Source organism: Rhodamnia argentea, chromosome 10 (assembly GCF_020921035.1).
Source record: "Rhodamnia argentea isolate NSW1041297 chromosome 10, ASM2092103v1, whole genome shotgun sequence".
Classification (NCBI taxonomy): Eukaryota; Viridiplantae; Streptophyta; class Magnoliopsida; order Myrtales; family Myrtaceae; genus Rhodamnia; species Rhodamnia argentea.
In genome coordinates, this window is record NC_063159.1 from 15,189,933 (window position 1) to 15,255,887 (window position 65,955).

The following is a 65,955-nucleotide window of genomic DNA, read 5'->3' on the forward strand; positions in this document are numbered from 1 at the left end:
ATCTTTTGTTAGATTGAGATATTATTTCGATAGAGAGAAAAGCTTTTGGAAGAGAATGCTTTGTATTGTTCAAGTGTTGAATGATCCAAATGAGAGAGCTCCCTATTTATACAAGAAGTCTCTCATCACTACCGTTGATTGACTATAGATCCAATGTATTAAAATGCATCTTTTCATCTAACAACTACCAACATTAAGTATGGAAATTCTAGAACATGGCACATTTACCATGTCGCCCGCCCTTAGGAGTGTTGTAGAGTACTCAAGAAAACTCTAGAGACCAAGGCACTTCTAGTCTTGTTGTTCTTTCGGGCCATGTTGTCGGTCAGGTAGGTCACGGAACCCTCGGTCCATGACAATTGCACATCTAATCGGATCAAAGTGATACTCAAAAGGTCATGGACGGATCTTCGTGTAATCAGCTTCCCGATCTAACAAGAATTGGTGAAATAACAATCATCAAATTAATAACCTATAATTATCCATCTATCGATGGTCTCATTAAAAGGTTTTGTGCTTGGAAACATTAACAGGTCAAATATTTCTCCCACATGAAAACTGAACAACTAAAAAAAGGGTTGTTGTCCCTGTGTTTTATTTTTATCATGAACGAAACTAGAATGTTCGGAGAATACGCGCGTTGCTACTAATATATATGCTACAGAAAAGCAGCATTAGGGAAGAAAAACAACATGATGAGTTTGATGTTTCCCGCTAGTCAAATCAGATTCGGTCCAATTTGGTAGGACGACTTAGTACTAACTATGTTTTTCCACAGCAGACTCGGACAAGAGCCCTTCTGGCAACGGCCTCCCTCCCAGAAATGAGCTGAACAACACCAGCGATCTCTCCGGTGATGAATACGGTGCTTCATGAGACGCCCCTCTGATCGTCGCATATGATAATATGTCTCCATACACTTGTGTCCACCCAGCAACCTATGGAAAAATGAAGCAAAGGACCACAGTTTCGTTGATCACCGATTAAATTCAATGGGAGGAGTGATGTTCATGAAGGTTATTTACTGAGCCGACCTGTCTTTGCTCGAACCAGACTCTGTAAGGCACGGTTGTGTTCAGTCCCAATTGCTTTGCTAAGTTGTTCACTAGAGTCCTTGATCCGAGTAATGGAATAGCAGAATCTTGATCCCCACTGTCGAGTTGCAAATGAAAGATCAAACCAGGGTGATCATTGTTCCCTCACACATAGCCTCTTAAGGGATGTACACAGTTCCGAAGAATGCCATTTCTTTGTTTACCTGTAAACTAAAACGTGGATTCCTGACTTCACTAACTCCCCCAAAATCGTAATGGTGGGTATCTCCAGATTTTGATATTCATATCTGACGACCCTGTAGCATGCAAGAATCGTGAGGGAATTCAGACGGAGAAGCACGAGAATCTAGAGTCATTTAAATCGATCAATATTAGGAAGAACCAATCATATAATCCTATTATAACACAACAAGGTTATGGAGAATCTTGTCCGGAAATTGGGAAATGTGGATATATTTTGACAAGACTCATCAGGATTAGTCACGATGCTATCCAGCCATGAACTTGTTTCCTAGAAAATGAAGGTCCAAGGAAACAGTCGATCCTTACTCGCTGCAAACTGTCCATGTAGAGATTCCAACCAGCCGAGCATGTAGAGCCTCCTGCACTTCTTTCCTGTTCAAGTACTTGAGGGCTTCGTCTTCTACACATACATCTATCTTCTCTGTTTCTTGCTGGAAGCAGCATAATCACAAAAATTCGAGAGGTTGGAAGGGGGCCCAAAAAAAAAAAAAATAATTCATCAGAATGGTTCAAGAGGCTCACCAGCTTATTCAGAACTGCAGACTGTGAAGAAACTGTCGACAAACAAACATCAAGTGTGACATCGTACGTGTCAATGAATTTGCTTATTTCTCTTGATGATTCACTGGCGACACGAGAGCAAACAGGGGTGAGGGGGCCGCTCTGTGATTGTCTGCGAATTTGGGAGTAATTGCATATGGTGTTGAAGCTTTCATAGGTTGCGTCCGATATCAATCCGTGAGACCAAAAAAAGTCCGCCCGTGAGTTGAAATCGGTGTTGAACTCGAGAAGCGGATTTCCTATCTACAGTGAGCATGATATTTGTCATCTCAGTAGGTATCAATCTGATGATTGTGATATGGTAATTCAAGTATGTAGATTTTCCAGTCAAACTCACAGCAATTCCCTTCAAATTGAACAACTTGGACTGCACGATGAGCAATGCAAGCTGTGGAACATAGTGACCTGGTAAGAATAAACAATTAGATAGAAGTTAAAATTCTGCATTCATGGAGCTTCCGATTAATTCAACCCCGCGGATCGGTATTTACAAAATCTTAATCACTACCAGTTCACCTGCATAGCTCTCTCCTGTGATGAATAAATCTCTCTCCTTGTATTCTGGGAATTTTTCAAACCAGTTGCGGAGGAATGCGAGATTGTCTATTGCTGAAATGTGGAAGCATTGTTTAGCTGGTATCATTACTACTCAATTTCGGCTTCACATTACCTCTGTAAATCATTGCTGCAATTTAATTTGTTAAAAATATATTGCAATTTGCAAGAACAAAAACCTGTCATCTTGTCATCGACGGACTTATAATAGGAAGTATTGACAGAGTAGGAGAAACCAACTCCTGCAGGAGTTTCCAGGTACAGCATGTTTGCTTCTGCAAATAATTTGAAAATTGCAAGAATGAGCCAATTATTGAATCTCCGAAGTCGGAACTACATCACAACGAATGGACCAGCGAAAATAATATATCTGATACAAGGTCCGATTCAGTTTCCTATCAATTTTAGCTTTCGCAAAGAGAGGCAGGATATGAACGTGGATTTAAGCTGCTAAAAGTACAGGATTGACCTTTTTCGCCCTCAGTTTGTTTAGGGGGAATTATGCTCACCTTTATTCCAGCTATAGTCATTTTTCAGGAGCACATCTCCACTGGGCTTGAATGGTCCATGCTCGCAGAAAGCACCAACTCCGACCGATGAACAACCTGGCCCTGCAAAATGCAAACCCAACACACAAGCAAACTCCGGTGTTTTTCAACATGTTCATTTCATATCTCACCATCATTCACTCGAATTCAGTCCAGATGGCTTTACCTCCATTGAGCCAAAGCACAAGAGGCTTCTCAGCCGGGTTGCCTTCGGCTTCAGCGAAGTAATAGAAGAGAGCTCTCTGTTGCTCCTCATCCACGGCGACGTACCCTGCATACTGGTGGAAGGTGACCTGGGGCTGTCCCGGCAAGCTGGCGATTCTATCAGCAGCTGAGGTGGTGTTCAGTGCTGAGCTCGAGCATATTCCGGTCAGCGTTACACACAGTGTTGCGGCGATAAGCCATGGCACTAGTTTCGGATACATGGTGAGCGCGAGTAGGGAGAGAGAGAGAGTGAAGAAAACGCAGTCAGAGCAAAGAAGTGGAGAATATTTGGGTGGAAACGTAAAGTTTGACTACTTTGCGCAATTCTCCAGTTTCACATTATGACTTTTTGTTTTTTATAGGTCTTCTGTTTTGTATCTTTGTTTTCTGGAAGATACATTTGTTTTTTTATTTCCTCTTATTGACCAAGTCAATGCTTACAATTTTTCGTGTACAAGAGCGAATCCTTTTTAAGTAATATGCAACGGCTATACGACATGACATGATGTATTATTAACCAAGCGTCTCATGCTAGGGGCAGCTACCTCGTGTTCCGAAAGGAAATGATTCCTTTCTATTTTTTTTGTTGGTTGGGGGGAGGGTGAGTGGTTGTGGGAGTAGATAGGAGGAAATGATTTCTCTAAGAAAGAAAAGAAGAAAAAAAAAGGTAAATAAAATTCATTAAAATAAAAAAAATAAAAAAATTTGTTAAAAATTCTAAGCATGTAGATGGAGAGAAGAGATTGATGTTTTTTCTATCGATGAAAAATGTTTTCTCGACTTATTTAATTTTCTTGAAAGTTATTTTCTAAACGGAGCTTTCATGTTTTTTTTTTCTCTTTTTTCCGGAGCTAAAACAGGTGCTGTTGCAAAATTCAAACAGGGGAAACTTCCCCGGTTTGAATTTTGAAGGTTTAGGAAAGATGCTTGTTGCCAACTCTTAGAAGAGTCCAAAGGATGTCGTCGCCCCTTTTCAACGTTGGATGCGCATTTGTCCGCATCCCATTTGTCTCGGAAATGCATGGTAATCCGCAATGCGCGTGATCATAGTCTTCCCCGATGTTAATGAGTTATTCGCCGGCCGTACTCGGCGGCACCAAGAAGAAGGAATTGCTTTTGCCATCTGAATTGCGGTGACGTCGCCGTTGGAATAATTAAATATTGAATTACATCTTCGTCTTCATCGAACGGCCTAAATTTTTATGACATTTGACAGTGATCTCACAAATCTCACATGATATAAGAGCACGGGGTCCTAAGTTCAAATCCTTACGTGCCCCTATTTACCTATATTGAATAAATAGATGAACATCCAACATCGGTAAGAATTTCATAACAATAGATGGCTTGCGCTTTTTTCACTCATTTATTGACTTTCGACACTCCCTTTTATATTGAATTGATACCATTATCCATAATGGGTCCCCTTCTTTATTTAAGATTTTTTCTTATCTTTTTCTTTCGTCCTTCTCTTTTGTTTCAATTTTGCTGGAGAGGAACCTACCCACGCTACTCTCAAAACACATTTGCTGGGGTTAAATTTGGGGTCCACTCTTGATTTAAGACTAATGCTTGCCTTCTTTTTTGATTTTTTTTTTTGTTTTCTTTCTCCATTTGGTACAAAATCGGTGTACCTCTTTTTTTGTCAAAAAAATAGTTTATTTGGTAGATAGCTAACTAATTATTGTGTTTCTATCAAAAAATAATAATTTTTCTTAAGTAAAAAATCCAACTAAAGGACCCGAAAGTGCCATCATTTTCTCAAATAAAGGCTTGAAGTAGATTTTGTTTGAAATAAGAGCCCGAAATGCTCTCATTGTTTCAAAAAAGGGCCCGACCAAGGGCATTTTTCGTCATTTTCATTTATTTATTTTCCTTTTTTTTTCCCTTCCCTCTCTCAAATAAAATTCTAATTGTTAGAAAATCGAAAAAAAAAAAAAGATTAAACTTCATGAAATACTTTATAAGTTTTGATATAAAACCAGAAGGATGAGATATCATGAAACTATCCACAACTACCTTGAACTCAAATTAATAATAATAATAATAATAATAATAATAATAATAATAATATAATATTATGAACGTATTTTTTCTATCTATAAGCATGTGTAGCATGTCGAATGACATCAAGAAATATAGAGAAACAAAAATCAACTAGAGGAACAAGAAGACGGCTCAACGTATATAATTACTTAGATGGGACATTCACGTCCGCCTTTTATTGGGTGCCCAACGAAAGCAAAGCAAAACGGGACAAGTGTCGCTTAGCTGCTGCGCCACGTGTCAACACTAGTAAGTCCATCCTTGAGCACCACTTTACACTTACTATAAATCAGATAATCCGTTCAATCTCAGGCTCTTTGTCATAGATGCCTCTGTGGACCTCATGCTTTACTTGGCAGTGATTTCCCTTTCAGGAATGAGGTGAAGAGCTGCAGCGACCTCTCCGGTTGCGTGGCCGGCGCAGTGTGCGAAGCTCCTCTAATGGTCGCGAACGCCAACTTGCCGTACTCTTGCGTGTATCCAGCAACCTGTTATCGTTAGTCGCCGATCGTCAAATGCGTGAACAATTCATGGCATATGTCCGTGATTCGGCATCACACCGAACTTTTTGAACATCTATCTGTCTGGATGAAAGGGACATCAGAACACAACACAGATTTTCCTTGAGGGAGAAATAAATAGATTGACCTGCTTGCTAGTGAACCAAGCTCTGTAGGACAAAGTTGTCTTCAGTTTCAGCACCTTGGTTGCTAAGGCGTCGACCATAGTCCGAGTTCCGAGGAAGGGGATGACCGCATCTAGATCCCCACTGCCACAAATCATAAGAAAGAAAGATGATTGATCACAATATGATCTGTCAGAAATTGTAAGAGCCAATCAATCTTAGAGGAATATTTGACGGTGCACCTGTAAACTAGGACTCGGAGGCCAGACTTGGCAAGTTCTCCCAAGACCGGGATCATACTTATATACCGGTCCTCAAATCTGTAGTTTTCAATGATATCACTGCATATGAACAGAACAGATTACGGGTGCGTTTGGTTCAGCTTTTTCAAGAGGCTTTGGGAACTGCAAAGCAATTTAGACCAAAGGCTTTGGGGAAATGCAAACACTGCTTGGTAAAATCTTTTTGTGGTTCGACCTATGTCCTTGCTTACCATGCTTAGAACAACATATGACAGAAGAAGCTCATGCTGTTTGATGATTGATCATCTGTTTTCAATCAATCCAAGTTTATCATTTTCCTAGTCCATTTAGTCCTTTCATTCTTTAGCAAGAAAGTTTCCTTTGAACAAGAATTGAGTGAGATCAAAAGAATTGCTGCTTCTAATTTTACTTCTACTGTAACAAGTTGCAATGCTATGCCACTACTTCCAGGGAGAGACAACAAGAGAGAGCAGCATAAGTACTCGCTGCACGTGTTCCAGTGTCCTACTCCGACGAGCTTGGCGTGGAGTGCATTCTGTACGTCTTTACGGTTGAAGTACTTAATGACGTCCTGTTCTTCACAGGGATCTTTAGTGTCCAAAAGGCTCTGTATGCAAAATTCAAAATGTGGGAAACAAGTTGAATGAGGTTCCTGAACATGGATATAGGAGTTCTATCTGGCAGTTACTGATTCGAAGCTTGGTCTCGGTCTCGCTCTCACCTGATAGTTGATCAAGTCTTCTGATGCAAGGGAGGATGGCAATGAATGCCCTGAGGTGAGCATCTTGTAGAAAATGTTCAATTTGGATTGACCCGATGTTAGGCAGAGGTCGGCGAGGATGTCATACTGATCGATCGCATTGGTATCATTAAGTTCTTTCGCCACCTTTAGTGCAACATATACACACTCGGAAGTCAGAGCCTTCGATCTGATTTCACCCAAAAGCCGAGTGAGGTTACAGACTTTTTGGAAGAGTAGCTCGGATCGGTCGGATATGATCCCGTGGGACCAGTAGTATGTGGTCGGCATGTTCATGTCGACTTCGTAATCCAGTAAAGGATTACCAATCTGCAAATGATTTTGTGGCCACATAAATATTCAAAACGGAGGGTAAAAAGCAGAATAATAGTTGATAAGGGCTTTGGCGTCTCCTGGAATCGATACATTTTATCGACTAGATCTGATTATAATTTTGAATTTGCAATTCAAAGGGATCAAATAGGAAACGATACTTTGAATCATAGAACTGTTAATGAAATAAACTAAACTCACTGCTATGCCCTTCAAATTGATCTCCACCTTGGACTTGAAAATGAGCCGTGCAAGTTCAGGCACATAGTGACCTGGGCACAGAAAACGATCAAGTCATCAATTGTCTGGTTGGTTTCTTTAGATCTGCTGTAGAAGTCCTGAAATAGATACATGTTTAAACAATTGCGCAGGTAAATTCACCTAAATAGTGGAATTTGACTAGACAGACTCCATAATTCAAAATATTTCGCTCAATCCGATCAAATTAATATCTACATGTACGACTGAATTGGTACCTGCATAACTTTCCCCGGCGATGAAGAAGTCTCTCCCTTTGTACTGCGGGTATTTGGCGAACCAGCGCAGCAGGAACACTAGATTGTCTTGTGCTGTAAGAGAAAGTGAAGCCATTTATCAGTTGCATTTACGATGTCCACGGTATAAGGTAACTGCAGTGATTATGATCATAAACAACCAAAGCTTCATTTCTCTAGCCGATCGCTATACCTGCTACATTGTCATTAATGCCCTTGTAAAATGACCGATCAGTTGAGTACGAAAAGCCGACTCCCACCGGAGACTCCAAGTACAGGAGATTGGCCACTGCAGCATTTAACCAATCACAGTTGTCAAATTTCCAGGAATGCAGGTGAAAAGTTTCTGATGAGGAAGCATTAGCTTCTATCTCCTTGCTAATGAGCACTTAATCAGTGTCATATTAAAAGAAAGTCGGGATAGGTTTGTTCTGTTCACACCTATGAAGTGGCTCTTGAACAATGATATCACTAGATTTTAACTTGTTTAGTGGATATCTAGTTGCTGACCATTATGAACGTAGACAAGAAAGAAGTTTGTCATATCAGCTAAATGATTTGAATTCGAAAAGTAACGTACCTTTGTTCCAGCTATACTCATTTTTAACCAGACCCCCTCCCTTCACTTTGAAAGGGCCATGCTCAATGAAAGCTCCATACCCTAAAGAAGAACAGCCAGGCCCTAGGAGAAAAGGGAAAAAAAAAACAGGCAAGACAAAGTATCAGAATGATTGATCAATTTGGCAGTACCTGATTAACAGATCCAATAATTAAGGTTTGATGTTCATTCTGCTGCTGTAATAGAAGGATGAAGTACATGGTGGTATTGCATTCTTTCATGAAATGTACTTAGAGCCTTCAGTCAGAGAAGTAAGAACAAGAGAACTTTAAAGAGGAGACAGCATTGAAATTTTCCATAAGTGACTGGGATCCGCAGTTCAGTTACCTCCATTTAGCCAGAGAACTAGAGGCTTAGAGGCAGGGCTTGTCTCTGCCTCCACAAAGTAGTAAAAGAGTGCCCTTGGTGGGTGGTCACCCACAGTGATATAACCTGAATAGTGGCCGAAACTGACGCTCGGTTGACCGGGCAAGCTCGGGATTCCATCGGAGAGGGATGTCACTGGCTTGCATGCCTGCATGAGGATTGAGCAGGTGATTACTAGTAGGATGAGCCATGGCCGAGACATAATTGCTTGAGAGTGAGTGAGTGAGCTGCGGGTTTCTTGCTTTGCTCATGTAGCCTGGCCCTGGAGGGTAAGTTGCTATTTATAGAGACTTACCCAGAGGAAGGGCCGAGGGTACATTGAAGAAAAACACAAAAATCCCAAGACTCATGCATGCTCATGTGTCCTAGCTAATGGTGCAACACATACCAAATCATCTGTGATCTGTTCGAGGTCGGCTGGCTTCTTTTTTGGATTTTAGCGACAAATAAGTCGAGCTCGAGCTCGATAGATATCTGGTTCGAGCAGCAACTGACTTGTTCATACTGAAAGATATGTTCAATACGTACATTGTCAGCTTGTTTCGTGATATACCAAACGTTTGAGACATAAAGTAAAATTTAATCCTTTACAGACTCAACTAAAGTAAAGACCATTAAATTTCCGAGTCGAGTTAGTCGGACAGACTCAACTCAACTCATTAACAGTGAGAGGAGGAAAAACATTGTTAAAACCCACCCTATTTCACCAAGACCCAGTGTGTTTCAAGCATTCCTGAGAGGACTCCAGATCACATGGCAAGACAGGCCAATTCACACCACTGTAGTTTCATTTTCATATGAAAATAATATGACTTGCAGAGGACGGTCCAAAGATCAATCGTAGGCCGAGTCATCGGGTCGGGTCGCACATTGTTAACGCCAGGTGGTATTGGTACTGAATTGTTTGCTAATGCGCAGGGGAAAAGCTCGACCTTGATGTTCTTTTTGGAATAAACTTGTGATTGCAGAAGACAAGTCTATTATTATTTGCACAATACATGCCCATGAAAACTTGCGTTTCGAACGTACAAAAGTCGACAGAAGAGTGTTGGTAGTGGTACTATGCTCCCCCATGATTCGAGCTATTGGCACTGCAGGATGGCACTGGACATGTCTACGGGCTGTGGTTTGATGAAGCTCCGACTGTAGATGAATGCCGAAACTATTTGTGTTCTTGTGTTCAATCATGAAATTGAAGACTCGTCCAATGCGACTTTTTCAGACTGCATGTGCTTGCTGACGAATATTTCTTCTTGTCTCAAACTTTAGGTCCAGTTTGAATTACATTACAAAATTTTTTTGTCTCATAAAAAATCCAAAACTTTAGGTCTAGTCTCGATTCTATCCTAAACTCTTCTTTGATCTCATAAAAAAAATCAACAATTTTTACTTGAGTCCCTAATTTGCCCCATTAAACTTTCGTCCAAAATTTCTCGTTGACAACCAAAAGATAAAAAACTCCCAAATATGAGATGTTCGAGCATCGGGAGCCGAGCATCTCAAGTGGGAGCTCTCCGGCCGCAAGAAACGGAAGACTCTTGCGCACAAGAGATTAATGATTGAGCACAACAGCAAGATCCCCACGCGAGATGAAAGGAAGACTCTTTTAAGAGTAAGAGGAATGGAATAAATCCAACCCCAATCGTTATAATTTTTACCCGGATTTCATATCTAAGAAAACGTTGTTTTAAGCTGACGTGGAAATTCAACACCCGTCAAGAGTGAGCAAGCTTCGCGCAAAGAAACATCTCCCGTGAAGATTCATGGTGCTTAAGAACACGCACGCATAGAGTAGTGGCATTAAAGCAGCGAAGTAGCTTTCACATCGGACAATACCAACAACGAATGATGGACAGCATGAGACGCTGGCTTTCGACCAAGTATACAAGGCGTCAATTCATCTTAACTTCGACCTGTAGCTTGTACAACCTTACCTTCGACCAAGTCGTATTGATGAACACTTCGATCGAAGCAGGGGAACGGTGTCAATCCGTTCGAATTAAGAGCACGAGAATAAAATCGGTTCGTGGTTGATCAAACAGTTGTTACAATATGCACGATTGCTGCAGAAGGAGAAAATTACCAAAAAAGTAACAAATCTATTACAATTATGTCAATTCAGTTTTAAATTTTTTTTTTGCCTATTCAGCCTTGAAACTTTTGCAATTGTGTCATTTCGGTCCAAATTTTGGCTGGCCAATGCCGATGTGAACGCCGATCGATCGGCGATCAAATATTTTAATATTTTTTGAATTTTTATAATTTTTTAATAATTTTTTTCTTATCTTCTATTTTTTTTTCTTTGGAAAGAGAAAAAAAGGAAAAAAAAAATTAGAAAAATTCAAAAAAAATTATAAAAATTCAAAAAAATAATAAAATATTTGATTGCTAGCCGACCGGTGCTCACGTGTCAGCGCCGGCCGGCCAAAATTCGCTGGATGGACTGAAATGACACAATTACAAAAGGTTTAAGACTAAATCGGCAAAAAAAAAAAAGGTTTAGAACTAAATTGGCACAATTGCAATAAGTTTAGAATTTTTTTTGGTAATTTTCCCCGGCGGAAGTTACTTAGGCCGTGGAAATGGAGGAAATTATGGAGAACCGCACAAAAAAGGGCAAAACTCGATCAAATTTTTCTCTAAACTATTTTCACTTTGAAGCAATGTCCTTCTATTTTTCTTTTGTAGCTTGAGGGTTAAGTATGTGATTGGGAATGTACGTCGTGAATATTGGTGTGTTGGTCAATTCCGTGTCTTGATTCAAGGATCGATATGTTTGAGACATTCCAAAGATATCATATATAATCCTGTCAAAATGAGCCATAGGCTTATTTTTTAATCAATATTAAATGGGCTGAATTGTTATAAGGAATAGTGATATTCATTAAATGGTCATAAATAGGTTTAGAATGATAAAACAAAAAAAGAATATGGATGTTTAATGGGCTCACAACTTACTTAGAATCAACCCATCTTTATGATTATTTTTCCATCATCTTTCACGATCGCTTGCTTTACGCTCTCACCTCAATTTTTGTATGAGTTTTTGTAAATTTGGTCAAATATAGAAATATGTTAACAATATGAATTAGATCGGATATAAATTTGATAAGTATTTGATCAGATATGGATCACTAAATTTGTATTGTATGAAAATAATTCAAATCGTATTAAATATGTTAATTTAGATTGGATCATTTTCGATCGATCCATCCGTCTTGCGGATCTAATCAAATCCCACTCCCACTGCAACCGCTAGTGGGCGGTCCCTTTCCCCACCATGTATGCCCTCTCATAGATCGATGGCAATGGCCCACGCATCATCGCTGTGATGCGGCTACTTCGTCTAGGTAGTGACCCGGCGTAATGTGGTCATTTTCAACCTCGTGTGGGATGCTTTGTCAGAACTTTGATTCGTGCTTCGCTAGTGCTCTATTCTTTACACACTGTTTTTCTTTAGAGGATGATCAATTGCAAGATGGAAATTCAATGCATGTCGGTTCTCGCTCTGAAACCGAAAATAAAATCGAACAAAATTGATTTTCAGTTTGTGGAATCAGGAGGCGAGCCGGTCCACCTGAGTACCGGCATGGTCTCTCTTTTTGCTCAGAAACAATAAGTTTTTCTGAATTAAAATGTATTAATTCTTTCGTAGATAATAAGAACTACTATGCTGGAATTTGATAATGTAAGACTTATCTATTTGCTGAATATAAACGGATTTCCTACTTAATGTGAAAACTTAGCATGAGTTCCTTATCCCGTCATAAAAAGATAACAAAGATTTAGTTTTTTTTTTTTTTATCAAAAACAAAGATTTTAGTTACTTTCGAGTTTTGATCGTGATTTTGGATTGGCTTCAAATCTTAGCAGAAATTTCACAAGGCATATTGCATCTGCCCTTAATGTAGCTTTAAGTTCTATAAGAGAAAAAACTTAAAAATGAAAACAAGGCAGATTGATGCCAGCAAAATCGTCCCGAATCGACCGATTTGATTCTTGAGTTGGACCGGGACCAGCACTCACCCTAATTTTCCTCCATATCACAGGAGTTCTCAATCGATAAATTCCAATATGGAACTTTCTTGGTATAACGATCAAAATCCATCCTAAACTTATTGTATGGACATTAATGTAGTCCTAAACCTTTCAATTTCGCCAATATAATCCAAAATCTTTGCGTGAAATCCCAATGCAATCTTTCTGGTTAATTATAGCCTTAAATTGCTGCTGTGAAGTCCAATTATGATCGGTCATCCTATGTCATATTCGGCATGGACAACTTTTTTCAAAATGACGTCCTACAGGGGTCGCCACATCATCGATTTCCAACGGCAGTTGGACGGAAAGACCACATTGAAGTTTCTTCTTGAAGTCTAGGACTACATTAACAAAATTGAAAAAACTTTAGGACTACATTGTCATTTGTACAATAGGTTTAGGATTAAATTGATAATTTCCCGAAACATTGGAGACAAAGGGAAGCATGACACATGGCTAGAGGAAAAAATGGTACGCCCCTTTCCTTGGTCATACTAATTCTAGAAATTGACGACAGGGATTGGTTATTGATACCATCGGGCGATATAAATGTCCACATCAAACTTAGTAAAATGAAAAGAACGCGAATGGTTCCCACCTCGTGATCTTACATTTCTATGGACAATATCTGGGGCGACTCAATCATTAAGAGGCTTCTAGCATTAAGTACTATGATACTTTAGATGTTCTTGCAAAGGAGGAATTATTCACCTGAGAATTTGCGACAGGCACGGCTACGCGCGTACTCAAGGATTTTCATTCAACGCATGGTGTGAATACTTTCGCGAATGATGATTGGCTATTATAAAATTATTTATGCGAGAATATGTTTTCAATCAAAGGTCACGTCGCCATTTTTTGTATCCCATGAAATACTGAAAAAAAAAAAACATTACGTCAGTATTTCCCGCAAGCCAACTTGAAAAAACAAACTAGAGAAATTGTTGCACTAATTGCATGAGTTTTAAGACTTCGGGGCACCATGTAGACTTCCACTCGCAGAGCGTAGCCCCGACTTTGGTTGCGAGCAATCCTCGTGTGCCCAGATCAATTTGGTCCGGTCGCGGCTTGCATTCTTTGCACAATCGAGGCATCGGGAGATTTCTAGTTCAAGATAAATCTGGTAAATATAACTATTATGATCGAATAACCCAAAAAAGACCACGTTCATGGAAGACTAGGGTTTGAACTCGTCCTAAAAATCTTTCTTCCTAGCCTTTCGAAGCACACCACATTCGTGGGAGACTAGGGTTCGCTTCCACATGTGACAAATGAGATGGAGGGGACAACTTCGAGCACTAAGGGTGGAATAGGCATGCAATGCCAACCATGATAGATGCACCACTTCGAGCAAATTCCTTTTGGACCACCCATCCCGGGCCGACTGTATATAGTTCATAATGCCGCCTTTTGAATCCATCAGCTCGTCCCTGATTGCGACAGCCACTTGAGCGAGGTGTCGTCTCGACTCGACTCGATTATATTCTTCCTGTGTGATCGTCGTGTGGACGAGTGTCACGTCCTTTAGCTGAAATTTCTTTTGTTCCTCCCTGCTGATCTTTTTCCAGGAAACAATCAGAAGGAAGATTATCATTAAAGATTTGATGCTCCTAGGGTTGATGCCGACGCCAGTTGCCTATAAGCAAAACTTCAGCAATTCTCCATCGATTGATCCGGAGGTCTCGGGCCCTCTTGCCTGAACTTGCGCCTGCTTAGATAAAAAGTATCTCCGCTTTCCCAACGATTGTAAAAATTGCCCAAACTTTCTACTCGAACGACCATAGGGGTTGGTGTGGTGGTATGACTTGGTTAACAGTGCGCACGTGTACGATAGACACGTCAGCAAGACGAGACGCTGATGCCGCTCCTTGCGAATCGATGACGACGTCGTTTTTGAGCCTCCCGTCTCGAAATCGGAAGAGTCGGGATTTTCGAGTCAGGTTCTGTTTTTTGCCTCGAAAGAAAATCATTGGCTCAATGAAGTGAATTTTTCTGCACCCGTTTCTGGTGAACAACGAGAAGCACCAGCTCCTCAGCCGGCCCAGCCCAAAGCTCCATTTTAGGCCACAGCCCATTCCGATGCTTCACGGGCCGCACTTGGCAATAATCCATGTCGGCCATCGCCGGCATGACTCGATGGATCAGAGCCCATTGAAACCGACCCGTTGGAAATTGCGAATTCCACGTGACTTCTATACAAAGTTCCTCCATCTCGCTTGATCAGGGAATGGTAAAGAATTATTGCATCCATTCGATTTGGAAAAAAAAAAATGTTGCATGGTCCGTAATCGTATATATAAAATCATCTGAACAGTTAATCATGCTAATCCCACGGTGGGACCCATAGTAGTTCCGATGACCCACCACCATCAAATGTGGGTCAAATATGGATTTTAGGCTCATTTTGCCACATCTAATGATGGCATGAGACCAATAAAACAATCTAGGCATAGTTGGAAGATACTAATAGCTTTTGACATTGCACTCATTTTCACTTAAGAAAAGTTTATTAAGAAAATGCGTATTGCAAAGTAGACTCATAAAATTTGATATCTCAAACGGTGTGAGGTCGATCTACAAATTTCATATACTAAGTGACTTAACAACTTATTGATCGGATGCTGAATATGGCCGCTCCATTCGAATAACTACTTAAAATCCGACACGTCAATTAATATACCTTTGACCAAAACATAAATAAAGCAATATACCAACTTTGGTAACTAATCTTATAAGATTAGTTCTCTTAGGATTATGCAAATGCAAACCGAGTGAATAGTTTGGCAGAAGTATTAGCTAGCACAAAGAAAGCATTGAAGAGCAAGACACTGAGAGTTAAAGATGAACATCATCGGGGAACAGAGAGTTCACATCGTCTCATCAACCACCATCAAACCTTCTTCTCCAACCCCTCGCCACCTCCGAACCCTCAACCTCTCTCTCCTCGACCAGCTCTTCCCTCCATCCTTTGCACCTCTCCTCCTCTTCTACACCAAACCAGGCCCTGGAAACGGCAGTGAGGAGCCGCTCTCCAGCCGCATGCGAGCCCTCTCTCTCCGAAACCCTCGCCGATTTCTGCCCGTTAGCCAGTGGGGTCAGGAGTGGCGCGTGCATCGACTGCAACGATGAAGGCGCATACTGGATCGAGGCGAGGGCCAACGTCCGCCTGAATGACTTTATCTCCCGAACCGAAGTAGCCTTGCTCAACCAATTCCTCCCTCGCTTTCACGCTGAAACGTTGCATTTGGTCGCGTCGGGATGCATGCTCATCGTCCAGATCATGACCTTCAGCTGCGGCGGCATCCCGGTCACTCCCTGCACTTCGCACAAGCTCATGGACGGGTCCTCGATAGCGTGCTTCCTTCGGACCTGGTCGGCCAGATTAGCTCAGAGGCTCGAGGGATTAAACCCTCCGAGATTTATCGGAGATTCTCTCATGTGGGCCAGGGAGTTGCCACTCACGTTGTCGGATTACACCCCCCGGCCAACTGCGCGACGAGGAGGTTTGTGCTTCATGACTCCAAGATATCCGGTCTCAAGGCCGAAGCAGTTCGTTCTTCCGTCCAGCCAACTCAGTTCACAAGAGTCGAGCTCGTGTTGGCGCTCATCCTTGGATGCGCCTTCAAGGCTTCGAGATCCATAACCGGGTCTTCCCGTCCATCTCTGTTGCAGTACATGGTGAACCTTCGCGACAGGATGTCGCCGGCCTTGCAGGAAATCGATGTCGGGAATCTTGCCTGGGTCATCAACGTTTCATTCGAAGGCAGCGAAACGACATTGCAAGAGCTGGTCTCGAACATGAGGAAGGAGACGATCAGTTTTCGTGACCTTGAGGCCTGCGGTTTCGGAGGGGATGAGGGCTTTTCGAAGGTGTGCGAGCCGGTTGGGAGTAAGGATTCTAATCAAACTTAATCTTTAAACCAGATCAAGTTCCGATAGCGCGATGATTCCGGTCCACCCGTGTGTCGCATGTACCTATAGATCGAAGAGTTCTGACATGATCCGTGCTAAATTGCAGGGTTAGGGAACGTGATGGGCGAATGGAAGGAGGAGGCGAACTTGTACCGGTGCTCGAGCTTGTGCGGGTTTCCGTTCTACGAGGTCGACTTCGGGTCGGGGAACCCGGTCTGGGGGACGTGCCTCAGGAACATGAAGAACTACGTATATCTGATGAACACGAAGATGCGGGACGGGACCGAAGCGTGGGTCACGCTGGGCGAGCGAGAGACGGCAGCCTTCGAATGTGACGAGGAGCTTCTCGCCTCAGCCTCGCCTCAGCCTCGCCTCAGCCTCATTGAATCCCAGCGCCGCTCGTCACGTAACTCATCCTTCCCGGCTCTGAAGACTGTCCCATATTTTTTTTTAATGCATATCTACATTGCTCCAGTGCGCTCAATAAATTCAGCGTTCAAAGGGGGAAAATTTTAAAAAAGCGCTTCAAGTGTCCTCATTTACTCAAATAAGAGATTAAAATGAATTTTGTTTCAAACAAAAGCCTGAAGTGTCATCATTGTCTTAAAGAGGGGCTTGAAGTGGCTATGGTTGTTTCAAATAAGAGCCCGACCTCACCGATTGGCTGATTGGAGAAATTTTATGGACAATCAAGGGCATTTTTGTAAAAATATAAATTTAATCTAAATTTTATTAAATTAAATTAAAACAAAAAAAAAGTAAAAAACAAGCGGAGGTCTCTGACCTCCCGCTTGTGCCCGTCGCCCCATAGGTTGTGGGGCGGCGGCCGCCGACTAGAGGCCAAGGACCTGTTGGCCCTCGCCTTAGCGGGGAGAGGGGCACGACCCTCTCCTAGATCCGGGCAAGGGTCAACGGCCCGAACCGGGGTCGATCGATCCGAGGATTGCCGTCTACGCCTGTCCCGGCCGATGGCCGAGGCCCTCTCCCGATTGAGGCTAGGGCTAGTAGGCCCTTGGCATCCGGTCACCGACCCTCGCCGAGGCGCCAACAACCACAAGCAAGAGGTCGGTCCTCCCGGATGTGTTTATTTTTATTTTTATTTTACTTTTTTTTTTTATTTCAAAATCTCTTGAAAAACAGAAAAGGAAAAAATAAAATAAAATATATTAAATGACCAAAATGCCCCTAACTAAGGTGAGTTAGGCTCTTTTTAAGACTAATATGATCACTTGGGACCTTTATTTGAAATAATATGCACTTCAAGCCCTTCTTTGACACAATGAGGGCACTTTAAGCTCTTATTTGAAACAATGTCCATTTCAGGCCCTTATTTGAGAAAATGAGACATTTTGGGCCTTTTTTTTGAAATTTTCCCCTATTAAAATCCCGAACAGTCGCGGGAGTGTAAAAAAAAAAGGAAATACTTTCCTAAGAGTACCGTTAGTGACAGTACAATCTCAACCTTAGATTCACACACCATCATCGCATGTTACATAAAGCACTCATTGATTGGGAGATCGTGCGGTCAAAAATACTTAAAGTGGCAATATTATTGTGTCATTACGAAAATCTGATGTCGTTTTCTTGCTTAATATATTTTTTGGCATGTCTTATTTTTGACTCTCCTCTTTTAGACTTTTGCTCTGCCTCTTTGCGGAGAGAAGGTACCGATTGTGATAAAAGCAACGAATATGACGTTGAAAAATAAGGATTAAAGTTAAGAGTTATAACCTAGAAGTAGAGCCACTTGTAGCGATCAACTTTTGACCGCTCGGTTATATGCTGGGAATGGCGGATCATAATCTCAACGTGAAAGAGTATTAAATCCATGCGATGGACATCACGTGACAAGTATTATCGACTATCGGGCTAGCAACTCTCAAAAAAATTGAGAAATACTTCCTTACTATGAGAGTTGGTACAATCTCAGCCATAGATCACCCACCATCATCGCATGTTATGTATAAAACACTCATAATTAGGAGATCATGTGGTTAGAAATAACCGACAATCTTGTCAAATTGTAGACTAATAGTTTCCAAAAAGATTTTCAACTCTCGCAACCGGTGACGACCTATTCAATTCCTACCAAGTGCGCTACTTGCTCCTAATTGCAGTTGAATGTCTAACGGTGGATAATTCAAGTCTAAGTTATTTTTTTGTCCATCGCTCAAACTTATCGGGTTGGAGGCTAAATTAACAAATTCCGTCAAATTAAATTGGATATTTTTCATATAGTTAAGGGACTAGATTGAATATTATCAAAAATTCAGGGGCTACATTGAATAAATTCAAAACTCGAAAACGACATTGCACATTGTGCTAAAGTTGATGAATCACATTGAATAAATCAAAAGTTTTGAGATAATATTACACATCAAATCAAAGTTCATAGACCATTTATATTATTTTATCTATTCGGTATTTCTATATAAAGTGTCCTAAGAAATGAAAATCTTAAAAAGTTCTCGATCAATGATAGAGGTCCGTCAATTTGAGAACGGATGTCGGTCTTCCAAAAACAATTTCTCAAGAGATGCGATACGACGGTAGAAGATACGATAATCAATGTTATTTTTTCCTTTATAAACCTAGTATTAGTAGGTTGGGCCTAGTGCCGGATCTAGAAATTCAGATCTACGCCCGCTTTGAATGAATTACAATAAAATGTTTATATAAAAACTGATAGATGATTTTGATCGGTGTAAGGCAGAGCAACATATTCTTCGACAGAGAAAAGACATTGGTTGCATTTGGTTTAGCTTTCCAAAGGGAGAAAATGAGGTGTTTGGTTCAACTTTTGGACAAATGCTGTTTTGGCAAAGTTGAAAGCCCAATGATGATGAGCTTTGGCTTCCAACATTTGAGGAAGGTCATTTCTAGAGTTAGATGGTTTTTTTTTTTTCTTTTTAAACTATCCTCACTAAGTTTTTCATTTTACAATTTTGCCCTTGTTGTTACTGTTCGGACTTTTTTTGCTTGAGGCGGCCGACAAGGCCATATTTGGCCAGCGTGGAGCCAACGAGAGGCCAGCTAGGTTGCACCACCCTAGACGTCCGTCACTTGGGTCTCACGACCTTAGACAGCTCTCGCTTAGGGTCGCGCAACCTCTTGCGGAGGTTGTGAACCAAATTGGCCTTGCCCGGGATCGCACGATCGCTAGACCTTTTTTTGTTTTTTATTTTTATTTTTTTGTCAATTGAGTCATAAACCATTTACATTTGTGTCAACTCAACTCTAACCGTCTAATTTTGGCTGAAAATCGTTAATGTGGCGCTACCGATGTTGTCGTACATAATTTCAAATGATATTTTAAAATTTTGTGGAATTTTTTCCTTTTCTTTTTTTTTTTTTTTTGTGGTCATCCCTTCATTCTTTTTCTAACCGGTCGCAAAGATTGGTGACCAGCCAAAGGTGAGGGCTAGCGAGTCTCGCCCCCGCAGGCCATCTGGCAAGGGCGAGTCTTGCCGTCCTCAAGCGAAAGTCGCCCTTGCAGGCCATCTGGTGGGGCGAGCGTCGCCCGCCCCATCAAAGTGGACCCTTCTGAAAAATTAGCAATCTAGCAGCTTTGTCTCGTGAAATCCACTTCATAGCTATAATATACTTTGTTTCGTCCAAAGCAAAAGCGACATATCGTACGTTATCCATTCATGAGCTTGATCCCACTATCGCTCAAAGGGCGACCACATGATTTTAGGCAACAGGTTTAGAAACGATAATGTCTTTTGTAGATCATGTGGATAGCCTTAATAAAAATGAGCCACACAAGTCATACGCGATCATAAGCCTCCATACAATCTTCGACAGCAGAAAAATATAAAGCCTTTCTCTAGCACCATCCATAGTCCTCGTAGCTCCTTTAAGCCCCGAGACCTATCGACCCGGTGGGGGTGACTATTTCCCTTCTCCCGAACCCCCTGCTTCCCGGTTGCTTCGTCGATGAAGGCCGATGCCGACGGAAGTGTGCGCTCCCCGGCAAGCCGGTCTACCAGGGCGGGGTGGCCTCCTTTACGCGGTGATGAAGATGTACTTTGGGATGTTCATAGATCCGGACTAATTTCTGGCACAGCCCGGCCCGTGTGCTGAATCTTATCAAGTGAAGCCCACTCGCTCAGCTGTTAGCTGTCGGCAATGTTTGCCTTGGCCCTCTCGCTACCGACACGATTAAATTATTATTAAAGTAAACGAAATGTCCATTATTGTAAAAATAAGTATTATAAGCTTCAATTCAAGTATGATGAGCTTTAACGGTCGACCAAATGCTGAAAGAATAGTCAAAGTACCTTATTACTAGTAAAGTCGATCTTCTTCTGCCTCCCCGAAAAAATTACTAAAAAAATCATAAACTTATTACAATTACTTTAATTCAATACTAAAATTTTTCATTACAAATTGAATAATAAATCTTTTGCAATTGTGCCAATTAAGTCCATTTGACTCGCCGGCTCTGACATGACAAATTTGTAATAATATGTTAATATTTTTCGAAGTTTTTATTTATTTATTAATTTTTTCTATCTTTTTTTATTCTTTTTTCTTGGTTTGGGCCGGCCGAGGTCCGACCACCTCCTCGGGTCCTTGGGTGAGGGCCTGCGAGCCCTTGCCGGCCCAAACCAAGAAAAAAGCAAAACTAAAAAAAGACAAGAAAAAAATGTCAAAAAAAAAAAATAAACACAAAAAAATGCTAAAATATTATTAAAGAAGTGTTACGTCAGCGCCGACCGGTCAAATGGACTTAATCGGCATAATTACAATATATTTAGAACTCTTCTGATAATTCTCCCTTCTATAATATGTAATTAACACCATAGATTTATTTTTATTTAAATGTGAGAATTACTAAACTTGGAAAATAACTAAATAAAAATCGCCAATAGGACAAATTGCTTATTTATGGACTATACTATCTCCCCATTTTTTTTTCTCTCTTTTTGACATAGGGGCCCCGGATAGATTGATATGAAACAATATATTATTATTCAACAGAGTTTTGACTGTATTTGTTCTTGTATTGACGTATAAATTTTTTGCGATGGTCCCCCACCCCTATCCTTATCCTTCCACCACATTTTATTTTTCTTCTCCGTTTCTACATGGTTTACGTTACTTTTTTTTATTTCATGGCTTCAATTACCCGCCATCGTAAAATTTCGTTCTCTCTTTAGATGCGGTGCATGAAGTTCCGCGCACGTGTTGATTATCCATCTTTCTCGTATTTTATTTCGCCACCGGTTTTCTGGCCGAAACGGAGAGTCAGATTGACCGGCAATCTCGGGGTTTGATGATTCACATGTTTGACCCAGCAAGGCCAACGCGGTGGTTGACTTTTTCTTTTTCAATCCCCCCCCGGGAGAAAGAGATGTAGTACGACTTTGTTGGGTGCATTTTCAATTTCGAAATTGATGAAGATTCGTTGAATTTGGGAAAAATGCAAAAAAAAAAAAAAAAATGATGACGACGGCTTAGGGAAGAGAAGATGTCCAACACGCCGGTCAATGCCTTACTTTCTCGAGTCTCTCGATCTGGCTCCGTGGATATGTCCGAGCGAAAAACCTTTGCGAGCAGCAACCTCAGATTATAATGAATGCTTCAAGTCGTATGTGCGGAACGTGCTTCGTACTGATGTGTTTTTCAAGAATTTATTAACACTAATTACAAAAAAATGAAAATTGTCCTGAAATTTTCAACGAGGGTTCTTGGTTAGATTTCTTTGACTAGGAATTTCAATTCCCCTTAGGATTGAACTTTGAGGAGACTTGGCGCCCTTTGACTTCGTGGCCCATTTTGTGTCCCTTTCTCTAATGGACGGTGAGTATTTAATTATGGGGGACTTCTTCTAGCAAGTAGACCGCCGAAATATATAAAGCCTAGGCCCCCCAAGCCTTAGCATAAAAGTCATAAATGTGCATGTTTCGACACCACTATTATAATTTTCCCAAAATACATGTCCGTTGACACAAGATATACATGTTGATATAATTACTCACGTACAAAAATCATGAAATACCTGTGTATTGGGCGGCGCCAATACCTTGACAAATGTCATTTAGTAAAGACACAAATTTCCAAAACAGGCGGCTCACGCGCTCAATCGTGATTCCAAAATTCGACTAGGTACGCGCACGACTAGTTTAGAATCGACGTGATCTAATCACATATACTATTCTCCATATGAAAAAAATGAAACAAGGACTCATTGTCTCAAACTCAAAAGAAACGTGAAACTGCATGAATCGATAACATAAGTATAATGTTGATTTAGAGGTCGCCATCCCCGTACGAGAGAGAGAGAGAGAGGATGTCGAATCTCTCGTGTTGTCGAATCTCTTGTGTCGCTTGCTATTAAAGTAATCCAATCGGGGTTACGTGGTGCTAAATTCAAAGGACATCTACCCATCAAATGAGGATAAGCCTAGGTTTTAGGAGGAGGAGAGTTGGTCGAGCTTAATTGCTACCCACCACGGTTAGCAGTTTACATCATATCAAACCTACTTTATTTTGCTTTAATTAGGTCGTATGCCAAAATATTTCGTGTCATTTGCTTGCGCTTCACAGCATCTTCCTTTCACACTGCCAAGTTGCAACGAGATTGGATCTCGACTTGAATCCGTTCTGAAATAATTAGTCCTTTTTTTTTCTTTAATAAGAACGTACATCGTAGAAGAAAATAAATTAATTGGTAAATGCTTGCCCTTGTTTATTTATATTTATGGGCAACTCCACCTTGGATGTTTGGCGTCACGTGCACGAGAATTACGCAACCAGCATCATCGGAGCTGGAGAATTAGAAAAAGTCTTAAACCCGTTACAATTATGTCTTAACCCATTTTTTTTTCAATTGAATCCTAAAATTTTTAGATTTATGCTAATTTATTCCATCTGATTTATTTGTTCGGAAATCGCTTCCTACGTGGTACGGCCGACGCCGACGTGGACAAATTTTAATAATATTTAATATTTTTTCTATTTATTTTCCTTTTTTTTCTTTTCTTTCTCTTTCTTTTATCTTCTATTCCCTTCTTCCTCTAGTCGGCCGACAACTAGCCAGAGGCGAGACCGGCAAGGTCAACCTTGTGGACCACTGGCAGGGACGAGTCTCGACCACGCCATCGCCAGGCGAAGGTCCACGCCGACCTCGTCTTTGGCAGGTCTAGAGGATAAAGGGAAGAAAAAATAAAAATAAAAAATAAAGAAAAAAAGGATAAATGAAATATACAAGTACAAAATTCGAAAAAAAAATACTATTGTAAATTATTCACGTCAAGACTTGCCGCGCCACATGCGACAGCCGTCTTTGTCAATAATTTTTAGCTAAAATTGGCCGATGGATTGAATTATCACAAATGTCAAAAGTTTAGAACTCAGTTAGTCGCAAAAAAAAATTAAAATTGAATTGACTCGATTGTAATAGATTTATCACTTTTTTTTTATATAATTTTCCCGGGCTTCGTCTTTTGCCGCGATATTTCCTCAATTACCTGGAAGCACGAGTGCAGAGGAGCGTTAATCCAGCGTAACAAAATGCAATTTCGAACCGGTTCGTTTCACGTGTCGCATGGAGAGGACCAATTGGGATTTTGCACGTTTTGGACCATCTTGGGTTTTTCCCAGGCGTTCTATCTTTGTCCCGTTCCGAGAACAGATGAGATCGATAGCCCCATCGCGAAGAAACGAAAAAGTCAAAAACACGTTATTTTTCAAGTTTGAGGAGCTTTTCACTTCTCCTGTACTGCTTTTGTTTTTTTTTTCTCTCTCTCTCTGTGTCTGCGGGGACACGGGTCTGATCGAAAACGTACGTGTCGGATGGGAACGCCGGGCGCCACAAACAAGTAGTTTTCGTACAGGAGCAAATTCCCAGCCCGGTGATTCAAGGTACGAAAATTATTACGACGTCGTTGTCAGGGTCCCCTGCACATGGGAGTAGTGACGAGAGCAGCAACGTGAAAAATGGGGACGCAATTGACACGTGTCGACGATTGCGAAGGTAGATTTGGCTTCTAAAAAACATTTTCCCAATTGATGGGTTCTATCCTTCTTTCCTAGCGATGTTAAAATTATCCATATGATTTCGCACATCCGTCAAAATTATACATATGTCTCATTTTATATTGCATATCCTTAATTGATTATATTTGATAATTATGTAATAAAATCTAGTAATAGGCTCATTGTACTCTTTTCTATTTACATCGCCTCTCGTTGAGACGAGAGGAGTTCGATTGGGGAATTTTTTTTTCCCGGGTTTTGGAGCAATTCAAAGATTAAGAGGTGAATAAGATGCAAGTGTCGAGTGGTCCCTGCTCATCGATTCGTGGGTATTATTCTTATGGACTTCGCTACTTCGGTCACTATGATTAGGTGATTACTACGTCCCGAGTATAATACAAAATTGGTGGAATATATTCTTGTTTCTGTCACCTTCGATCTTCCTAATCAGGTTGAGAATCCGATTAAGCTCTCTTATTCTTCTAGCGAATTCTTCCGAATTAGGAAATCCTTTGTCTTGTCACATGCATCCCTTGCGTACGACCTTTATTTTCCCAATGGATTCTCATACTAAACTTCTTGTTAACACACGGAGTTTTTGAGGAAAAAAATGTCATTCTTCGATTTTTCTGTATTCCTTCTTTCATGTCTACAAAGAAAAGAAAGACTCCTAAAAAGGCATAACTTTTAACTTGGCTTATTACAACTCATAAATATATATTTACAGCTCATTCTCACACTTAAGTGGATACATCCGTTGAAGTTAAGCAAAAAATACAACCAATAATACTAATCAGATATCACCAATCATATTGTTAGGACCTCCTGATAAATATCTCAGCCCATGTTGCTAAGCAGCTAATCATATCCATTGATCAATTCTTAATTACAATTCGAAGGTTCTTTTGTGGGAAGATTGTCAAAAAAAAAAAAAAGTACTAAACCTATTGCAATTGTTGGCTATTAAATTATAATATTTTTGCTAATTAACCTTTTACAATTGTTGCAATTCAATCTATTTTACCGGCCGGCGCTAAAGTGAATAATTTTTAATAATATTTTGTATTATTTTCCTTTTTTCTCCTTTTTTTTTCCTTCTTCCTACTCCTACTATGGCCAGCGAGGCGACCTCATCCACGGCCGCGATGGCCTCGCCGAAGGTTAGCGAGGGCTTCGCGGGCCTCTCCCTTGGCTAGAAAGCTCCAGTGACCCTTGCAAGCCACAATAGGAGTAAGAAGAAAGAAAACGAAAAAAATAAAAATATATTAAAATATTATTAAAAATTATCCACGTCAATGCTACCTTAAAAAAGTGGAGTGAATTGACACAATTGCAAAAATTTTATGACTCAATTGATAAAAAAAAAAAGTTTATGACCAAATAGGTACGATTGCAATATGTTTATTACTTTTTTGGTAAATATCCCATTCTTTTCTCTAAATTTTCAATACTTAATAGTGTCAACACGTATAATTCTGGACTCAAATTTTCAGCAATTCATCTACAAAAAGTTTGGAATCAGTAAGTCTGTATTTATGGCATTCTAATTTTTCTCATTTTCTCGTAATTCGGGCGCTTTAATCGTGCGATGCATAATCAACTATTACCTTTTTAACTACCATTTGAGCACGTGTCGCCTAAGTATCACGTTAACGAAAATCAGAATGGCCCACGACCTTTTCGACATTATATACAGCTCGAAAAATAGTCAAGAAGGTCCGACGTACTTGCGTACGCCACCTTTCGAGTCGACCGTTCGTCGGAGAATTTCGATTTTGCCTTCTGAACTTTTGACTCTCCCAAGAATTGAATAAGGTAGTTGAACCTCGTCTCACCAACTCGCCTTGGACGACAAGACTAATGTCAATTTTCCCGAAGTCTCTGCTCCCTCGTGGAACATATTAACGGGTAGGTCATTGCTCCTTTTTATTTTTCTCAAAATATATATGTGCATATATTTCGACACATTTGAAGGTTTTATACGCTTCCATTCCTCATTTACATATGTTTGTACATCCTAGAGGGGAATTACATAATTATAATTTAACAATCGAAACAGACTAAATCTATTAAGTGGTGTAGGCAATTAGTATTTTATGTTTTGTGTCGAATAATATTGCTTCTTAAAATAATTACCATGTTACTATAGTTTCGTCATTAAGACGGCAAGTTAGTGCATTACCGTAACGATTCCATAAAACTAGATTTTAGTGGTAAGTGCCCTATAGTTTCGCCGTGCTATATGAACATTTTCAAGCCATGCCCCTCTTGAGCTCAAGACGCGTCCAACTGTAGTAGCGTCATGACGTGGGTGTTATCCAATCACTCATGACAAAAGCTGCTATAATGGCAAGAAAAAAAGGTACGTATGAAATAATGCATAAGAATGGGGGTGAAAAAGGGCCTAACACAGAAAAAAAAATCTTTAATTTTAGCGTCTATCCTAATTATATCTAAAACTTTTTTTATCTCATAAAAAGCCTTCGATTTTTACTTTTGTCCCAATTCTATCGGTGTAACCTTTCGTTCTTAATCACCGTTAGTTAATCCTACATGGCCTGAATTTTCTCACCGAACTTATCAATGAGTCTTCAAAGTTTGGAAACAACAAGTTTTAGGGACGACGGGATTTGAGATCGTTCATCAAATAATCATATTGTCACGTCTAACTGTTCTTTGGGTTGTTGAGTGTCGAGAAAAATTCGAAACGCGCCATCTTGAAATCTCCCAACATTGTGCAAGGGAAGTAGACAAGAAAAGAGAAATTTGATGATTTTTTCATGTCATTCATGCGGATGTATAATTCACTAACGATGTGAAAATGTTATGTATGATTAAATAAAAGTGATTATGAACTGAAGGCTAATAATGATAGAATTGAGATAAAAGTAAAAGTTGAATATTTTTCATAAGACAAAAAAAAATTTGGATATAATTGGGACGAATACTAAAGTTGTTGGTTTTTATCGGTACTAGGCCGGTAGAATTGGGACAAAAGTAAAAGTTGGAGGTTTTTTAATGAGAGACAATTTTTTATGGCATATGCTAAAGTTGATGTTTTTTTTAGTATTTGATTGGTGAAAAACAAGAAAAAGTAACAAAAAAGTCCCAAACTAACCGTATTTGTACCAATTCGGTCTTAAACTATTTTGCATTGGCACCAATTGAGTCCACGAATAATTTTGGTCCAAAATAGCCGACGTGGACATTGGCTATCTTACATGCTACAGCCGGTGCTAACGACGATATTTCAAATATTATTTTAATAATATTTTGAATTTTTACTATTTTTTTTCTTTTCTGGACTTTTTTTTTTTGTTGGCCGACAAGGGCCACTTGGGCGAGGACACCCAATCTGGCGGTCGCGACCTCGCCCGGACCAAGCGAGGGCCGCAACGCCCTTCCCGGGCCATATCTTGTGAGGGCATCGCGTCCCTCGTTGGGTCTAGGCAAGGGGTCGCGATGAGGGTCAACCGGGGCAGCTAATGGCAAATAAAAAAAAGTAAAGCCCATAAAAGGAAAAAAAAGAAAAAAAAACCAAAAAAAATATTTAAAATCCAAAATGTTATTATAAAAATTGTCTACATTAGCCTCGACGGTGCCATGCCAGCGATTTTTGATTAAAATTGATCGAATGGACCCAATTAGTACCAACACAAAAAGATTTAGGATTGAATTGGTCCAATTAAAAGGTTTAGAGCTGAATTGGTGCAAATGCAATAGATTTATGGATTTTTTTTATGCTTTTTTCCTGAAAAAGAGTACCAAAATTACTGGCTTAGGTTCCGACTAGAAGTGAAAATACATGACAAGGGAGACGCAAATAAACTTGAAAGATTTGGAATCGGAATCTCCTTATCAGATGCTGCACGAAAATTTGTTGCTGCACATTTAGCTAGTCTAAAAATATGAATAATTAAATGAAAGGGTGATTGTATAATGAAATGCTTTAACGACCTTTTTACGTCTTATTTTGACATAAATTGTAGGGAAAATTACACGATAATTCCTGAACTTTGGTTTAGTGCAATGTGATCACTGAACTTTTAATTTGTTTAATTTGGTCCTCAAACTTTATTTCAATGTGCAATGTGATCGCTAAATTTTTAATTTATTCAATTGGTCCATGGACTTTTGTAAATATTTAATGTAGTCCCTGAACTATATGAAAGTATTTAATGTTGTCATTTCATTAATTCAAGTTTAGAGACAATATTGAACATTTTCACATAGTTTAGAGATTACATTAAAAATATACAAAAAGTCTATAGACCATATTGAACAAATTAAAAGTTTAAAAATCACATCACACATTGAGTTAAAATTCAACGATCACGCTGAGTAAAATGAAAATTCAATGATCATATTAAACGTTAGACTAAAATTCATAGACCATTTCTTCTCATGGAGATGGAAAGTGGCAAATTTTTCATCTTCATTTCTTCTCGTTTTTTTTTTTTGGTTCCTTTTAAAGCATGAAATCAACACTGACTGCATGATCATAGACCGAATCAATGCTCGATCCAATATAATAACTACTTGATCATAAAGATAAATGGCCATATCTTCGCAATCTCGTGTTGATATGGAAGAGATGCTTCTGCTTCTAGCATCATATGCATTAGTCAGATTCATGATCAAGTGTTATGAACAGAATCTAATTGCGGACTAAATTGATAAAGCGTTAAAATGGGGAAATTTTTCAAAAAAAGTCCTAAATATATTGCATTTTTGCCAATTCAGTCGTAAATCTTTTAATTTAGCCAATTCAATTCAAAACCTTTTGCATTTGTGCCAATTCAGTCCAAAACCTTTTGCATTTGTGTCAATTCAGTCTTTATTGCCAACTTTGACCTACCTACACCGACTTGGATATCAATCGGAGCCGACGTGGATAATTTTTATTAATTATTTTCTAAATTTTTTCTCTTTTTCCTTTTTCTTTCTTCTTCCTCCCGCCGGTCGGCACCGACGACCGGCCCGAGGCTCAAGTGAATCTCACCATCGCTTGGCAAGGTCACCTTGTCTAGGCCATGGTGAGGCTCGACCTGGGCAAGGACCTTGCCAGCACCATCCGGTTGAAAGGAAGAAGAAAGGAAATGGAAAAGGAGAAAGAAAAGAAAAAAAAAAGAAAAAAAATTTATAAAATGATTATTAAAATTAATCACGTCAACACCGACCGGAAGGACTAAATTGACACAAATACAAAATGCCTAGGATTGTAATAGCACAAAAAAATGTTTACGATTGAATTGGCACAAATGCAAAAAAATTATAACCGAATTGAAAAATTAAAAGGTAAAGTTCAATAGGTTTATGAATGATAATTTTTCTCGTCCAAATGTTTGGAGCTAAATTGGCCAAATTGAAAGATTTATAACTGAATTAACACAAAATGTAATAAATTTAGAATTTTTCGTGGCAATTTTCCCATCCAAGATCTCCTAAATCGATATTTCGCATTTATCGAATAGAAAATAAGAGAGAGTGTGATCGACAAAAGGGTATTAAGTAACTGCCAGGAATGTAAATGCATCACTGAAAGATGGCTAGACATAGATCGCAAGGAAGCGAAGTGTTTTCGACGGAAGTAAATCCTGCTCTTTAGATGCTTTGTGCGCCCCTTTTATAGGCAAACCATTTCAGTTCATGTAAATCAAATTTCGGTTTCCCCGTTCGATGTACATAATTTCCCTCAACTACAATAGCTGCTTGGCTCCACTAAAATTAATTGCTCGACCATAACCGTCAGTCGATATGTTTGGTAAATATTTATGCTAACTTTCATCTCACCGTCGGATTGATTTCCGCTAAACCTCACTAGTCGGTGCCAGCTTTCTCACTTCAACCGGCGTTGGCTCCGCCGATAATTGCTAGACAAAAGACCGTCCCCCGTCCTTGTCAACTGAAGTTCAATTGGCTTATCGTGGTCATTTCTGGTGTTTGATCGTTGATCGTATCCACAGCAAAATCAGACCATGCATGCTGGTCGACGTACCGTTCACTCCTTCACCGGTGAAGCCCGACATGCTATATTAATTGGTAAGCGATCAACACGTGCCGAACAACATGCTGTCTACTCATTTTTCATTTCAACGACCTTAGGCGCTTTTTATCAGCAATTGGAATCTATAATTGATGCGAGGTTGATGGCATCTGCTCTCATTAGATTCACCCCTTATCGGCTTTGCGCCGATAAAGATAAGGGTCCGCCTGTTTCACGAAAAATGAATGGATTGAAAAACATCACCTTAAAAATAATCGCTCGTATTCTTTACAATGTTTAGACATAAATTGCCGTCACTAATTAAAAGAATAATTCATTAACTAATTATTTCAAGTAATACGAACGATCAAATTTTATGAAAATATTTTTAAAATCGTTCATTTTTCGAGAAACAAACGTGGCGTAAGCAAAATCCTTTCTAAAATATATATAGCAAAGAAAGAAAAAGAAATCTTACTAAATCCACTTTTATTTATTCTCCTCCAAGGGGGGATCGAATTTGTGCCCCCGAAAGTCCGAACCAAAACAATGGAAAGGAAATTTGGGTCGAGTTGGAATCACGAGTGCCGAATATGCGGGCCCCACGCAGCCGACCTCGGAAAGGCGCGGGGATATATGCTCCTCCTCACCATGTGGAGCACATCCAACGCCTCACCCACCGCACGCAACTGCTCACGTGTCGGGCGGAGGCGGACTCCTCCGCTTCCCGCTACCTCACCGTAGCGTCACCTTATCTTCTCTCCGTCGCAATCGGAGACGCGGAGTCCCCCCCCTCCCCCGGGGGTCCGTCACAGACAGGACTCTTGGCTATACTCCATGGAATTCTCCGAATTCCCCCTTTTTTTTTTTCTTTTTTCCTTTTCGGGGTTTATCGTCACTGTCGAATGCAATGACGGCAAAGGAAATAATAATAATAATAATAATAATAATAAAGAAAGAGAGAGAGAGAGAGAGAAGACGGAGCTTTTATTACCAAAATCTGTATTCGCGTGAAGTGTCTCTCCAGCTCAACTCGGCCCCCGTACCTAACACCCACCACTCAAATTCTGTCCCCCACCCCCTCCTCCAATTTTGACCAGCATCGCGAATTCCACGTGGGATGAATTATCATTAATTCCAATTTTCCCAAATGGCGTCAAAAAGCGAACCCTCTCAAATAAAAAGTCATTTAATTATTTGCGAGGGTGGGTGTCTTTTTGGGGGGAGTGATAGCGACCCCGGGCCGGGCGTTCTTCGCTAATCATACTTAATGATGAAATGTTTTTTTGGTTTTGCTACGCGTTGATTACGCATCAACACACAGACGTAGACGGCCCCGTTTGGAAATGCACGATATACTCCCTATTTGGGACGTTTCGAAATTCTTATCGCGAATCTCTTGAAACAGTTATGTTACTTACCGCCCTTCCAATTCTTCGTTTGCCACGGTCATGTCCTGCGGTGAAAGAGATAAACTTTACGACGACGGTACCTCGCGCCTGGCCCCGCGATAGGGTACGTTCACGACACGCCGGCATTCGTTTGCGATCGAACTTTGACTTGTTCTCTTTGCTCCGATCGGATTTTTTTTTTTTTTTTTGAGATGAGCCTTTACTTCTGGTCAATAACGTAAGGTATCGCCGAACTATTTTGGAAAAAAGAAAGAAAGAAAGATTATCGTTTTTGACATGATCAAAAGGGTAAAAGGCATACTTAGCATCGCGATCATCAACTTAACCGTTGTGCACTCGACGAGTATACGCTCGGAAAGATCGCGTTAGATCATTTATATTTATAACATGGTCGAGAATTCAATTATAGCTTCTCCCTAATAACGTTTCCTCCCATGTCAAATTTTTGGTCTATATTTTTCCTTTTGGACTTTTTTTTTTTTTTTGGTTGAAATTTGCGAGCTGGCGACCGATCGGAGTCGCTATTAAACGACAAATCATTTTTCCGCATAGAAAACCCAAAGCGAGAAATTTCTCTCCCCTTTCACACCTACACTGGTTTGGGTTGGGGGGGCGAGAAAACTGAATTCTCCGGCTTTTAACAGCACCTGGTATTTTCAATTTTTTTTTTTTTTTTTTTTTAATTTTATATTTCTTGGGTTGGATCGAAGAGAAAGAGACAGACAGAGCGAGGAAAATCGCCGATCATCTCTCTCGTCGATCCTCCGTTTTGCAGTGTTCCTTTTCACTCTCAGCTTCTGCTCAGGAAAAATCTCTGGGAATTTTCCGGGAAAAAAAAGTTGCGTTGCTTCTTGGTTTAATCTTGTCGGAATCCGTGAACCCACGTCTGTCCCCTTTTTTTTTTTTTTTTTTTTTCCCTCTTCTTCGGTTTGGTCAGATATTGATTCTTGAATTTCTTGGCAATCCTCGAACGCTTTATCCTAATCGGACGTATCCATTTTGATCGTCGAAAATCACCTCGCCATTGAAGAAGTCAATTCGAGACTGAACGTGGAATAATTTGGTCAATTACAGCAATTGATTTTTACTTTCTGATCGATTGCCTGAACTTGGATTGTTGGGTATTCGTCTGATCATCAAAAGAAACCACTTTTGGATTTCTGGGTCTGCATCGGCTTCTAGACTACGTTAGTATTCTTTTGCCCGATTGTTTGGTGAGCTGGGAAAAGATTCAAAGCTACAGCTCAAAGTCGTTTCTGGGGATGTTTCGGAGGGCATAAAAGTCGATATCGATAATCCTCGAGGAGGTTTGAGCTTCCGGAATACTGACCTGAAACCATTCTTGCGGTTCTTGGGCTTGCAACATTCGATTCTTGGCCTGATTTTGAGCCGTGGCCATGGAGTCTGACTCTCTGGATTATTGGAGGCATTACTTTAGGACTGCGAATTGCGATATATTTGATATCATCGACCGTGCGATCATGGTGGCGGCCTCAGATTGCCCGAAAGACTTCAGGTTGAGGAGGGATCGCATTGCAGAGAGGCTGTTCACGTGCCGGTTGACCCGGTGTTCAGGCTGCGACCGGGTTGAGTTGGTGGTGCCGAGTGGGGATGAGGATGATGGGTTGAAAAGTGGGATTGCTGGGGAGGGGTGTGATTTTGAGGCTGGTGGGAGCAAAGAGAGCAAAGTGAATAGTAGTAGGGATGATCACGGTGAGTTGTTCATGAACCAAGAGAGCAATTACAGCTATGGAGAGGCAGAGGCACTGACTGATGAGATGGAAGAGGAGTCTCAAATTCTTGGAGAGGTCCTGAGGATCAAAGAGACTTTGCTCAACAGTGATGAGGAGGTAAAGCCTCTCTCCTGATTGTCTTTGCAATGAGTTGATTATTAGCATTCTGGGAATTGCATGATTCATTTTTCTCATCTTTAATTTGACGCACTGGCTTTGACGACATTACAGTCTGAATCAGCGCTTCACGAATCGTTGAGGCGGCTCCAATTGATGGCTCTAACTGTGGGGATATTGAAGGTTTGTTTCATTGGCTTTTGTCATGAATTCTATGCAGTTCAAAGGCTTGTTATGCTTAGTTACTCATTTTTCGGCTCTCCTGGGCAAGTTCACGCGTTGTTAACATTGTTGGTTCTATGCAGGCAACTGGGATTGGGAAAGCTGTTAATCCTCTAAGGAAGCACAGGTCGAAGCAGATCGGTCGCCTTTCTCAGACTCTTATTATGTAAGATTCTTGTAGATAAACAACATGAATTGGAATCTTTTGACAGAATCGAAATTTGTTTTCCCTACCTTGCAATGCATTCATTACTTTATGATTTAGCTCTTGACAGGTCTGGTAACTGACTCATGTTTTCAGAAATTGTACGATTGCTTTATCTTTTAGTGCTTCGTATCAGTGGCTCCTGTTTAGATATGTATGGTTTTGTCAATAGCTGTGTTCTGTTTATGTTGATCATACGCCTTTCGATACAGAAGTTAGGCGATAAATAGCTGTCGCTAGCCATAGCTCTTGCGGATGCCACTGAGCTTCAGACAGTATACTGTAACCTTTGTTTGGTCCAAAGAAGAACAACTTTTGTAGTCTTATGAAATCCAAAGTCCAGTGGCTCTGTAATGTAAGAACCGAGCATGCGTGGCTGGTAAGTGGTGACTGTCTCTGGACCAATAGTTTTCCGAAATGACGGCCTTCAGTTTTATTGGCACTGACATAATGTCTCTTCTGTATTCCGATTGTTGTATCAAAGGGGCGACGATTCCCATTTGCAAGGCTAATTTAACGATTATTCTTTTTTGTTGTTCCGAAATGACGGCCTTCAGTTTTATTGGCACTGACATAATGTCTCTTCTGTATTCCGATTGTTGTATCAAAGGGGCGACGATTCCCATTTGCAAGGCTAATTTAACGATTATTCTTTTTTGTTGTAGGGCGTGGAAGACTATGGTGGAAGAGTGGATGCAGGCTGCGCTGCCGCCTGCTGGTATGGATTCGCTTCCTACTTTCTGATCGCTAAGAAAAGATATGCTGGTTTTTCACGTCCCTTGCACAGGTTCTAAGTGCTCATTTATTTTGCGAGGGCAGGGAGTACCCCTGATTCTGTGAACCCATCAAGCGGTGATGAAGAAGTGGAAGAGGAAGAGGAAGAGGAAGAGGAAGAGGAAGAAGGACTTCCTTCTCCGCCTTTGGACGAGGGAGCCTTTTTCGCTCCTCAAACTTCTACAATGGAGCTATCTGGGGTAAAAATGTCTTCCCACATATTAGAGGCATTTTTATTTGTGGAAGCTCATTGCCTCTGAACTTATTAGCTCTGCTTCTTTGCATGTCCGGTGCTTGTTCTTTTGAGAAGTTCTTCGATGGCATGGATGACGATGGAAGTGAGTATAATTTTATTCATTCTAATGCTACTTGGTTCTTTAATTGGATCTTTCTTTAGATTTGATTTCTGTACAAATGCTAAACTTTCCAGATCCTCGTACTGGCAAAGAATCTACCAAGAACTGCGGAAATGGAAGAAAACCGTTCCAAGAGAAGGAAAATGTGAGCGAGCAACGAAGAGAGAGAAAGCCAGATGGAGAGAAAGACAGTCTCCAAGACATGAGGAATCAACATTTGAAGAAGCGAGAAGACGTTGTGGAGCCAAATAGACCCTCAAACACTAATGCTGGGCAGGGTAGACATACAAATCTCAATGCTGAGCAAAAGGTCAACAAAGAGTCCAAGCTCCAGCCGAGAAGATTGGAGAAGATTTCTGCACAGAGGAGGATGGTTGGTAATCAGAAAGATGTAAGGACGCATCTCAAGGTTCTGAAGTCTGTTGCTTATCACAAGCATTGTCTGATGTTACTGTTGTTTCCTTGTCTCTTAGGGCGCCAAGTATTCAGAAGATGATGCAGTCCAAATGAAACTTGAAGCTACGAAGAGGAAGCTCCAGGAAAGTTATCAACAAGCTGAGAATGGTATGCGTTTTCATTTTGTGGTTATTGGTTAAATCCTGTATCAAGCTTATGAATTTGAGAAATGGAAGTTTTAATTGTGGCATGAAATCGGAGCGGCAATGATTCGAGGCACGTCATTCAATTTCGATCTTAGTATTTAAAATGTGTTTTCTCTTGTTTGGCCTTATCTGGATTTTAATTGCGCCATTTTCTTTCCTGAACAGCCAAGAAGCAGCGGACTATACAGGTAATGGATTTGCACGATCTCCCGAAACAGTCACTTGGCCATAGAAATCTACACATGAGACCTGGGAACCAGAACAGGCATTGGGCAAATGGGCGGCGCTAGTATGTAAGTTTCCGCTCATCGTACTGGAGAGCCTTGACAATTACTTTCCATCATGAAAGCTAGTGAGAGAAGAACACTAACAACTCCGGATCACGGTGGTGATCATTGATTGTTGACGATTGAGCTTTCTCGCAACGCAAGTCTCAAGAAAGCTTCGGAATTCCCTGGCTCAGTATGACATTCCTTGAGGTACTTAGATTTAGGATTATACCCATTCGGGTTTCATAGAAATTGGGAGGTATATCTGACTTTTCCGGTAATTGATTGCATCGTAACCAGAAAGGATGATTGTAGAGAACTCTAATTTACGTCGTCCCGGTCGACATGTATTTAATGGTCTCGAACATTTGTTCTCACTTTCTTCTCAAGATGGGGGAGAGTATAGATCTTGCCTTGAGCCGGCATGCATAGAGCTTTGGATAGGAATAAATCTGAATTGGAGGATAACGTATGAGTCATGAACTGCTGTTTGTTGCCCCATGTTCCAAGACAAAGTTTGGACATTCTTGATATGCAGTTACATCTTTCTCTCTGTACTCTTATTTCTCTTGATGCCAACAAAATGGTTTGCGACCTTTTTAAGTTTTCTTGAGAAAGAAGAAACCGACCCGGCCGTGTCGCATATTTTCAACGGAAACCATGAGATTTGTTAGGGAAAAAGGCACCAGAAATGGATTGATTCCAATGCAGTTTGGAGATCCTACGTAAACGTTGGCAAAGGAGATGGTTGGAGACTTTGGATTTGTTGAAACATGTGAAGCTGTCTTCGCCGGAAGTGTCAACCTTCCTACCCCCTCTCTTTTCTCTGTTTCATATTTCTTCACTTCGTCGCCTTTGTCAAGTCCAACGACACGTTGCTTTGGTTAGGTGGATGGTGATGACCATCACGATATGCACCAAATCGGCATCCAATCTTGGGGAAAAGCTACGTATGATACGCCTTTTCGAAATTTGACGTGTCGGGCTTCGCACGCTTTATCGTTCTCTGTCCATCGACCCCGCGAGCTAATCGTACTAATCTTCGAAATGATTCTCGTGCGGAATTAATCGATCTGCTTAAAAGAATGCTGACCCATCTTCTTGGTTTCATTCTAGTAAATCGAAGAATTGCCAAACTATCCCCATGCCCTTCCTTGCAAGTGATGTGGACTTGGCCACGCGTTGTCCTCATCTGTTACTTCAGCTTCGAGATTTCGATGTGCTGTTAGATTCGATCACCATTCATTGCAGTCGATCTTGCCGGGCGAGATGTTGCAAATTGGAGGGGTAGGTCGCTAAGCTAATAGAATTTCCGAGGCGGTCGTTGGACTAGGCCATTTAAGTTGGAAGAAAAAGAGGGGGAGAGAGTGAGTTTGTTTAGATGGCGGTCCCTTCTCTTTGGTAGATGAATTGGAAATGGGGTTTAGCATGTGTCTCATTTGGTACTTGAGCCACACAGAACACCCCTGATTCCAAAAAAAAGAACCGATATAATCGATTTCGAGTACATGCATGTCACGTTCAACTCGAAATTGTTAAGAACACTTAGATCGATGGATAATATCATGGTCACCGGTCACCGATGCCTCGCATCGCAAAGTTCCAGCGATAGGGACGGGTCCCGCGAGTTTAGATTAAAAAGCATGTTTCTAGGCACGCTAAAGAATTCGTATGCCAGATGCCGCACGAGGCAGTGGTTCTCGGCCTGGTCACCGCCGCGAATCCATCCAAAAAAAAAAAAAAAGGAGAAAGGGAGAAAGGAAGGAAGGAATGAAGGAAGAAAGCTCAAGTCTTTTCTAGTGTCTAGCCTACTCGATGGACCGTGAAATTGAAGGTGACATAAGGGATGGCGTATGGTGGGTCGGTTTGACCGGATCCAGGAAGGATCGTGAAAGTGTTGGTGGGGGCCAAAGCTAATGCCCAAAGGCACATTGCACTTCCATGGGACATCCATGTGTATGTTCAGTTCGATTCGATTCGATTCGATTTCTTCGGCCGATCGAAGGCTAATTCTCCTCCCGCGATCGAGATCACTGCCTTTGCCTTTTGCTTTAAAATTTCCTTTTGTATTTTGTCTCTTTGGCTATATCTTTTGTTGATTTGCCTACCCTTTTTGACCGCCCCCGTTAAAGGAACTTTTGGACTTTTCTTCTCTTCTTTTCTCCTGCTTTTTTTCCTTTGTTCTAACCTTTTCTCCGACAAAATTTTTCTTGTTTCTGTGCTAATTTGTTTTGTCGGTGTAGGCCCTTGTTTTGTAGCTCGTTTTCATTGAAGTCAAATTAAGTTATAGTTCGATAAAAGGTTCGCTCCGTTAATGCCGGCGTTAACTTGACCCGCGTTTTTCCTACCTTGAGCGGCGTTTAGACTTTTTTTTTTTTTTGGTTGTCTTAAAGTGATTATACTTAAATGGTATTTTTTTTTCTCTCACTTCTCCGTCAAAGTTTGAGATATTGATTTAATTTTATAAGCGGGTTTACGTGTCGATCCTTGCATCTTGTGAGAGTTTCGATCTTTGTGAGAGTTAAAGGGCGAGCCAAAATATTTTATTAGTTAATCACAAAGTAATTTGTTTGACTAAGAAGGATAAGATCAGTGCGCTCTTCACCACGTTTTCAAATCTGAATTACTTACGAGCAATGCAAGTTCCGAGCAAATTCTCTCATACAATAGTTAGAAAGACAACTTCTGCAGTACCTTGTCTGAGCCCTCCAACTTCGGTGATCAGTTCCGGCCCTCGTGGTGTTGGATATGTGAATTACATAATGTCTTGATTGGCGGCTGTTGATTTGTCGAGAATATATCTTTTATGTCACGACCCCAGTCCATCAATCCTTATGTGTTATGATGTGAATAATCGTTACCCAAATTTAGGTAACGTAAGTCCGGGTTTCTGACTCGGGGTTTTTACGGACTCAATCTCATTATAGTAGCACATCACTTGTAGAACACCACACTGTGCAATGTGGATACATGGACAAAGACAAAAGCCGTTGACATATTTCAATTCGATCTTATAAAGAATCATTGTATTAACGCCCTCAATTATCCACAATGCAAAGCAGAGATGAGTGTGTCATGTCACCCAAAAAGAGAAGGGGGGGGAAAGAGTCCCGTCGAGATCCATCTCACAAGATCATTGAAGGGTCATGAAAGCGTTCCACATCAATCCCAGCTTGCAATGGCGAAACGTAAGTGGAACGGAAAGGAGATCCAAGGGTAAGGGTCTTCTTCCCGCCAGCTCATGCTCGCTACAAACCCAAAGTTGACCATTCACTTTTAAGAATCGGAAGGAATTATCTAAAGAGTCATAAATTATACAATGTAATTCAATGTTAAACCTTTCAATCTTGCGAATTTTATTCTAATTTTTTGTTTACCATTTATCAATTCAATCTTAAACTTTTCAATTGTGTCACGATTTGCCAATGCCGTTCTTCCGATTAATTATCCAAATAATAGGTTTGTGATTATATTGATAAATTGTCAAAAGGGTTATGACTAAAATGACACAATCGAGAGCTTTAGGACTAAATTAGCAAAACGTGAAAAGATTTGGGACTGAATTGGTCACTGTACAATAGGTTGAAGACTCTTCGGAGAATTATCCACCCAAAATTGATAATGGATTTTCCGATCCATGTGTCATGGATTAAAAAGTAGGATTGAGCGTTTGAGATCGTGAGATGTGTGGGACCACCGCCAACTGTTTTAAAAATTTAAGCTGTTAAACAAAGACATGGTTTGATATTTAAATATTCTATCACTCCCTGAAAAGATTTGAACTCAAGACATCTTGCTCCGATATAATGTTCTAAGATCTTCTAGAGAATGAAGGAGAATTAGTCATTAGGGATATTATTAATCCATCTTGCTCAATTGATGGAGATACATTTCCTTATTAGAGAATATTGTTAGAGTTATTATCAGATATTAGGGATATTGGTGATATTGGGTATTTTCTAAGATTGCCTAATTCCTTTCATATACATATTGTATATGTGCCTATATGTGTGTATATATATATGGGTATAAATACCCTTGATTCAAATAAGTTAGTAGCGCGGTCAATTGAGCAAGAATGTAGGCTTTACTGATTCTCCTTCTCTCTCTTGAAGTTTCGAGAGTATTTACAAAGGCAGTGATGAATCGATGTACAAACATTCATATGATCATCAACCCCCACGTCATGTAATGTGACTTAGTCGATATCGTGTTCGCCTCGGTAATCATATCCCCCTCTGCTTCTTTGCTTATGGAAATGAAATCAGATGATGTACTCGCTTGGATTATGTAAAGCAATCTTGGGTAGCGAACGAGGTGAAAGCGTTGTCATTTGGGTACTCCACTAGGCAAAGCTAACACGTCATTTGCGCTTATCCATTCTTTTGCACTACAAGATGGAATTGCACAATTTCTTATCGTGGCATCATTTCTTTCCATCATTACAGGATAAACTTTTACTTGACAGCCAATATAGCCTTTAGAGATTTTTTGTTAATGTTTTTTTTTTCCGAACCTTTTGAATTTCGTTCAGTATAATCTTTCGGTTTAGTTCAGATTGATTTGGCCCGATTTGAGTATTTTTGACACCCTAGCCAGCATTCAAACACCCCCGCCCCTTCTTTCTCTCTTCTACGGCGGCTGAGTGGGTGGTTGCCAAGCTTGGTGACGGTGGCGGCGGCTGCCACCGAGTTTTGGTGGCGGCGTTCTTCTAGACTAGCCAGGGCTGATGGGGGAGGTGAGCAGGGAGTGCTGGACTCCCTTAGTAAAAATAACATTTTGAATGTTCAAAAATCACGAAAAAAGAAGAAGGTTGACCACGAACTATGTGGACCGGCAGATTGGTCCACTCAAAAGCCAACTTTGGACCTTTGATGGCAAATAAACTCCGTTAATCTCCACATTAGCATACGCTTTTAACTTTTTTAACAGGAGAACTATATCAAGCAAAAAAAATTAGATATTAAACTGAATTAAAAAAAAATACCGACGGTCGATATTAATCATTGAACAAAAGTTCAGAACTACTTATGTGAGTGGAAAACACAGATTTTGTTCCGCACTGACACCCTCCACCGACGTGTCCTTTAGCTTGCCCATTGAGAAAAGATTATTTAAATATGGTGCATTAGCGGACCCACATTCATCTGATCTGATAACTTTTAAAGAAATACAAGTCCAACACTCAACCACCAATATCATTTTGTTGAGAACCTAATTAACTATAAGAAGTTGCATGCCTAATCAAGTTCATTAGTAGAGATTAAGCATGATGAAAAAGGAATATAATATGCTTGTTGGTGTCTATCGATGACTTCATTTGGTAATGGTTGGTTCAAAGAACAAGGTTTATTCTTTCAGCAATTCCTAAAAAAATTCAAAACTTTCATTCCCAAAGCACCCCCAACGACCTAATTGATGATGGGTCGCTCTAGAGAAAAAAGGAACAAACGTGACGTGGCAATCAGATTTTGGGTGTTGACTTTTGAGAAAAGTAAAAAAAAAGTGGGCCTTGCCTGTCCTAATTAATATGTCTAGGACAAGCCGCTTGTTGGATGGCAAGATGGGCAATATCAATTAATTTCCTAGAGTGAGAAAACACCAAATTTGATTTTGAAGAAATGAGGAGAAGCTTTCTAAAATCAACATGTGCTTAAGAAGATAGTGGTTATTTTACAAATAGAATTTACCACATGAATCAATGATTATACTTGAGAATTTGAAAAGAAGTTGTAAAACTCGTCTTCTCATCACATTACTCGAGCTCGACAAAAACTAGATGGGCCGAGACGACAGTAATCACAGATTGGTGGGGGGCTACATTCGAATGAGAGGAAAAGGGCCATTGGGCCCAATCTTGAGCAGCAAGCGTTGGGCTTGGACTCCTGACCCGAATCCTTAATATGATCAGAGAAAAGAAAAGTTGGATTTTGATTTTGTTTAGCTGGAATTGGATCTTTGCTTCTCACCATCTCCCCCGTTCTCTTCAGGTTTAGTTTCTTCGAACAGTTGCTCGCTCTATCACGTCTCTTAGAGGATATTCGATGTTGAATGATCTAGAGATGGTGATCCAAGCATGACTGATGAAATTCCTACGCACAACTGCACAATCTTGTACTTTTTTGGCCAGGGCAGTCTTCCCTAAACCACCTGTTCCAGCCGCAGAAGTTACTTCAAGCTTCCAATCTCCCCTAACGAGCCACCCCGTAAGCTGATTTCTTGGCTTTTCAACTCCGATCAGCTCCGGTAATAGCGCATTTCCTCCAAGATCGACCCAAGTGTCGTATCTGGACGCCAAGCTCGACCCTTATTGCTCTACGACATTGAACCTGTAGCGGTACCTGCTGTGCCGTTCTGATATACTTAGCAAACCTGGTTTTGATGTTGAATATCCGTCGAGCGATTTGACGCTGCACTCTCAATCTCTTGAGGAGGCAAGCGAGTTTTTAGAGGTAGGTTCGAAGTCCACAGCAGCAGTGTAGCTCGAGGCTCACCACGTGCTCATCAAGCGCATCCTCAATGTCATAAGCAACTTCTTTGACTGGCCTCACCCAATTCAAACTCTTTTGCACTTGATTTCTTCCTGAAACCCTCTTAGCAAATGCTCTTCTTCTTCTTCTGTCACCGTTGAGAGCTTGTTGAGTAGGAATGTCACTACTCCATCCGCCATGCGTCCCCCACTCATAATTTTATCCCTTATTAGCAAACTCCTAGAGTATTGTAATCATTCTTGCATCATCACCGACGAGATTTGAAGCGAACTTTGAACGACGACTACGAGAACTTATCGCGCACTTATTGGGTCCACCTAATCCTATGCGCCTGATCTAACTGGTCAAAATTGATCCGCTGCACGGTGAAGACTTCCGTTCCGATGTTGTGCAGATTGATTGGAAAACTAAGAAAGAGGCAAAGTCGTGGCCCTTTGCATTTCAAACTTTTAAGTCTCAACCTGACCTTTTCAACTATGAAGGTTGAATTGGCCTGGAACATTAAAATTCAACTGTCCTGTCATATTATTCCTAATCCTTACAGCCAAATAATCCGATTCCGCGGTCAACTTCAGAGAAATCTCTGAGTATACTTGTCGCAGGACTGATGAACGGCTGCCGCTCTCGCCAGGGGATATTTAGCCGAGTTAGCCGAGTGCAGAGGAGCCCCTCGCTAGGAATCACCTCTGGGTGCACGTCGTTGCGGGACCAAGCTGAGATCCCGCGATTATTTTGCTAAGGTGCAAAGTTTTGATCATTCACTTCACTCTACCAGCTTCACCATACATCCCTTTGAATTCATGCATGCGGCGCATCCCTGTTTGTCTTCGGCCGGCCACATGCCTTAGCATCGTGGAAGTTGGGCATGAAAATACAAGTCTGCCTCTAGTGTAGAAGCAAAGAGAGATTTATCCATTAGTCCCTTGATTTTGACAATGAGAAAAGGAAAATTTTCAAATAATGACTTGAAATGCCCTCATTTTCTGAAATAAAAGGCTTGAATTTGAATTTATTTCAAATAAGGGCCTAAAGTACCCTTATTATCTCAAATAATGACCTAAAATGCATATTGTCTCAAATAAGAGCCTGGAGTGGATATATAAATCTCAAAAGAAGGTCTGACTCACTAGTTGATTAGGGCCATTTTCGTCATTCATTATTTATTTATTTTTTCTTTTTTTTTTCAAAAATCTTAAAAATAATAAAAGTGTAAAAAAAAAAAAACCAGAAGCACGGGTGGGAGGATAGCCCTCTGCTTGTGTTTCCTTTATTTTTCCTTTATTTTTAATTTATTATATTAAATTATATTTTGATGGAAAATGCCCTTGATTGACAGAAATATTTAGCCTCAGGTTGGCTGGCGAGGTCGAGTCCTTATCTTTCACAGCCATGGCCACGTCAGGTTCTTATTTAAGACAAAAAGGGCATTTCAAAATCTTATTTGAAACAATAAGCACTTTAGGTCCTTATTTGAGAAAATGAGAGTACTTTGGGCCCTTATTTGGAATTTTCCCGTGAGAAAATGAAATATTCAACATTAATTTCAGTTGTTCTCCGTGAAAATTGCATATTTTGAAGTACGGTGGTCAATCCATTTTTACTTTTTCAAATTGCTTTTAAATAGATGAAAGTATCGACTTGATTGAACCCTCTTTGATCTTGCGCCTTCGACGAATGCCGTGAAAAAATCACGCCGCGCTTTTCCTCGCCACTTTTCCATTTCCACGATTTCGAAACTCTAAATGCCGAATCGTACTTCGTTCATCAATCACTCTACCTTGACGAGGAACTCCATCTAATTAAAAGCGATTCGAAAAAGTAATAAGTCTGAAAAAAAAAAAAACAAATATCATGAAGAGAAACTGATTGGAGGAGAAAAAAAATAAAATGATTTCCTGAAACTTATGCGAAACAAATTAATCCCAGTTATAAGGAGTCAAGAACCATGGTATTCTGGAGAAATGTCGTCGTTTGGCTTTTGCTGACGTGTTTGTTGACTCTTTTTTTTTTGTACGGTGCTCAACTTGAGATGTCCTCTTGTTCATATAAGCATCGTCAGTCACGACATGCGCTACGTCAGTTTGCTTTTCGATAGGCATATAACGTCACCCTTAGCTGTTCTAATGGTGCTATTATGATCACGATTGTCAGTTTGTAAGAAGGTGGAACTAGAAGTGGATCTTCATTTAGAGGAACAAAAGTCAAAAGTGAGATAAGAATCGACCAATAAAAATTCATAGGAAATTTGAAGTGCAACTTTGAAATGCACGATGGATATTGCCCAATGGAAGAGCAGCAGCATTTTGTACACTATATAAGTCTGGATTATCTTAAGATTTCGGGATTCATTAGATATAAAAATGTGAAACGTTTTGTTTTGGGGTTTACGAATGAAAATACAAGTCTGCCCCTAGTGTTGAAGCAAAGAGAGATTCATCAATTAGTCTCTTTGATTTTGACTGCGAGAAAAATGAAGTATTTAACATTAATTTCAATTGTTGATTTTGAAAATAATGTTTTTAGAAATACAGCGGTCAATCCTTTTTCATAAATCATAAGTCTGGATTTCTTTTGGCAGTGCAGCGATATGAAGCAAAACAACTAAGATCGGTATACGTATGGAGTTTAATTCTTAGGGATAAGTGCACCGAAAGTTTTAAAACTTGTCATGAAAGTTCAATTAAGCTCTAAAACTTATCAAAAAAAATACAATTGAGTCATAAAACTTTGAAAAAGTACAATTAGGTCCTAAAACATATTAAGTTGGTGCAATCATGTCTTGAAACCCGTTAGTATTTTCCGTTTGTTAAGTTGGACGAAGCTAACGGAAGGACTTGATTGCACAAACTTAACGAGGTTTAGGACTTAATTGCACTTTTTAAAAGTTTTATGATTCAATTGTACTTTTTTGATAAGTTTTAAGACTTTCAATACACTTATCCAATAATAGTGAGAATTTTTCTACCTGAATCTCAGCATTCCAAAATAGCAATAGCAGTAGCTCCTTTCAAATCAACTCTAGTCGAGCATAAAGAATGGGGAGCCATGTAAATGTACAACAATAACTTTACTAGTCTCGAAAACAACATAACTATTATTTCCGTCTAAATGAAAATTTTGTGGATATTTCTAATAACCTTCATACTTGTTACTTTATTCTAGTAGTTAATTTTCTTGGGAACAATTTAATACCTTTGCTTTCTTTCTTTCTTCTTTTTTCTTTTTCTTTTTTTATGTATAGGCTCGGAAGCACGGACACTCTCCGGAATCTCCGTGTCGTGTCGCCTCTCGGTAATCCAAAATACCAATGCCTTCTTTCAAACCAATTCTAGTATTGAGTACAAAGAATGAGGAGCCATGTAAAGGAACGATAATATCTTTAATAGTCTCAGAAACAACATTTCTATTTTTTCTTCCTATTTCGAAAATAACAGATGGTACTAACAACTTTAATAATCTCTTTTTAATGATACTATTTTCATATTTGTTATACAATTTTAGCAGTCGAATTAAACAGCATTTTTTGAAATTCTTTTTCGTTACGACACTGTATATAGCAATAATAAAATAAACATGGTTGGAATGCCGTATATTATTATTCTTCGATCCTTCCAAGATAGAGACCCTACTCGTGTGGGTGCCGGTCCGACCCCACCGGTGCTGAATGCCATGTCGTATTGCACAATGGAATCACAAAATTCTACCCTAGAGAGTTCTACATCAGATACTTCTCATCTCCCTTCGCGTCCGCCAAATCCCAAAACATTAAAAACAAAAACAAAAACAAAAACAAAAAAGGTTTTGCCGACCTAAATATTCTGATTTCTCACTCTACATTGGGAAAAAAAAAACTCATCATAAAAAAATTGTCCGTCCAAGCAAGGCGACATGACACATGACATGACTATTGGTGATTTGTTAAAGAAACAGATTAACGGAGAAAATGGTAAAATGATCGCGTGAAACATACGCGAATCGAATTAATCCCAATTAAAAGGAATCAAGAACAATGGTACTCTAGAGAAATGACGTGGTTTGGCTTTTGCTGACCTTTTTTTTTTTTGTGGCGCGAAATTCATGGACTATATTCGCGGACGCAAGACTAAACATGTCGCCCTGTGATTTTCTGCCGTTGCAAAGCAAACTGATATAACACAGATGATGTGGCTAACGGCGGTTACATGGACAAGAAGATAAGTATCGGAGATTTCTAGGAGATTTTTTTTACAACTTGAGCTCCCCGAGGGGAGTCCGTGGTCCCACGATGGAACTCGCATTACATTCGCAACTCAAGAACAAAGCTCAGCTTCCAATAAGAAAACACGTGGCCGTCCCGGTTCATTGGGCAAATCAGAACCGAGAAGGGTGCATCACACGGTGAGCCACGCTAGGGTTCGGGGCGGCGTAGGCGAGGAGCTCCTCGTCGCGCTCGAACACGGCCATGTCTCGCCAGTCCAGTGTCACCCACGCGTCGATCCCGCCCCCGCCCTTCGCGTCCACCATGTACACGAAGTTCTTCATGCGGCTCAGGCACGTCACCCACGCGGGCTTCCCCGACCCGAAGTCCACATCGTAGAACCGGAACCCGCACAGGCTCGAGCACCTGTAGAACCTCGACTCCTCCTTCCATTTACTAAAGAAGTCCCCTGCCTCTGCAATAGAGGCGATTAAATCATTATTCTTGAAACGCGATTGACTTTATTCATTTTTTTTTTTTTTAGCATAACAAAGTTTTATGTGATTTACTTACTCCCGATTGATCCGCACGCTATGGAGAAGAGCTCGCCGCTGTCGGACCCGCTCGCCTCGGCTCCCTTGGTGAAACTGACCATCTCCTTCCTGATGTTCGATAGTAGCTCTTCGAATGTCGACTCGCCGTTCTCGCATAGTATGTTGATGCCGAAGGCGAGGTTCCCGACGTCGTTCTCTCGCAAGGCCGGCGACATCCGATTCCGGAGGTTCACCATTTGGCGCAACAGGGTCGGGTGATGCGAAGACCCGGTTACGGACCGCGATGCAGCCAGGGCGCATCTGACGATGAGCGATAGCACAAGCTCGACCCTCGTGAAACGAGTCGACTCGCCGGACTTAGCCGAACGAACCGCTTCGGCCTTCAGGGCAGATATCTTGGAACCTTCGAACACGAACCTCCTCGTCGCGCAGCTCTCCATGCCGGCGTAGTCCGACAGCATGAAGGGCAGCTCCTTGGCCCGCACGAGGGAATCTCCGAGGAACCTGGGAGGAGGGGCCCGGCCGCCCTCGAGCCTCCCGGCACATCTCGCTGACCAGCTCCGGAGGAAGAACGCCATCGAGGACGCGTCCATGAGCTTGTGCGAACTGCAGGTAGCGACGGCGACGCCGCCGCAACTGAAGGTGGTGATCTGGACAGTCAGGAGGCACCCCATGGCGGCCAGAGGCGACGTTTCAGGGTGAGAGGAAGGGAGGAACTGGCTGAGCAACGTTCCATCGGGTCGGGCAAGGACGTCGGCCAGCCGCAGATCGGCTCGGGCCTCGACCCAGTACGCGCCTTCGTCGTTGCAGTCGATCCGCGCGCTGCTCGTGAGCCGGCCGGCTAAGGGGTAGAAATCAGTGAGGGCTTGGGAGAGAGAGGCTCGCATGCGGCGGGAGAGGGACTCGTTGCTGCTGCTGCCGCCGCCGCCGCCGCCGCCGCACCCGGCGTAGAAGAGAAGGGTGTGGGCTAAAGGCGTGGGGAAGAGCTGGTCGAGGAGAGAGAGGTTCAGGGTTCGGAGGCGGTGAGGGGTCGGAGAGGATGGTTCAACGGCGGTGGACGAGATGATGTGGACTTTCTGGTCGGAGACGGTGTTCATCTTGAACTCGGACTCTCGGTTGATCTTCGAATTGTAAATCCTGTAATAAGATGTTCGTGACGATGACGCTCCATATATATAAATAAATATGGGGTTTCGGGCTAACAAAATAAATGTTGCGTGGGTCCCCCCCTCCATTTGAAGTGGGACCCAAAATGACTGAAACAAATCAGAAGAAAACAATGAGTAATCTTGCCGGAAAGTTACCGGATTCCCCCTAAAGATCTAATTGGGATTTTAGATTAGACTGGGTTTCCCGATGCCAATATCCACCATCGTTCATAAATGCATTCTAGTTTGTAAGTTTTATAATTTCTCTACTCATTTCAGTCATCTTATTGGCAGTTCATGTCCAGTTTCAATCTTCGGACAAGCATGGCCCCCAAGAACGTAGGCAATCTATTATACTACAATAAGGTTTCGTGCAGTTTCGTTCTTATTCCAAGTCCGTTGTTTGCGCATTATTAAGTAATTTGAATTTCACGGAGTCCTCTAGGCTTTTAAGGCATATTGCAATTCATATGCTTTTGATTCGAAATCACAATTGAGCGATTTAATCACTTGCTAGTCCTCGGTCATTCTCAACGGGCTTTAAATCGGTTCCGTCGAGTTTGTAGCGGCCAACAACTTTGCAAATATCCAAGTAACAGTATATAAGGCCACCGAGCGCACACGCTACAATTACTCTAAGGTTCTGTTTGGCAATGATTCTGATCCTCTGTTTCTAGAAACAGAAACAAAAAAGGATTAGAAACATGTTTGGTAATGAAAAAAAAATGATTTTGATTCTGGTCCCGGGAACACTTTTGTACCACTTTTCAGAAGTAAAAAAAAGATGATTTTGGTGTTTTGGAATACTTTTGGGGATCACTTTTTTGCACGATATACTTATGACTTATCCCTCATACTTATAATTAAAATTTTAATATAAAATGGTATTATTTAAAAAAAAATCCACGTGGATTTTCAACTTTACATAAATTAAAATAAATTAAAATTCAATTTTAAAAATTGCTAAAAACTAATTTTCTTAAATTAAAAATTTTATTTAAGGTAAATTTAATAAAATATTTAAAAATTTAAGAAATGGGGGAAATAAAAAATACTTAGATTTTTAATTTAATAATTTAAAAATAATTGAAAAATTAAGATTGAAAAAAGCTAAAATTTTGAAAAAAAATTCTCGTCACCAGATTCTTCCCATCCCCCCTTTTTTTATAAAAAAATTATTTTTTTTGGGTAAAATTTTAAGCCTATTTTTAAATTAAATTTAAATTTAAATTTATATATTTAAAAAATTAGTTTTTAGAAAAATTTTAAATCTAATTTTTTTTTATATTAAGGAACCTCTAATACGCATGTTTTTTTTTTTTCGATTTTTTAGCTATTTTATTTTTTATTCTAATTAAGTTTGTATTTTTTATTTCCTATTATGTCTTTTCAACTTTTATCTTTTTTTTTATTAAAGACTGGACCCAACCCTTTGTATCGCGAACTAAATCGCTATTTTTTCTCCATTTTTTGAGCTGCACAAAAAATTTGCCAAGTCGGATGAAAAAAAAATCAATGTAGTTGAGTTGTAGGTCTTGTAAGCTTGTATGATGCGTAATTAGAAGAGTGCAAAACTATAGGCGGTTGCACAATGAGGAGCTTTTCTTTCCTTTTTTTTTTTTTTGGTAATCAATCTAAAAGTCACAAGAAATAATAACAAACAAATGATTTTGACAAATTCTGTAAATGTAATACGAATTACTTTTCAAACAATATAAACGATCGCATACTCATGACAAATCGACAAACGAATTGGGAACAGAAATTTTGTTGCTTTTCTTGTTTTTTTTTTTTTTTTTGCTCCATAATGACTATTTGATTATTTTCTCCTATTCTTTGCCATCAAATGTGATTATATAATTATTTGATTTAAATGACAAATTGGGAACGGAAATTTTGTGCAGCTACCAAACGCGTTTCCGTTCCGGGAACAAAATTTTAAACAGGTTACCAAACGCATTCGATTCTCAAAAAATCATTTAGGGAACAAAATAAAAAAAAATGATTTTGATCAAAATCATTTTTTGGGAACAGAATCACTGTCAAACATAGCTTAATTTTAAGGACACGACTCGTGCAACTTATTGTATACCCAACTCATATTTATCATGACTGATTTGGACGTTTACCTAGAATTTCGAATTAAGGCTACCAATAATAATTAAAAGGCTTCGTTCGAATTGTGAAACGTAAAATATGGGGTATTTTCCTTGTCACCAAGGAAAAAAAATATTCTGTGGCAACTTTGGGGATGACGATAGAGAAAGTAGACTCTATGTAGTGTTGACACCTGATTTTAATCAATCATTTTTCGATTTATTTTTGAAAATTCATAAAAAATTCACAAAAAATTAGAAAATTGTAAAATCAACTTTGGTAGCCTTGGCCAAGCTCAAGGAACCATTTTTTAACAAAAAATAATTTTTCATATTTTTCGCATTTTTTGATATTTTTCAGAAAATAGGAAAATACCCAAAAAAATCCAGAAAAATACCATTCGAGGTCACAAAAATACAGAAAAATAGTCAGTATTTTTCTTTTAATTTCCTTTTCATTTTGACCTCTTTAAGTTTGAAAATTCCATTTCGGATTTGTGTGTTCCTTCACAAATGCACCTCACAAATTAGACATAAAAATACCATTTGGGGTCATTTTATTTTTCTTTCTTCACTTTTGAGGGTTGTGACATGATTCTATAGCATTACATTTCACATTCTGATCCAATTGCATGTTAATTTGCTCAATTTTGACACTAGGGACTTAATTGCACAAAAATTTCTTTCATTTTAGTCCCTAGAAGGCCAAATTCAAAATTAAATTTCATTGAGAGACACCCATGGAACCCCAAGACACCTATCCTATAGTCTTTGACCTTCTGAATCTAACGGTAGGCTCAATTGAGGTTAATTCCTTCATTAAGGACTCCAATTGTGTAAAAATCAATTTCGGATCCTATTCAAAATTTGGGGTTTTCACTCAATTTCAAAGGAATTTTTCACAAAATCACATCTTTAGAGACAATCCATGTTGGGGAAAGTGATTTTTGGCATCAATTTTATGAAAAAATGCTAATTGATACCTCAATTTGGCTTTTCATTGCACGAACCGGGTCTTCCGGGTCGGGCGGATCCGACCCGGCGACCCGGCACTATTCATTGTCTTCTCCAAGTGTTCACCGGCGCAAGAGAGGGGGGAATCTGTTTTTCTTGAGTTCGTTATTCAGCGACGAAGCTTCGGGAAGCTTCTAGAAAAAAAAAACGGTTAGAAGAGAGACGAAGATTGAACAAAAAGGGGAGGGCGTGCTCGCAAAGGGGGAGGATTTTTTCGATTCAGAGAAAAAAAGAAAAAGGGGAGGACGCCATTACAGAAGAGGTGGGAGGAAAGCTACTGGTTTTTGGTAACCAAGGAGCTCGCAGTTCCAATTTGGGGCGATTTGAACGACGCCAAACTACACCATCGCCTTCGGGAGTTTCATCTGGACCTCAGGAGCGTACCGATTCCGGCGAACTTCTTCGGCGACTGTTGAGACAGGTGAGCTCCGTCGCACATCCGTAAACTTGTCCTTCACGATATAGCTCCAATGGATCCCGTTTTCTACGCGATCTTAAGCCTAGATGACTGTGGAACTCATTCTGATGATGTGCTATTGCTCTCTTTACATTTTCCTCACATGAAAACCGAGTTTGCATCCCTGCGTTCCCGAGCCCATTCTTAGTTCGCGAGATCCGTTGAAGAAGTTTCCTACTCGTTTCTGGTAACCAGGTAAGTTTCTTCGTCCATTGTTGATAAGGCGTAGTCAAGTAGATGATCCGAAATAAGTTAGCAAAGGCTACGGTAAGAGTTCGTCGGAAAACGATTCTGGATGCACTGGATATGTGAAGCTTAGGTTGTTAGAGTATGTCTTTGGTGCGAAAAATAAGAGCTATATTGATGCAGTAGGGATAAGGAACCAGTTCGCATTGAAAAGAGCCAAGTTGATGATTGTTTTGCACTTTTTTCAAGCTCGCCGGAATCTGCATTTTTGGCCGGAAACTAGTAGTTGCAGGTGTTCAGTAGGTTAGGCGTTTGGGTTCGAAACCGGAATATATTAATCAGGAATGGCTGAGAAATCGTTTGAGAGGAAAATCGCGAAGTTTGGAGGTGGTTTAGGCGTCGGAATCGAATTCCGGCGAGGCGCCGGCGGGTTCGCTGGCGCCGATCATCTTCTCCGGCGATTACGTTGACCGGTCAACGAAAGTTGACTCGGTCAACGCCCAGGTGTCGCCGACGTGGCGGCCACGTGGCTGCCACGTCGGCAAATTCGTTATAACAGAATGAATTTGATCCGACGGCTCTCCGTACGCCACGTGTCTAGATCTCGGATTTTTGAAAAATAAAAATCATTTTTCAAGTATATTCCATTTTTCGAAAAAATAAAAAATATTTTGTGATCGCGTGGCCCAGGTTTGGCCACGCGTCACCACTCCGATCGTTGGATCAAATTTTCGAATTTTCGAATTATAAAAAAAAAAAAATCATTTTCAGAAAATAAAAAATGATTAGATCGAACGGTTGAGATTTAATCTTACCATTCGATCTGGTCCGTTGATCTTGGTGTTTAGAATGTACGGTGGAGATCGAGTCTCTCTTTAATCTGAGCCGTTGGTTCCGGTCGCGTGATCCGGCTGTCGACGTCGCGCCACGTGGCGAAATCACGAGCGTCGATTTTCTTTCAAGCGGGAATTTTCGAAATTTTGGGCGCCAACTATTCGAACGGCGCCGTTTTTGGGGAAACCGGTCCGGGCGTGGGTTCGGACCGGGCTGACCGGTCCGTGGACCGGGTTGACTCGGTCCGTTGACCGGGTTGACCCGGTCCGAAAAAAAAAAAAAAAAAAAATTCGAAAAATCATTTAAAAATCCAAAAAAATTAGGAAAAATTGTAGAAAATTCCCAAAAAATCCCAAAAATTCTCAAAAATTGAGGAATGGCCACAATCAACTGGCCAATCCTATTTTTGAGATTTCTCCTCCCGATCTTTCAAAAAATGACAATTTTACCCTTTAGGGGTAATTTGTCTCCAAAAAATTCCTGTGGGCTTCTAAAAAAAAAAATCGAAAATTAGGAAATGGGTCAGTTTAGGTGGCCAATCCTATTTTCAACATTTCTCACTCCAGATCTCTTCCAAAATGACGATTTTGCCCTTTTTGGCAAATCGCCCTCAGATTTTCTCAAAATTACGATTTTACCCCTCATGGGCGAATCACTTCCAAATCACTCCCGATCCCCTCCTATTGCTTTGAATGTCCCTTCTCTAAGCCAATAGGGCTATACTAGGAATGACACGCCGATTTGAAGCGATTTATCCGCAGGTTATGGATTCCTTGATTTGCGCATTTACCTTAATTGATTGTGATTGCTAGGATAGTCACTCCCATCCGCATGAACTCCTAGAATAGGATTCGTACCCCACTCGTCTGCATGAAATCCGAAATTAGAAAAATTCAATCAACTTAGGTACCGAAAGGGCGTCAACTCTGATAGTTGGCGTAACTAAGTCCCCGAACCCACTTCTCCGGTTCTCGCAGAATCGAATAGAAACTCCCGACTATTCGATAGGGTTTCCAATCGTACCTTCCAAAAAGCGATTGGTGGCGACTCCGAGGCATGCACACGTAGCACATGCCACTAGACCGCACCGAAAGGTCGACTACGATTTTATCCTCCGTTGCGATTTGGGTAATGGGCCTTGGGAGAGGCCCGCGTCCGATGGTCCACACGCAATCGGGCCGGATGGGCGACCCATTAGCCCTCGTCCGAGGAGGGTCGCGGCAGACTGGCGACTCCACTGGGGACCGGTTACGAAGCCATTAGAGGACTTGAGCCGATTAAAAAGTTGATTGGTTTTCCTAACCTAATTTTATGCAAATGCGCTTGAAGGTGAGGTACGTACGCCAACGAATGTGTTAGATGTTTTTGCAGATGGGAGAAATAAGGGGAGGAGTGATTGTTGACATTTTTTCTTGCAGGTTGGAGTGAGGAATGTATGTTTGTGGATGTGATTATAGAAGCGGTGTTTTGATATACACTGTTGTGCATGAAAGTGCATTTTGACGATCACGACACTTTGCACACACCGGCGGTCAAACCCCGATCGCAACCACCCATAGGTTACCTTAGATAGGGAAAGGGTGCGAAAGGATCTTGTGTTCGATGGCACTTGAGACTTTCGTATTCGTTCCCGCTCATGATCTTGATTGGCAAGTTCCAACCCTCTCGGGTAGGTACCCTCGAGGGCGAATTTGTCATATTTGGATCGTGGGAGCCTTTAGCCATAGGTTCCCTACCCGATTTGCTGATTTTTAGAGTATACCCCTCACTTGTCTCATGCGCATGTTTATGGATGGTTGGTATACCTAAAACCAAAAATGTGCAGGGAAAATCATGCATTCCCTTTCGTATCGGTTGGTAAGGCACTTTATTTTATGATGTATTTCTTTATGTCTTTGTTTCATCATAATTTGTTCATATATTGCATATCATTCACATTCATGAGCACGACATATGCTTATAAATCGTCTTGGTGATTAAGAAAAATAACAATGGTAGATTAGGATGCCATTGTTTCTCCGAAGTTCTACCGAGCCGGAGCCATTCATCCATCGGAGGAAGGTCGTGTGGCCCGCACCCAATACAGGCCTACCCTTTACCGGGTTCGTGCATGGACGTGAACCGACGGGGAAGAAGTTAGGATACGCTGAAGATTGCCACACCGAGTACTATGTGATGAACTTGCAATTCAAGCGCGAAATGGATAGACGTCATGAGGAATTTATAGAATTACGAAGACAGCGTCGCAACCAATTGGCTAGAGAAGCATATGCTCGTCGAAAGGCTGAACGTCGGACCAAAGTGAACCGACCCATGCCGGCTCCGTGGGAGAAGGGGAAGCGTCCCGCTATCAAAACCAAGCCAAAGCATATCGTGCTCAAGAAGCCAAAACTCGAAGTAGTCGAGGAACCCCCTGAAGTGACGAGGACATGGATGAGAGAATGGTCGGAGGAAGAACCCCTAGAGGAAAAGCCAGTCAAAGAAGAGGTGCTGATCGAAGAGCCATATCCAGAAGAGGAGCTTAGCGAGGGATCGCTCGAGGAAGAGCCCCCGATGGACTACTCATCCGAGGAGGTCCCAAATGAAGAATCCGCCCAAGACAACGAAGATTACCTTGAAGAGGAATCAGATGAGGACAACTAAAACATGGCGATCTCGAGGAGTTCGAAGCTTAGGTTTCACATTCCATTGATCTTTTACCATTTTCATGTTTTAGTCTACATGTATAGGATTCCCTTTTCATGGGATTTCCTCTTATCTCTATCACTTTTTCTCTACTAGATATCCATGTATTAGGAATCTACTTTAGTATATTTTCCTTATTTTGTTCAATTTGTTGTTTTGATCAATGGAATGTGGCTTTGGTATTTCTCCTAATCATTGAGACGATCACGATCAATTGCATAATTCGCTTATTTGAAATTTAAATTAGATCTCATATTGGGTCTTTAGCCTAGATGAGATGATCTAATTTTTATTTCACTAATCGAAATATGTAATTAGATCGCATCATGCATGTTTCATGACATTGGCATCCATGCATTTTAAAGTAATCCAAGGCAATTGATTTTTCAACATCATTTGAATATTCTAGACTTGATGGGGAAGAATGATATCCAAGTATTCAAGATCCCTCGAGATGAGCTCCTAGCTTGGTGGGAAAATATGAATGAAGCCAATCGGACGTACGCCAAGACACGATCGGGATATCTGTTGGACTTGATGAAGATCGAAGGCCCTCCCGCTTTCATCCAAGCCATGGCGCAATTTTGGGATCCGATCACTACCACATTCAATATGGAAGGGCTCGAGCTTACCCCTACTCTGGAGGAGTATAGTGCCGCCATCGGAGTAGAATTTACACCTCGTCTTGTCCAACCCCGATAGGATATGAACCCCTTAGTTCCTTAGCTGAATTCCTAGATACTAACCTTTCTGAGGTAACCCTGAATGCCAAGAGTAATTGTGGGCGTGTTTCCCTTGCTTTCCTCATAAATAGGTTCTCAAACCTTCCTGCAGATAAGGGGACTAAGTCGGGCGGGGTCTTTATCTTAGCATTCTTTAGCTTCGTATTATTTCCTATTTCTACCACCACTTTTGATCCTATTATGGCTGTGGTAGTTAGACAGGTCTGTTGTGGGTGGGACTACTCTAGCTTGATCTTAGCAGAAACCTTCATGTCCCTAAATCGCTTCCGGGCTAGGAATAAGGGGATCTTTAGGGCTTCTAGTGGATTTCTGTATATGTGGTTCACTTCTCACATCAAACAATTCAACCTCCGTATGGGTTTCATTGAGATTAGTCCTCATACCAATCCGTTTAAGACCTTTGTTCAAACTCATACACGAGTTCCTAACCTCAACTTTAAAGATTGGAGAGAATTTCTTAGAACCTTAAAACCGTAACAACTCCGATGGCGGCTTAAATGGCCAAGGATATATAAGGCTCAACTCACTTGTAGTGATGGAGATCTAGTTCCTTTACTGGGCTTTACCGGAGCTACTGCGTATTATCCGATGAGGGTCATCGGACAGTTTGGAGCTTTACAGAAGATGCCGACACCGCCTGCACCGAGAGTCTTCTCTTTTGACGTGCCGAAGGAGGTTCTCAAAGGCAAAGATAAGGAGCCGTTCGAGGCCAAAGTTGAGTACATTAAGGATTCCCTGAAGAAGTCCCGGACTTGGGATATAGAGTGGCCGGAAGATATGATCGACGAGATGAACCTTCGCAGGGCATCACCCGAGTACATCTGCCATTTCAAGACGGTCGGACGTAGCTTTGTCGAGCCATACGTCCCGGAGTACATCGTTCCTCATATGCCCGGAGTGGAGCCCTATGTACCCGAAGATATGAGATCGCCGATTTATTATGAAGATGGGGAGTCTCGGATGGGGGAATTTGACCTCTCTTGGGATATTCGGGATACCCTAGATCCCAAACGTCCCAGACTTGGATAGAATCACTCCATCAAGTTTAGGATATCGAAACATTATGTCATTTTAACTTTCAAACACCCTTTGAGGTTTCGGTTGTAATGAACTCGGTTGATTTTCCTATATACACATATTGAGATGTTACTTTTCATGATGCATTAAAACTATTGCCATGGATTACGCTTCTTTTAATTACATGATTTCTCTCGGAGAATGAGGAAAAGAGCTACTTATGTGAGAATAGGGCTCATGAAGCGGTCCTTTTTCTCATTAATCGAAAGAAAACATGCAATTAAAAGGATTCAGTACTTTGTTATTGCTTCCTTTCAGTATTCTTACTTTATTTTCGTTCTTCGAAACAGGTGATTTTAATCACGGAACAACCAAGAGATCGTATTAGAACCCGTCTGAGAACCGGAATGGAGCGAGAAGAAGCGAGCCCGAGGGTTGGTGTGCTCGAGACACAAGTAAACTCGCCGGTGGCGATGATAACGGAGATGAAAGCTTTGCTGGAAGCTTCTCATGCAAGACAGCCGGCGATACCGGATCTGAACAATCCTGCTCATCCTTCATCGTCTAACGCTAGCGACAAGGAGCAACATGAAGGCGCCCATCCTGTTCTCGAAGTCACTCAAGCTCCTCGGGTTAATCCACAACCCAAAGCGTCGCCCGTAGTTATTAACCTGGAGAAAGAGGAGAGAGGAAAATCGGCGGTTAAAACGGAAGAAGGGGCTAAGAGGTTGGCCAAGATCGAAGAGTGCTCGAGCAATCAAGGCTATGAGTTAGCCGGATTTGATAAGATTTCTCCTTTTGCGAAAATTGAGGTGCCGCCGGATTACAAGGAACCGGAATTTGTCGGGAAGTACAATGGGACAGGCAGTCCCCGTGCTCATTTGAAGTATTATCTGCGCAAGATGGCGCATTACTCGGACTACGTACCTCTCCTCATGAATACGTTCCGAGAAAGTTTGGCGGGCGTTGCTTTGGCCTGGTTTATCGAGCTAGACTTAGAAGATTACGATGGCTGGGAGGATTTAGTCGAAGATTTTCTGCATCGCACAAGTTTAACACCGCCACCGCCCCTACTCGAGAAGACTTGCTTAGAACTCGTGAAGGGAAAGAACGAGCGGATCCGCACGTATGCCCAGAGGTGGCGAGCCTTGGCGACGCTTGAGTTAAGCCGTCTATCCCGGAAGACGAGTTAGTTGACTTATTTCTGAAGGCACTCCCATATGAGTACTTCGACAGGCTGAACACGTCGGGTTGTCAGACGTTCGTTCATCTGATAAAAGTTGCGTAAAGGCTGGAATGGGCCATGAGAGAAAGAAAAGCCCCGGAAGTGCCGGCAAGACGCCAATATGCATTGAGAAAAGAAAGTGGGGCGGGAGTTGACGTTGCCTTTGTACCGAATCCACCAAAGCCCAAGCGGTTCTCGAATTCCAACCCGACACAGGGAGGGTCGTCATGGTCGACGCAAAAGGTACAAGAACCGAGGAAGAAGCCACCTCCTACGCAGTTCACGCCCCTTCCTAGGCCATTATCCAAGTTGCTTCCGATGTTGTTGGAGGAGCGTTTAGTGGCGAAGGAACCGCCAAGGCCGAACCCGATGAAATATCCCGGATATGATGAAAGCCGATCGTGTGTCTATCATATGGGGGAGAGAGGACACAATGTCGACAACTGCTACATCCTAAAGCTCAAGGTGCAAGCCCTTATTGACAACCACCTGGTGGAGTTCGACAAGACGGCGCCTAATGTACAAATAGAATCCACTCCACGATCACCGGGTGGTAGGGATGATTTTTGACGGAGAAGAAGAGAATCACCTAGAGCTCAAGGTGAACATGAGCAAACCGCGCGACATCTTGGCAATTGCTTCGTCTTATCCAAATGAAGGGGAAATGTCGATTGAACGAAAAATGTTGTGTATCTCCAAGTTAATGAGCCTCGGGATAGTTGCAAATGTCACCGACGAGACCTTTGAAGGAGTGCTTGCTTCTGTGAGTTTAGATTGGAATCGGTTCGTGATTGAGACCGAGCAAGGCGATTCCTGGAAGGTTCCTCATGAGAGTTTGATGGGGGATCTAGAGCCGATCACGAATTCCGAGCCCGAAGTGGATAGAGATGACCTGAAGGCTGAAAAGACACGTTTGGGCGATCAAAGATTCGTATTGGAAGCTCAAGAAAAGGGCGAAATTGTGGACAATTTGGGCAAAGATTCAGGGAGGTACAATTTCAAAGTTAAATACTCTGCTCCTCCTAGCTTTTTCATAAAGGCTGAGGATATTGTACCGGATGGATGGGGAGGTATGGATGAAGTTATCGAGCCAGGTGTAGTTGATGATGCTGTCAAAGTCGTACCGCATCCGAAAGATTCGGGGGCAATGAATAATACCGAGGTTATGGAGTTGTTGTCTCGCATGATGCAATACGGGGCTGATTTCTCTCACGAATTAAAAAATTTTGCTCAACAACCGGAAGTGTTGGATCGATCCATGAGACGACGTATGAGATGCATCTTGTACAACCCCGCACCCCAGTCGAAAATGAGCTTGAGGATGATGAGATTGATTTGCCGGTTTAGGAACTTGATCGCATTGTTGACAGAAACGAAAGAACTTTTAAGCTCTTTGGCTTCAGCTGGAATCACCCCCGCCGCCGATCAAGCTATTGGATCATTTGCTTCACGGAAACTCGCTCGTCTCGAAGCAATTTTTACTAAGGCTGATTTGACTCATGAGGAGGATGAAGATCTGGGATTGGACGCATGTAGAGAGAGGATGCGAACTTCACGGGTTTATACTCCCATGGTTGAAGAGGAATTGGGGGGATATTTTCCGGGACCCCCCTCGCGCGAAGTTTTTGAGCGTAGTCCTCCATCAACTTTCCGCTCTTTTGCTCATCCGGTGCGAGTGGGCGAAGAGGTTGAAAGGAGCTTATTAACTGAAAAATTTCAAAGTGCGGAAGCTGAATCCTCAAGCAAAAGGGGTAGTGAGATTGCCTTAGATCGAGGAATCTCATCGACCATTCAGAAGCACGATGCATTTTACCCAGAGCTCGAGTGCGGATATAATTCAGAAGATCTAGATGATCTGATTGGGATGATTGGGACTGTAGCTCCCATTGTGATTAGACTGGATAAACCGGATGGCTGCGATAGTAAAGACGAGCGCCCGGTCAAGCCAGTAGTGATTTGCTTTTCTGCCGATGAGGCGGATGATGAACCAGAGGTCAAACTGGAAAAAGCGACCCCAGTGGTGATTAAAGTTCCACTCGTAGAGCCGTATAATCCAAAAGCCGTTCATTGGAATTACGGAACCGGAGAAATAGATGCTGTGATGAGATCGGGTAGATTTTATGCCCCACGGGAAGCCGAACCTGAAAAGAAGGAGGTGACTAAGGACGACGCCGAGAAACTCTTGTCCATCGTCAAGACGAGCGAGTTTGAAGTGATAGAGCGATTGAGGAAAATGCCGGCCCGGATCTCTTTGCTTGATCTGTTCATTAATTCAGAGAAGCATAAACAAGCACTCATGAAGGTGTTGAATGAGGTGCACGTTCCCGAGACGATTGATGAGACTCAATTGGAGAATTTTGTTGGGGCGATCTTGCTGAAGGATCAAATAAGCTTCTCGGATGAAGACTTTCCCATGGAAGGGCGAGTGCATAACAAGGCATTGTACATTACTACACAGTGTCATGGGAAGCTAGTAGCTCATGTCTTGATAGACAATGGATCCGCTTTTAATATTTGCCCTCTGGCCACGTTAAGGAATTTGGGCATAAAAGAGGAGATGATTCGCACTTCCAAAGCAACTGTCGGGGCTTTTGACGGAATGAGGAAAACCGTGGTTGGGGAGATCGAGCTTGATGTCGTCATAGGCCCGACCAAGTTTTCTATTGATTTCCAGGTGATGGACCTCCCGAGTGCTTTTGGGTTTTTATTGGGAAGGCCATGGATTCATGTAGCTGGGGCTATCCCTTCGAGCTTACATCAAAAGGTGCGATTCATAGTCGATGGGAAGATTGTTACCATCCACGGCGAGGTGGATCTCCGGTCTTATCAGAACAGTGCCATACCCTACATAGAACCCGAGGCCAAAGAAGAGGCAAGTTATCATTCTTTGGAACTAGTGGTCGTGGTCCATACACCAGCTGGGACCAAGCTAAGAGTTCCTAATCTTTCCGAATTCGCTGCTTTACCCGCAAAAATGCTGTTGGCATATGGATATCTTCCGGGAGATGGCTTAGGAAAATTTGGCCAAGGGATTCGCGCTCCTTTACAACTCGAGTCCAATGAGCACGAAACTGGATTGGGTTTTGGAGTCGATAGCAGCAATCCTGCCACTCCGAAAAATCACCATGGAGGCCGAGGCCGAGGCAAAGGCAAAAGCCATGGAAGCCGAGGACGTCGAGGAGGCCGAGGTGATTCTTTTATCGGCTCTCCCACCTGGAAAGGCAAAGCTAAAATGTTCGACAATCAGTTGAACCAATTTTTCTCTAAGGATTCCAAATGGCGGGCAGATGAGATGGCGCTCCCCGCAACGGACCCCGACCCGACTAATCCGTTTCTCGATGACAACACTGTGAATGTGATAGTCGAGTGGCTCGAGGCAAAAGAAGATGTTACCGAGTAAAGAGATCCTCTCTGCAGTATTTCCTTCATTACTAGCATTTGTGTTTACTTTACTGCATTTCTGCTGTATTCCTTTTCTGCATTTTGATTTAGTGCTTTTTACTTTGAATTTAAAAGGAAAACGCCTTTGGACTTCCGACCGTTGGTCCAAATAGCACATTTTGTAATGCGGTCCTTTTTACATCCAATAAAACTCTTCATGTTTCATTAAGGACATGTGGAATAACAAATCGGTCTAATGATGACGCTCGTCTTCGCGAATCGAAGCTTGAAGCCCGATTTGCCATGTGCTTCCCGATTTCCAAAATGGTCTTTTTGGAACAAGGATGTCTGAGGATATGAGGACTAGTTCCATTTTCTAGATTTTCTGATTTTAAAATGTCTTTCACAAACAAAAAAGGATTTTTCCATAAAAACATCCATTATGATTTGCATATACCGACCATTTCCATGACATTTCGGGCATATCATCCCAAACATGCATGCTAGGTTGTTGTGCAACTCGGATCAGCAGGTGGATTATTCTTGCGATATAGAAGAAGAAGACGAGGGTCAGATATCTATCCAGAGGGATTGGGTTAATTTCGAAGAATCTAAGCCTCCCATCGAAGAAGAGCCAATTGTTGTTAACATTGGAGAATCTGAAAATGTCAAGGAAGTGAAAATCGGAGGACATTTATCGCGGGCAGACGCGTACAGGATTATCGAATTGCTCAAAGAATATCAAGATATCTTTGCATGGTCGTATGCGGATATGCCAGGATTGGATCCGAACATTGTGGAACATGCATTACCCATTAATCCAGGATGCAAACCGGTGAAGCAATCGTGCGTAACGATGAAACCCGAGCTCTCAGACAAGATTAAAGAGGAAGTGATGAAACTTCTTAAAGTTGGCTTTATTGAAGCCATTCCTTACGCGGATTGGATTGCTAACATCGTCCCTGTCATGAAGAAGGACGGGAGAATTCGAGTGTGCGTAGATTATCGGGGTTTGAATAAAGCGAGCCCGAAAGATGACTTTCCTCTACCACACATCGACGTAACGGTTGATAGTACAGCGGGGTTTGAATTGTTTTCGTTTATGGACGGGTTCTCTGGATACAATCAGATGCTGATGAAGAAGGAAGACAAGGCTAAGACCTCATTCACCACCCCTTGGGGAAACTTTTGTTACAAGGTTATGCCTTTTGGACTAAGAAATGCCGGGGCGACATATCGGAAGGCCATGGTGACTTTGTTTCACGATATGATACATAAAGAGATCGAAGTATATGTTGACGACATGATCGCCAAATCCAGACCCGGAGAAGATCACGTCCAAATATTGAGAAAATTGTTTGATCGCCCGAGAAAGTATAAGCTGAGGTTAAACCCCAACAAATGCATATTTGGGGCAAGATCTGGAAAATTCCTCGGTTTCATGGTCGGTAATAGAGGCATTGAGGTGGACCCGTCCAAAATAAAAGCAATCCTCGACATAGTTGCTCCCTCAACAGTTAAGCTAGTGAGAAGCCTTTTGGGAAAATTGAATTACATTGCCAGGTTTATATGCCAACTCTCCGACACGGCTAGACCATTTTTCAAACTTCCGAAGAAAGGCGCCAAAGTGGTCTGGGATGCCGATTGTCATCGGGCATTGGAAAAGATCAAACAGTATTTGATTTCCCCACCAGTATCGGTACCACCTATTCCGGAGTACCCGCTGACCTTATATTTGACGATCCATCAAGAGTCGCTAGGAGCATTGTTGGCGCAGACCAATCCTAAAGATGGAAAAGAGAGAGCCATTTACTACCCGAGCAAAAAGTTCACCACCTCAGAAATGAATTATTCTCCTGTTGAAAGAACCCGTGTTGCAACAGTTTGGGTACTTCGCAGATTGAGACAATACACTTTGCATTATCACATTCAATTGGTGACAGAGAATGACCCGATTAAGTATCTGTTGGAAAAACCAACATTGGTTGGGAAACCGGCCAAGTGGCAAGTGATGTTGTCAGAATTTGACATAAGAAGTTCACCTCGGAAATCTGATAAGGGACGCGCTATAGCAGATTTGCTAGCGTAAAGCTCTCGGTCGGAACCAACTCCGGATAAAACAGAAGTTAAAGATCAAGTCCTCGCATTAACGGAAGACAAATGGACCATGTATTTTGATGGTGCGGTTAACCTATCGGGAGCGGGTACCGGGGCGGTTCTGATATCCCCGGAGGGTCAACATTATCCTGTTACGGCAAAATTGGTATTTCCATGTACCAATAATATGTCCGAGTACGAAGCATGCATCCTGGGCTTACAGTTAGCCATTTCCCTGAAGGTGCAAAAATTACGGGTGTATGGCGATTCTATGCTGATTATTCTTCAAACTCAAGGAGAATGGAGAACGAAGGATTCCAAACTCATCCCATATCATGAGTTTCTGGAAGAACTTGCTTTTGAATTCGAAGAAATATCGTTCGAATACTTGCCCGTAACGCAAAATCAGTTTGCAGACGCCTTGGCAACATTAGCCTCTATGTTGCGGGTGACGAACGGGCTGGATATAAAGCCTTTGAGAATTGATGTGATCACCCGGCCAGCTTACCGCATGCCGATAGAAGAAGAATTTGATGGTGAACCATGGTATCACGATATCAAGAACTATCTTCTCAAAGGGGAATTTCCCGAAGGGAGTCAGGCTGGAGATAAAAAATATATAGCCAAGATGGCTACCAAATTCTTTGTGAGTGGCCAAACCCCGTATAAAAGATCATTTGATTCGGTATTGCTCAGGTGTGTAGACGCCAAGGAAGCAAACATACTCATGAAAGAGATTCACGAAGGAGTATGTGGACCCCACATGAATGGTCATCTCCTTGCAAGAAAGATCATGCGACTCGGTTATTATTGGATGACCATGGAGTCAGATTGCAGTCAACATGTACGATCATGTCATCAATGCCGGATGTATGGAGATAGGATTAATGTTCCTCCAAATGAACTTCATCAAATGTCAGAAGCTTGGCCTTTCTCTATGTGGGGGATAGATATGATTGGGCCAATAAACCCCGTCGCTTCAAATGGTCATCGCTTTATTCTGGTAGCGATTGATTATTTCACCAAATGGATCGAAGCCAATTCTTACGCAAATGTCACCGCAAAGAGCGTAGCAAGATTCATTAAGAGAGATATAATCTCTCGCTACGGGTCTCCTCGGGCAATTATCACGGACAATGGGTCCAATTTGAATAACAAGATTGTCGACGATCTGCTGGATCACTTTGGCATTCGACATCTTAACTCGTCTCCTTATCGCCCGCAGATGAATGGGGCAATTGAAGCAGCAAACAAAAACATCAAGAAGATCCTGTCGAAAACTGCGGAAAATTATAGGGATTGGCATGAGAGGCTACCCTTTGCATTGATGGCATATCGAACTTCGATCCGAACTTCAACCTGGGCAACTCCTTATTCCCTGGTTTATGGCATGGAAGCGGTTTTGCTCGTGGAAATAGAGATTCCATCCTTAAGGGTACTATCAGAAGTCAAACTTTCTGAAGCTGAATGGATACAGCAAAGGTGCGAGCAATTGAATCTAATTGACGAAAAGCGTCTGAAGGCCATCTGTCATGGCCAAAGTTATCAGAAAAGAGTAGCCAAATCGTTCAATCGCAAGGTGAA

The 65,955-nt window shown here is 41.3% G+C and overlaps 4 protein-coding genes and 1 pseudogene across 6 annotated transcripts; 2 read left to right on the forward strand and 3 right to left on the reverse strand.

Moving 5' to 3' along the window:
* Positions 1 to 694: 694 nt before the first annotated feature.
* On the reverse strand, positions 695 to 3,415 carry LOC115732219 (serine carboxypeptidase-like 45). The gene is made up of 10 exons (XM_030662878.2): positions 3,129 to 3,415; positions 2,924 to 3,025; positions 2,594 to 2,689; positions 2,376 to 2,468; positions 2,197 to 2,264; positions 1,821 to 2,102; positions 1,605 to 1,729; positions 1,259 to 1,351; positions 1,035 to 1,152; positions 695 to 938 (listed from the first exon to the last, which is right to left on the reverse strand). Exons 1-10 carry the CDS (start codon positions 3,385 to 3,387, stop codon positions 759 to 761), a joined length of 1,416 nt encoding a protein of 471 aa, XP_030518738.1. The 5' UTR covers positions 3,388 to 3,415; the 3' UTR covers positions 695 to 758.
* A 1,888-nt stretch (positions 3,416 to 5,303) lies between these two features.
* Positions 5,304 to 9,036, reverse strand: LOC115732165 (serine carboxypeptidase-like 45). Of its 2 annotated transcripts, XM_030662842.2 has the most exons (10): positions 8,613 to 9,031; positions 8,247 to 8,348; positions 7,860 to 7,955; positions 7,649 to 7,741; positions 7,374 to 7,444; positions 6,822 to 7,169; positions 6,583 to 6,707; positions 6,080 to 6,178; positions 5,861 to 5,981; positions 5,304 to 5,700 (listed from the first exon to the last, which is right to left on the reverse strand). In XM_030662842.2, the coding sequence occupies exons 1-10, from the start codon at positions 8,851 to 8,853 to the stop codon at positions 5,554 to 5,556; spliced, it is 1,443 nt and encodes a 480-aa protein (XP_030518702.1). In that variant the 5' UTR covers positions 8,854 to 9,031; the 3' UTR covers positions 5,304 to 5,553. The 2 variants fall into 2 exon arrangements, 1 of the variants encoding a protein (XP_030518702.1); XR_007196739.1 differs by lacking the exons at positions 5,304 to 5,700; positions 5,861 to 5,981 and having other exon boundaries at positions 6,331 to 6,707; positions 8,613 to 9,036.
* Positions 9,037 to 15,533: 6,497 nt separating this feature from the next.
* LOC115729864 lies at positions 15,534 to 17,499 on the forward strand (annotated as a pseudogene).
* Positions 17,500 to 32,593: 15,094 nt separating this feature from the next.
* On the forward strand, positions 32,594 to 36,803 carry LOC115731200 (probable mediator of RNA polymerase II transcription subunit 26b). 2 transcript variants are annotated; one of them, XM_030661849.2, is made up of 9 exons: positions 32,594 to 33,838; positions 33,953 to 34,021; positions 34,144 to 34,226; positions 34,931 to 34,983; positions 35,085 to 35,239; positions 35,350 to 35,377; positions 35,470 to 35,768; positions 35,869 to 35,959; positions 36,163 to 36,803. In XM_030661849.2, the coding sequence occupies exons 1-9, from the start codon at positions 33,386 to 33,388 to the stop codon at positions 36,285 to 36,287; spliced, it is 1,356 nt and encodes a 451-aa protein (XP_030517709.1). In that variant the 5' UTR covers positions 32,594 to 33,385; the 3' UTR covers positions 36,288 to 36,803. The 2 variants fall into 2 exon arrangements, with proteins under 2 accessions (XP_030517709.1, XP_030517701.1); XM_030661841.2 differs by having other exon boundaries at positions 32,597 to 33,838; positions 35,470 to 35,786.
* A 10,243-nt stretch (positions 36,804 to 47,046) lies between these two features.
* Positions 47,047 to 48,647, reverse strand: LOC115731189 (acyltransferase Pun1-like). Its single transcript, XM_030661831.2, has 2 exons — positions 47,508 to 48,647; positions 47,047 to 47,409 (listed from the first exon to the last, which is right to left on the reverse strand). The coding sequence occupies exons 1-2, from the start codon at positions 48,583 to 48,585 to the stop codon at positions 47,108 to 47,110; spliced, it is 1,380 nt and encodes a 459-aa protein (XP_030517691.1). The 5' UTR covers positions 48,586 to 48,647; the 3' UTR covers positions 47,047 to 47,107.
* Positions 48,648 to 65,955: the final 17,308 nt, after the last annotated feature.

Bases quoted from the DNA above. Each gene is read 5' to 3' on its own strand.
- LOC115732219 (XM_030662878.2), bottom strand. From the start codon at position 3,387: ATGTATCCGAAACTAGTGCCATGGCTTATCGCCGCAACACTGTGTGTA. The intron at 2,469-2,593 runs GTTTTTGTTCTT...TCCACATTTCAG, and splicing joins CGTCGATGACAAGATGACAG to CAATAGACAATCTCGCATTC. The intron at 1,730-1,820 runs GTGAGCCTCTTG...TGCTGCTTCCAG, and splicing joins CTGCAGTTCTGAATAAGCTG to CAAGAAACAGAGAAGATAGA.
- LOC115732165 (XM_030662842.2), bottom strand. From the start codon at position 8,853: ATGTCTCGGCCATGGCTCATCCTACTAGTAATCACCTGCTCAATCCTC. The intron at 7,742-7,859 runs GTATAGCGATCG...TTTCTCTTACAG, and splicing joins CATTAATGACAATGTAGCAG to CACAAGACAATCTAGTGTTC. The intron at 7,445-7,648 runs GTACCAATTCAG...TTCTGTGCCCAG, and splicing joins CGCCGGGGAAAGTTATGCAG to GTCACTATGTGCCTGAACTT.
- LOC115731200 (XM_030661841.2), top strand. From the start codon at position 33,386: ATGGAGTCTGACTCTCTGGATTATTGGAGGCATTACTTTAGGACTGCG. The intron at 34,022-34,143 runs GTTTGTTTCATT...GGTTCTATGCAG, and splicing joins TAACTGTGGGGATATTGAAG to GCAACTGGGATTGGGAAAGC. The intron at 35,378-35,469 runs GTGAGTATAATT...TAAACTTTCCAG, and splicing joins TGGCATGGATGACGATGGAA to ATCCTCGTACTGGCAAAGAA.
- LOC115731189 (XM_030661831.2), bottom strand. From the start codon at position 48,585: ATGAACACCGTCTCCGACCAGAAAGTCCACATCATCTCGTCCACCGCC. The intron at 47,410-47,507 runs GTAAGTAAATCA...CCTCTATTGCAG, and splicing joins AGCGTGCGGATCAATCGGGA to AGGCAGGGGACTTCTTTAGT.